Consider the following 72,089-nt stretch of genomic DNA (forward strand, 5'->3'; position numbering starts at 1 on the left):
AGCTAACATATCTGCATAATAGAGAGGTGGGTGCTTGGGATAAAGGATGTGCTCAGCCTCCTAGCCAGTTCCCATTCCTCTTCTTTCAATCCCTCTTTGGTCTCAATGTCCCTATGTAGAAGCTTAAACATGTCCACATATTCATGTTTCAAAATCCGATTCTTGGCCTTCTCTGAAACATGAGACCCCAGGGGCATCTCTAGTCCCATATAGGGCAACTATTTCTTATGTGCGCCCCTTATTGTCCTTCTTATCTCCAGCCTCTGACACCTTCTCATTGGTTTGGGAAACCTCCCAAAGTGACCCCCACCTGTATCCTGCCGTCCTTGGCAGCCGTTAATTTACCATCATTTGGAAGCCCCCGGGTCTGAACAGTACCTCACTAATCCTCCCATAACCCACCCCCACCTATTTACACTCCTTCACCATCAAGCCCACCTGCTCCCAGACAGCCCACCAGTCGCCCTTACCTTTGGGTAACTGGCCAGGACCATTCTTTCTGGTGGAGCTTCCTGTGTTTGCCTCCTTCCACCGTCCGGTGCTCGCTGCAGGAACCGCACTTGATATCTGCAAAACACCAACTAAAGAGGTTGTTGCATCACCACTGCCCCTGCCCTGTGCATCCAGCATCTATCCATCCTCATCATCACACGCTTCGCCATCCTCTCATTTAGAACTACCTTCATCATAATCCAACTCCAACACGTCCGCCTAATAATACACCCTAACCACAGATTGCTCTGCAGAAGATACACACATCATTCCAGCACGTGCCCCCTGAAATGGTTGGTGGGCTCCTCCATATAATGTGCCAAATCCCACACCGTAGGGAAGGCCGACAACAACCCCCTATTGCTTCGTACCAACATCCAGGAGCCGTCATATGCCATGTTGGGGTCCCTAACTGTCTGCCAGCCTCACCTGTTTGCATTGCCACTCTGCCCACTGCCTGGTTTCTCTAACCCGGCAGCCCCCTTACGCTACCGGCCCCTCTGGCCACCATAGCCTCACCACACCCTTACATGTCTGGTCCTCCTCAGGCACCTAAATCCAGCACCCTGTGCCCTGAGCCTCCTCAACTCAATCCTTCACCCCAGGGGTACTCTTGATATTCTGCGCCTATACCCCATGCTCCAAAAGGCCCTCCCTTTCCATAGATAATCTCCTCTGTTTCTTGAACCAGCCTGCGCTGCTCCCTGATCCTTTCCTTCAAATCAACTTCCTGCCCCTTGCTCACCTGACCACTCCCCAGCCCACTCTAAGTGGCTCCTTCCTGAGGTCCCATTACCTCTGAAGCCTGACCAAGGGCAGGAGTACTTGTCCTTAGGCCTGAATGAGGCTAATCCTTGTGCCCCATGCCAGTATCAACCCCCACCTGGCTCTCAGCAGGGCCCGCTAAAGAGACCTCACGTTTTCCTTTTCCCTTGTGCCTCCCACTGGATGACAATACTTCCATGGCCTGCCCAGAAAGGTCCAGGCCCTTCCTGGCTGCCAACGAAACCCAGGTTAGAGGCCTCCCAACCAATGCGCAAGAGCTGTTGCGCTCCAATTGGGCCCTGCTTACATTTGAGCGCCGACAGGCTGCATTCAAGCACGGCCTGTCAGGCATTTACAGGCAGGCTGCTCTGCCTCCCACAGAGCAGATATCTCAGACCGCAGGGAACACCCAGCATCCCCGCCCCTTTTCCCCACAGCCTTACCTTTGGGTGATGTGCACGCCGCAATCTTGGCCGCAACGCTGCCCAATGCGTCCCTGGTTGATGGGACATACCCCCTCAGGATTCTTCTACTAAGCCCCCCTGCAGCAAGTTTACCGTTCCTGCCGCACCAAGTGTGCGCATTGCGGGTGGCACAGCTGCTGCGCTTTGCACTATGACGGGCCAAGGAGGTCTATGAAGAAAACTGCAACAATAATAACATCAACAATAACGCCTGTCGTGCACGGGGATGAGCCAGAGAGAGACTGACCTTCTCTCAAGGCTCACATATTTTCTCTAGTCTAGATCCCTCACCCGCCCCAACCCACCTATCCTGCCACATTGTTCCATTCATGAAAGATTCCATGGGAAGACTAAGCTGTGCCCCTGCTTCCCATGGGACTCTCCATTCCTAGTATCCAGAGCCTTCAGCCACATTCTAATGGAACTCCATTTAATCCCCTTTGCCGGTCCGACTACCTTCATAACCAGCTGCATCATTTACAAAGTCATTTCTAACAGCACCCCTGCCTATCTGCCTGAGTACCTCACAATCTCTGATGCCTCTCAGTATACCTACAGCAAGGACATGATCACACTGGAGACAAATAAATCTAAAGAATAAAAGACAAGACCACAGACTTTTTCTGTCTTGGTCTACTTGATGGATCCCTTTATCCATCAAGACCACTGTACATTTGAAAAGAGTTAAAGATACCCATCTTTGAAGAACAATACCAGATGATGCACTAACACTACACTTCTGCTTCCCTAAACTACTGCTCCAATCATTTACTGATTGTATCCTTACCTTGAATCCTGTCAGCACTTTGCAGCGTTTTACTAGATTAGTGTTATATACCACTGTTGTACCTGCCATTTTTGGCGAGTTTACCCCAGACTTTTTGTTTTTTGGCCTCTTGTGTTTTTTACCTATTTTTCATTGGTTTTAGGACTCTGGGCCCTTTACCACTGCTACTGAGTGCTAAATTGCATATGCTCTCCATGTAAATTGTGTTACTGATTGGTGCATTCATGATTGGCATATTTGATTTACTTGTAGGTCCCTAGTAATGTGCACAGGTGTGCCCAGGGCCTGTAAATCAAATGCTTCTAGTGAGCCTGCAGCACTGGCTTTGCCACCCACACAAGCAGCAATTACAATGTTTCTCAGACTCCACTTCAGTGTCTGCGTGCACAGTTTTATACTGCTATGTTGACTTGGCAAGTGCACCCATGTGCCAGCCCCCCTTCCTTTTATTATATGCATATGTATATGTATGTCACTCGTAAGGCAGGCCCGAGGCAGCCCATGAGTAGGGTGCAGTGTATGTAAAAGGTAGGACATGTAGTGGTGTGTTTTACATGCCCTGATAATGAAATACTGTGCATTTCGTTATTCACTATTGCATGGTTAACATGGGGTCTGGCTGGAAACAACTTTCCAGTGCAGATTTCAACTGGAAGATGATAGAAAGCTGGAGTTTGTGATGTCTGAACTCACAGTTTAAAAATACCCCTTTTAGTGACAAAGTTTTTAAATTGCATATATAAAAATGCCACTTTAAGAAAGTGAACATTTTCTTGCTTACCCTTTTTGTGCCTGCATGTGGAATCCATGTCTGTGTAGCTGACATCTGGGGCCTCCTGCATATACTCTAGACAGTCACACAAAGGGAAGCTTAGGTGGGCCCTGCACATCCTGATGACTCATCACCAGGCTTATGGGTCTTCCTGGGCTAAGAGTAATGGAAGGTGTTGTCACTGGCACCTGAATAGGGCTGGACTTGTCCTGCGCAAAGAAGTTTCCACCGCCTGGAGAGTGTCTGGGACAGAGCAAGAAAGAACTGGATCTTGTGAGCAAGACTTTTTCTTTGAAGTTCGCCAACTACAAAGACCAGCACTGGTATGAGTATTGAGGCACTGACCCCAGAATTTTTTTAACACTTTTGGACTAAGGAACCTACTAAAAAGGAGAGCTGGAGAAACTGTCAGGAGGGACTGTGTGCTTTGAGGTGTGTGCCTACTGCTTGTTGCTTCTGCCTTGGGCAGTGAAAGAACTGGACTGACCTTTAGGCAACTTATTTCCTGAGTTTCTCCAAGGGCTTGAAGTAGAGCTTGCCTCCTGTTGGAAGTCTCAGTAACATCAAAGACCACAGGTTCATCTGTCAACCTGACTGGGGACTGTGTTTTATGCTGCAACAGAATAAAAACTAACAAAGATGCTGTCAACGATGCCCCTGCTGGCTCCGTGACCTGAAGGCACTGGCCGGAGCATTGCCCCACTTAACAACCCCACCCCGGTCTCAAAAACACCACCTGCCGATGCCGTCATTGAGCCGCTGTTTGCACTGTGACCTGTGGGCACGCACCTTGCATAGCCTTTCTTCACATCACCCCCTGGCCATAGTGGACTACCTTGGGGTCCACCTTTGTGGCCTTACAAAAAGGGGGTGGGGTCGCACACTACTCACACACCGGCGAAAGTTGCCCCTAAGGACTCTGGTCATTGTAGTAGAGTGTTCGGGATGCATCATCTTTCGATCTTGCTATCTTCGCTGTCTTCGCCATCCCTGGACACGTGTTTCGGGCTTTCAACCCTCATCAGCAGGGATAGGCAGTGTTCTGGGGTCGCCAATGGCTGCCAATATCTGCCAGGTATAGTACCACTCCGGCGCGTAGGTGCGGGATCCCAGGCTCGTCAGCCCGCTGCTCAAGGGAGCTTTAAGTTTACAAAAAGAGGGTGGGGTCGCACACTACTCACACACCGGCGGAAGTTGCCTCTAAGGACTCTGGTCATTGTAGTAGAGTGTTCGCAATGCATCATCTTTCGATCTTGCTATCTTTGCTGTCTTCGCCATCCCTGGACACGTGTTTCGGGTTTTCAACCCTCGTCAGCAGGGATAGGCAGTGTTCTGGGGTCGCCGATGGCTGCCAATATCTGCCAGGTATAGTACCACTCCGGCGCGTAGGTGCGGGATCCCAGGCTCGTCAGCCCGCTGCTCAAGGGAGCTTTAAGTTTACAAAAAGGGGGTGGGGTCGCACACTACTCACACACCGGCGGAAGTTGCCCCTAAGGACTCTGGTCATTGTAGTAGAGTGTTCGCGATGCATCATCTTTCGATCTTGCTATCTTCGCTGTCTTCGCCATCCCTGGACACGTGTTTCGGGTTTTCAACCCTCGTCAGCAGGGATAGGCAGTGTTCTGGGGTCGCCGATGGCTGCCAATATCTGCCAGGTATAGTACCACTCCGGCGCGTAAGTGCGGGATCCCAGGCTCGTCAGCCCGCTGCTCAAGGGAGCTTTAAGTTTACAAAAAGGGGGTGGGGTCACACACTACTCACACACCGGCGGAAGTTGCCCCTAAGGACTCTGGTCATTGTAGTAGAGTGTTCGCGATGCATCATCTTTCGATCTTGCTATCTTCGCTGTTTTCGCCATCCCTGGACACGTGTTTCGGGTTTTCAACCCTTGTCAGCAGGGATAGGCAGTGTTCTGGGGTCGCCGATGGCTGCCAATATCTGCCAGGTATAGTACCACTCCGGCGCGTAGGTGCGGGATCCCAGGCTTGTCAGCCCGCTGCTCAAGGGAGCTTTAAGTTTACAAAAAGGGGGTGGGGTCGCACACTACTCACACACCGGCGGAAGTTGCCCCTAAGGACTCTGGTCATTGTAGTAGAGTGTTCGCGATGCATCATCTTTCGATCTTGCTATCTTCGCTGTCTTCGCCATCCCTGGACACGTGTTTCGGGTTTTCAACCCTCGTCAGCAGGGATAGGCAGTGTTCTGGGGTCGCCGATGGCTGCCAATATCTGCCAGGTATAGTACCACTCTGGCGCGTAGGTGCGGGATCCCAGGCTCGTCAGCCCGCTGCTCAAGGGAGCTTTAAGTTTACAAAAAGGGGGTGGGGTCGCACACTACTCACACACCGGCGGAAGTTGCCCCTAAGGACTCTGGTCATTGTAGTAGAGTGTTCGCGATGCATCATCTTTCGATCTTGCTATCTTCGCTGTCTTCGCCATCCCTGGACACGTGTTTCGGGTTTTCAACCCTCGTCAGCAGGGATAGGCAGTGTTCTGGGGTCGCCGATGGCTGCCAATATCTGCCAGGTATAGTACCACTCCGGCGCGTAGGTGCGGGATCCCAGGCTCGTCAGCCCGCTGCTCAAAGGATGGCGAAGACAGCGAAGATAGCAAGATCGAAAGATGATGCATCGCGAACACTCTACTACTTCTGGTCCAGTTTTTATCGCATTTTCTATAGAGTTCTGACCTACAAATAGCTCTGCTGACTGTAAGATATAGCTATCATCCTCCTCTCCACTACAAATCTTTATATCCAGGTGCTCCGACCCCTAAGCAGCTGGAGATTTTGCCCTTGCGATACTTCCCATAGATGAACTTTTATCTGAAAAGTTATCTAACAGATTGTCCATAGACAGTCTTTTTTCAGTCAGTTCACTGTCTTTAGCCAAGGCACTTGATACACGTATCAAGAAATTGTCCAAAGTCCCCATTAAGGACCCCGGTACTTGTTCTACCATTTCCTCCTGGGGGTTGATTTATAAATCTTTATACAATGAAATGGGACCTCAGATACGTTGGACAAACCGTTACTAAGTACATCGATGTGGAAATAGTCACTGACCTCAGATTTCATGCAGCTGTTGTTAGAGATCTTAGGGGGGTGGCCCGTCCCGTCCTTGAACGGGCTTAAATAGGCCCGCCCTTGGCCCGGCTCATCCCGCGGTGCACGTTGATGATGGCGTTTTTGAGCACCTGTGGGGGGCGTGTCTGGAAGGTGTCTCCTTGCCCAGGTGGGTTGTGGGTAATGTAGTTCTGCCTTCCTTCTTGTCCACAAAGCCCCCAACACCGAGCGCTTCCCGCGGAGCGGGAAACGCGAGAAGTAAAGAAAAGATGCAGTAGCAAGGTAGGGGAGCGTGATTCTCCTCTGTGTCGTGGCCCCCGCAGCTCTGTTAGTCCGCTGGTCTCTCTGTTAGCCTCTGTTAGGTAATCAACAGGCTATTCACATTATGAGGCTATTTGGAGCTAACTTTAGTGAGGTATCAGATGAAAGGGATGCATAAAAGTTAATACAAGTCCAAAATATTCGTATCAGGCCTCGAGGGTGAGGTGGTGAATCATTCAGCAGTTCTACCTCATGCTTTTGTAAATTCCAAGAGATGGGCGTCATAAATCTGCCTCGGGACTCTTTTGAGTCAGTTTCCCTCTGGGGACGTTCTGCCGGCCAATCATTTATCTGGGACTTTAGTGTTAAACCAACCACTGTATGGAACTGCACAAATACAAGTAATATAACCCACCCCTGAGTACCAATCTGAGAACTTTGGTTGTTGGTTGAGGGGTTGAAACCCTACTCAAGCAACAGCCACAATCCTTGTCAGGGTCAACCACCCTCTGGAAACAGGGCTTAACTTGGAGGCAATGTGGAAAATACTTGAGCAGCGTTCAAACAATAATAAAGTGAAAACAAGACACAAGAAAAATTCCACACCAATTTAGAGCAATGGAGGAGATTTGAATAAATGATATGACACAAAACCAAGTAAAATCCAATCAGTGGAACTGGCTTATGAATTTTTCAATGTTTTAGTAAAATCTAGTGCCTACAAGACTAAAGTGCCAACCGCTGACATTCACGAAGCTGGTGCAAAGTTGAGAGTTATGGCCAACCACAATGGAGCATAGTTCGGATACACGAGGTAGATTGGGCCTGGTCTTCACTTATCCCCAGATTTAAAACAAATTTTTAAAAAAATGTCTTGGTGAAGTTAAATCTGGACACAGTTGCGGATGACAATTTCTACTTTCGGACTTAGTTTCTTTTTTGGAAGTTGAAAATCTCAGGCGGGGCGAGGCTGCAGGCTACAAGGCTAGATCCCCTTCTGAAGAGGAGCAGCTGAACAGGATTTGCTGCTGTGGAATGAGCTGCCACAAAGTAAGGCAGACCAGCAATGCACCTTGGATACATCAGCAAACAGGTAGGTCTCTGTCTCCGCCCAGCTATCAGAGCAATTTTTGTCTGAAAAGTTTTGAAGTCCCATGTTTTGGATCTGGGCTATCTGGGGACATTTAGCTCCATGTCCAAAGGTCCAGGACTGGATGGGAACCTCATGCAGGATCAGGATTCATTCAGACTGGGTCCAGGTCTTGGTTCAAGATAGTTAGAGCCTTCTTTGTCCCTGGGACTCTGAGCAGGAGGCCAGCCAACTATCCCTTGGAGTCACTTTGATAGTCCTGGATTAAAGCAAAAAATCAGAGATTAAGCAGAAGGGCAGGCCTCTGAGAGCACAGGGTAGGTTTCAGGCAGCAGGTATCAGGGAAGTCCTCTTAGTGCAGCAGGGTCGTGAAGTTCTTTGTGTGTGTGCTGAGGCAATGTCTTTGAAGTGCAAGTAGGGCTGTGCACAGCTCTGCCCCCATCTTGCTAGGATGGCCCATCCCACCAACATTCAGTCCCTCTATTGTGTGACTGTGTTGGAGGAATACAAAAAGGCCAACTACAGATAGTCAACTGACCCAGGAAACAGGCTACATGCATCAAATAGTTAGGTCAAAAAAAGTGCAACTTACTAAAAGTGGCTTATTTAGAAATGATTAAGTTAAAATATGTTTCCCTATGGACTAGATCACTATAACTGCACCTCATGCACACCACTTTTTTACGGATTTGGAACAAATCAAAATAAAATTGGGTATGTATCTAATCAAATGTATTCAATACAAAATAGTTAAAAACATTTGTTCTATACCTAGTCACTCGATATAATAGTACTTTTTAAAATACATTGCAAATTGATACATATTAAAACATATATTCTTTAAAATATTTTTTGCTTAGCCTGAAAAGACACAGTATTTAAACATTAAAGGATTAAAAAACAATATATGAAAGGAAACCAAAACCAGGGCCCTAGGTATCAGCCCTCAATGTTGTTAATCTGTTCAGCGCTACCGACACAGCTATAGCTGGATATACGGTTATTAAGCTCTGTGTCCTGCTTCAGATTTAACATAGACCAAGGCGTCGACGCGTTTCGTGGGGTAAGATTATTTTCTTCCACCTTCATCAGGACAAAGTGTCATAAATGTCCTTCCTCATTCAGTTCATATATCTTAATTTTAAGGGATCGTCTCTTATTTCAGGGTTATGTTTTCTAATTGCGTATAATAAGTTCTCTTTTGAATACTGGTAACCGCTTCACATTATGCAGTCTGTCCACCCCCCACCACCTTTTCTTGACACTCCTGAAGAACCACCCGTGGCGTGGAGAAAATAGTTTGACGCCTTTGAAAACTATTTGGGAGCAATAGGAGCGCACAGATTTAGACCTGAAAGAAAAAGATTTTTATTGCTCCACTCTCTAGGATTTGAAGGTCGGGACACCCTCAAGCATTTACCAGAGGTTGTTGATGAAGCAGAAGAGGAAACTGATGAATACCAAAGCACAGTGGGAAAACTGAAAATAAGATATGATAAGCAACCAAGTGTTGTAGTGTTGAGGCACAAGTTTTTCAAAAGGGCGCAAAAGTTAGAGGAGGATGTAGACACGTACATCACGACTCTAAGGAAAATGGTTACGGAATGCGAATTTGAGAATTTCAGTGAGCAGTTGGCTCGTGACCAATTCATAAGTAAATGTCTTGACAAAACCATCAGACAAAAATTACTCTCTTTAGAAAATCCGTCACTTGATGAATCCATTCGTATAGCTAAGAGCATAGAAACTTATCAGACTTCTATTAAAGAACTGGAAAGTAAAAACACTGAAACGGTTACCCCAGTACGCCTCACGAATTACAAGAAAAAGAAGGATTTTACAACACAATAATTTTTTCAAAAGAACTGACATCTGTTTCCGGTGTGTGTATCCTTCTCACACAAAAAATGGGAGACCATGTCCTGCTAGGAACGCTGTATGTCGCAACCGTGGCAAGATTGGTCACTTTGACAAAGTGTGTCAGACTTATAATAAAAACAATGTTCGTGTAGGATGTGTTAAAGACTCAAGCAATAGCGACAATGAGGATACCCTGAGTGAATTAAAAGACATGGTGCTTGTTGTGAATGATGGAGGTGTGAAGAGTGTAGATCCTAATGACTGTGTGGATCCGTATGTGGGTATTGAGGTTGGTGACAGAATGTGAGACTTTCTATCGGACTCAGGTGCACGGATCACAATGATTACAGAGTCACTTTTCAGAGAAAAATGTGGGGGGAAAGACCCCTACAACCACCAGATCGCGAGCCTGTATCCTATGAAGGGCGCAAAATAGAGCTTCTTAGGTATTTTGAGGATGTAATGGTTTTCAAGAACAGGCATATACATGGAAAAATATACGTGGCTGTCCACGGCCTGAACATTTTAGGATGGTTCCATCAAGGCTTATTTAGCATGATGTTATGCCCAGGTGCAAGTGAACAGGTATTGGCAATCCGTGATCTCACACATGTTGAAGAACTGCTCAACAAATACCCTAAAGTATTTTCAGGAGAGTTAGGACGAATTAAAGGGTTCAGACACAAAATAAAGGTAAGAAAGGATGCTGTGCCCGTCAAACATAAGATCAGAAGCATACCCTTCAGTATTAGAAAGGATCTGGAAAAATAACTTTTGTCAATGCATAAAAGAGGGGTAATTGAACCCATTGAGTCCTCTGACTGGTCTCGTCCTTAGTAGTTGCACGGAAAAAAAATAATGAACTGAGAATTTGCATTGACTTGCGCAGCCTAAATAAGGTGATTTGGGTGGATTCACACCCCTTACCCAATATAACAGAAATGCTGGGGGTGGTAGCAGGGGCCAAAGTTTTCACTAAACTGGACCTGGCCTCTGCGTCCCACTAGATTGAACTTGATAAAGAGTCACACCACTACACTGCATTCAACTCTCCCTCTGGGATGTTCCAATTCTGTTGCTTGCCGTTTGGCCTAGCTTCGGCAGCTTCTGTCTTCCAAAGGGTTGTGGTCAACTTACTTAAAGGCATAAAAAACGTAGCAATATTTCAGGATGATGTCCTTTTATTTGCTAAGGATCAAAATGAACATGATGTGGTTCTGGACAAGATTCTCTCAATTTTTCAGGAGTATGGTGTGGTTCTTAAATGTGACAAATGTGTGTTTTCAAAAGACAAGGTGGAATATCTGGGTCACACCATCTCAAGTGCGGGGGTCACACCCAAGCCTAGTCTTGTCCAGGCCATTTTGGATGCTTCCGCTCCAAAAGACAAAGCAGTAGTTAAATCTCTGCTTGGTTTGAAGGAGTTTTATGCACGCTTTATTTAAGACTACGCCACCAAAGTACGTCCTATTGCGAGATTGTTGAAGGATAAAAGTGAATTTGTATGGGACAATGACTGTAAACAAGCTTTTACTTGGCTCAAAGAACAACTGAGCACAGTCAAAGCTTTGAAACCGTTTGTGTCTGACGTACCTTGCACATTGACTGTGGATGCTAGTAGCTATGGATTAGGGGCCGTTTTGACACAGGAAATTGGACATCAGGAACATACCATTGGTTTTGCATCCAGGGTACTGAGGGAGGCAGAAACACATTATTCAGTCATTGAAAAATAACTTCTTGTATGTTGGTGGGGAATTGAAAAATTCAAGAATTATCTTTGGGGACGGAAATTCACATTACAAACTGACCATAAACCTTTGGTAGCTATTTTAGGAAATACCAACAATCGAAATGCTACACCTCGAATAGCCCGTCTTGCATCGAAGATTTTACAACTCAACTTTGAGGTAACACACATCGCTGGGGGCAAAAATGTGAGGGCGGATGCTCTGTCACGCTTGCCTCCAACCACCAGTCATGCCATTCAATGTGATGATGACATTGATTATGATGAGAAAGAGGATTGTATTATAGCCAATGTTGAGTTAAAGAATGTATGTTTAGTTGGAGCCCAGCTATAGCAAATGATGAAGTGTTAAAAGATGTGAAGAAGCACATAATCCAGGGGTGGCCAAGGGAAAGGAATGTGATTGTGGCCTTACAACCTTTCATACAATTATGTGAAGAGCTTTCTATAGAGGATGGACTAGTGTTCAGGCTAGATAAGTTAATACCTCCCGAAAGCGTTAGACCCACCTTACTTGAAAAAGCTCATGAGGGCCACTTGGGAGCCACTTGGGAGCCACTCTTACCAAATGTAGGGTTAGAGAATACTTTTGGTGGCCACAGATGGATAAGGACATTGATGCTATGGTGCAGGAGTGTACCATTTGCGCTAGCAGCGACAAGAGTCTCCGCACATCTAATCCCCCTCTCACTCCCATTCCTCTCCTTGAAACTCTGTGGGAGAAATTAGGTATTGATGTTTTAGGTCCTTTTCATTCTCTACCTCATCAGAGTAAGTTTGCCATTTTAATGATGGATTATTACTCTAAGTGGCCTGAGGTTAAGTTTGTATCCAAAGTGGACTCAAAGGAGATTCTTGACTTCATGAAAGAAGTCTTCATGAGAGAGGGCTTTCCCTTATCCATTGTTTCCGACAACGGGGTGCAGTTTGTGTCTGCTGACGTGGAAGAGTTTCTTTAAGAATCTGCTATTACCCATCTGAGAAGCTCTCTTTACCATCCCCAAACCAATGGTTTGGTCGAGAGGCTCAATAGAGTAATTGGTGATTGTGTCAAATGGGCCATAGAACACAACAAAGCTGTTCCCCCGACTGTAAGAACAATGTTGTGGTTCTACAGGACCACACCTCATTCATCTACGGGAGTATGCCCCTTTGAACTTCTGAGAGGCAAAAAGCCATGTACAGAGTTTAGACCTGCATGGATGTCTAAATGGTTTAGATCCAACACTACTTCACAAGAACTAGATGAAAGGGTCAGATGCAAGGTTGAAAAGGTCCAGTCCAAGCAAAAAGAATACTTTGATGACAGGAAGCGGGTCACTATCAGGGAGATTGCTGTAGGTGACTGTGTGAAAAAAAAGAAACAGGGTTTTGTGAGAAAAGGAGAATCTAAATTCAGTAAACCTGCAGTTGTCGACAAGGTGTGTGGCAGTGCGGTTCGTGTTAATGGATGCAACTGGTGGAATTTGTAAAAGTTAAAGATGTAGTGGATTGTATGTACAATTCTACTGAGGTATGTGATGTGTCACACAACTCTGTTTCTAGAGATCGCAGTGTTCATGATTCATGCTATTCACCCTCGGTGTTGAGGAGGAGCACAAGAGTGGTCAGGATTCCTGTCAGGTACCGGCGTTAGTCCCTTTTCTGCTATCTCCTCTTGTTTTCCTTCTTTCTTGCTTTCCTTCCTCCTCTTCTCTCCTTCTTCTGCCTTCCTTCTTCCCTTCTCCTTTCTTCTCCCTTGTCAGCATTGTTTTCCCTTTTCTTTGAGGAAAGGAGATATATGTAGTAGTCTCGCCCACCGCGCGCACCGTGCGCATGGGCTCTATTAGCCTTGGTCTTGTGCTGCCCGTTGGCTCTGGGACGTCACTGTGACAGTTAGGTTGGACAGTTGGGTGCCGGCCAGTTTACGCTGATCCGGCTTGCATGCCGGCCTTACATGTGGGAACTCAAAGCTTTTATTTTAAATCTACTTTTGCCTTCGAGTTATTACAAAATAATTATGTAAAATATCTTCAAATTCTTAAGCAAAATGTTAATCAGTTATTTCAGTGTGAAAAAACTCAGCTTCAATTTTTGATATGACAATGTATTTTGCTCTAAAATAATAATATGATTGTTTTTTTGATGTAGTATGAACAGTCACTGGTTTTCCGTTGTTCCTGGTAAATGTTTTACATTTTTACAGTAAAAGGCGTGTCAGCATGCAAAGCAGCTACCCACGTGTATGGGTTGGATAGGGTTACAGAGGGGGGTTTGAAGGTGGGGAAGGGAACAGTTCATGGTAATCTTTCAGTTGGGGTAAATTAATTTCAAAAGATTTCATTTTGTAAATGGGATTAATTTGAAAAGAAAGCATTTTTGTTTCTTGCTGAAAGTTTGCTGACCCTCTTAGCAGCACATTTCAGCTGGGAGAGAGCTCCACAGGGTTGGGGCTGCTCCAGAGAAGTTGAATTTGAGCCTGCCCCATGGTTGCAGTAGAGGGCACTGGGGCAGCAATGATGAAGAGTGAGTTGATGTACTTAACTGGGCTTCCAAGTCAGCAACAGATTAGGATTTCGGTTTAGGCAAATTAAAGAAATAAGCAAATTCAAAACTGCTAGGTTCAGAATGTGGAAAGCCGTAGGCAACATATGCCTATGTATTAGATGTTCATCATAAGAATATTGTCATTAGGTATATATCACTGACATGCTACAATTTTATTTGTGGAAGCAGTTGACGAAAGCTAGCTCTGAATTCCCAGTCTCCCTCTCACACTCATGAATATATGCTCTGCACTGCTGGGTGGAGGCCATCCGCGAAAGGTTAGGCACAGGGCCATGGCAGAGGCTAAAGGCAATGTGTGGCAAAGGGTAGGCCTAGTAAGGTATAGTAATAAACTATTACTTTACAACCTTTTAAATCCTAGAAACTGACTGAAAAAAGGAATGGTTAAAGTGATGCTAGAGTTATGTGAAAATTTCAGGTAAAATGTTACATTTCAAGCCAAAAAATCACTGAAATACACCAGTTATTGTTAACCGTAGTAACTATAACTCACACCATCACCATGCACTACTTATTAGCTCACATATTATATCCCTCACGATACATGTTCTATGACATCACTAATAACCTCAAAGCGAAATCTGAAATGACATAATTGATGGCCTGCCCTCTGTATGAGGGGCAATAGTAACTGTTGCCTAGACCTGCACCCAATCCCCGTGGGTGGCCAACCCACCCGCCACCATGGCTTTCAGTCGTGTGCGGCAAGGACGTGGCTGCAGAATCTGTCCTATGGCCAAACCCTGCACCCAACACACAACAAATGGCAAATACACCTTTGCTGGCTAACCTTCATGGTCATGCAGCGCATGTGCCTACCCCTTTTTTTTCACGTATCAGCCCTGCTACAAAATTACACAGGGACTGTGGGTCCTGCAGTACTAACCCTAAATTACAAATTACATGGAGGCCTCACTGAACACCACAGCAGTACAGCACTGCTGCTGCATTGCAGAAAAAATCTTTTTAATTTGACCCTCTATTTGAAACCCTCTCAAGACCCAAGGGGTCAGGATATCCCTACCCTGACCCCTTATTGTTTCATTTTATTTGTTTTGATGACAGGGGGACCGAGACTACACGTCATAAAAAGGATGCTGCAATTTTCACATGTTTTGAGCTTGCAGGACCACAGTACTCCACAGTAGTACTGCTTTGCTAGATATCTATACATTTAGAAACTTAGGGGCAGATTTATGAGGCCGTTGCGCCTCTTTGCGCCGCAATTGCGTCACTTTATTTGACGCAACTGCGGCGCAAACAATGCACCCTATTTACAACGTGACACATCTAGGAGATGCGTCACGTTGTAAAGCACTGCGCCATAAGGAGGTGTTCCTGCGCAGGGGGGGGGGCGTTCCTGCGCAGGAACGCCTCCTGAAAGTGGCTGAGTGAAATCTATGAGATTTCACTCAGTCACTTTCAGGGCAATGCTGCGTCAAAACCCTGCACCTGCTTGAAGCAGGCGTAGGTCTTGACGCAGCATTGTGCAAATGGTGTACCCCCGAGCCTTGCTGGAGCTGCGTCGCGCTTGCGACGCAACTCCAGCAATGCGCCACATTTCCGGCACAGATGCGTCACGCATCTGTGCCGTTTTTGCACCATGGTGCGCCGCATTATAAATGCGGCGCACCATGGGTGGCGGAGCTGTGGCGCACTGTGGCGCACGTTAACTGGCGCATCCCTGGGGATGCGCCAGTTAACATAAATCTGCCCCTTAATTTCTTAAAACCTACTATACAGATTTACACTAAATCATAAAAAGCACGTTTTCTGGTTTAAGAGCTAGGTTTCTCCCAAATTTGGAATAAAACTGGCATTTTGGCTGTAGCTGTGCCTAACCTTCCTTTAGGATATTGCATTGAGAAAACGCGATTTGGGACCCCTAATATTTCTCAGTCCCCCCTTTACAGATCACCCCAAAACTTTCCAGAAAGGAGCTGAGGCACTTTTCTGTAACTTTTTTTGAAAGAAAAAAACAGAAATGTATGCACCCAAAAATACTACCAAATGCTAATATTTAGGTTCTATTATTATTTATTGCTTTCCCTCAACAATTATTTACATCTGCCTTTACAATGTTTCTCAGACTCCACTTCAGTGTCTGCGTGCACAGTTTTATACTGCTATGTTGACTTGGCAAGTGCACCCACGTGCCAGCCCCCCTTCCTTTTATTATATGCATATGTATATGTATGTCACTCGTAAGGCAGGCCCGAGGCAGCCCATGAGTAGGGTGCAGTGTATGTAAAAGGTAGGACATGTAGTGGTGTGTTTTACATGCCCTGATAATGAAATACTGTGCATTTCGTTATTCACTATTGCATGGTTAACATGGGGTCTGGCTGGAAACAACTTTCCAGTGCAGATTTCAACTGGAAGATGATAGAAAGCTGGAGTTTGTGATGTCTGAACTCACAGTTTAAAAATACCCCTTTTAGTGACAAAGTTTTTAAATTGCATATATAAAAATGCCACTTTAAGAAAGTGAACATTTTCTTGCTTACCCTTTTTGTGCCTGCATGTGGAATCCATGTCTGTGTAGCTGACATCTGGGGCCTCCTGCATATACTCTAGACAGTCACACAAAGGGAAGCTTAGGTGGGCCCTGCACATCCTGATGACTCATCACCAGGCTTATGGGTCTTCCTGGGCTAAGAGTAATGGAAGGTGTTGTCACTGGCACCTGAATAGGGCTGGACTTGTCCTGCGCAAAGAAGTTTCCACCGCCTGGAGAGTGTCTGGGACAGAGCAAGAAAGAACTGGATCTTGTGAGCAAGACTTTTTCTTTGAAGTTCGCCAACTACAAAGACCAGCACTGGTATGAGTATTGAGGCACTGACCCCAGAATTTTTTTAACACTTTTGGACTAAGGAACCTACTAAAAAGGAGAGCTGGAGAAACTGTCAGGAGGGACTGTGTGCTTTGAGGTGTGTGCCTACTGCTTGTTGCTTCTGCCTTGGGCAGTGAAAGAACTGGACTGACCTTTAGGCAACTTATTTCCTGAGTTTCTCCAAGGGCTTGAAGTAGAGCTTGCCTCCTGTTGGAAGTCTCAGTAACATCAAAGACTACAGGTTCATCTGTCAACCTGACTGGGGACTGTGTTTTATGCTGCAACAGAATAAAAACTAACAAAGATGCTGTCAACGATGCCCCTGCTGGCTCCGTGACCTGAAGGCACTGGCCGGAGCATTGCCCCACTTAACAACCCCACCCCGGTCTCAAAAACACCACCTGCCGATGCCGTCATTGAGCCGCTGTTTGCACTGTGACCTGTGGGCACGCACCTTGCATAGCCTTTCTTCACATCACCCCCTGGCCATAGTGGACTACCTTGGGGTCCACCTTTGTGGCCTTACAAAAAGGGGGTGGGGTCGCACACTACTCACACACCGGCGAAAGTTGCCCCTAAGGACTCTGGTCATTGTAGTAGAGTGTTCGGGATGCATCATCTTTCGATCTTGCTATCTTCGCTGTCTTCGCCATCCCTGGACACGTGTTTCGGGCTTTCAACCCTCATCAGCAGGGATAGGCAGTGTTCTGGGGTCGCCAATGGCTGCCAATATCTGCCAGGTATAGTACCACTCCGGCGCGTAGGTGCGGGATCCCAGGCTCGTCAGCCCGCTGCTCAAGGGAGCTTTAAGTTTACAAAAAGAGGGTGGGGTCGCACACTACTCACACACCGGCGGAAGTTGCCTCTAAGGACTCTGGTCATTGTAGTAGAGTGTTCGCAATGCATCATCTTTCGATCTTGCTATCTTCGCTGTCTTCGCCATCCCTGGACACGTGTTTCGGGTTTTCAACCCTCGTCAGCAGGGATAGGCAGTGTTCTGGGGTCGCCGATGGCTGCCAATATCTGCCAGGTATAGTACCACTCCGGCGCGTAGGTGCGGGATCCCAGGCTCGTCAGCCCGCTGCTCAAGGGAGCTTTAAGTTTACAAAAAGGGGGTGGGGTCGCACACTACTCACACACCGGCGGAAGTTGCCCCTAAGGACTCTGGTCATTGTAGTAGAGTGTTCGCGATGCATCATCTTTCGATCTTGCTATCTTCGCTGTCTTCGCCATCCCTGGACACGTGTTTCGGGTTTTCAACCCTCGTCAGCAGGGATAGGCAGTGTTCTGGGGTCGCCGATGGCTGCCAATATCTGCCAGGTATAGTACCACTCCGGCGCGTAGGTGCGGGATCCCAGGCTCGTCAGCCCGCTGCTCAAGGGAGCTTTAAGTTTACAAAAAGGGGGTGGGGTCACACACTACTCACACACCGGCGGAAGTTGCCCCTAAGGACTCTGGTCATTGTAGTAGAGTGTTCGCGATGCATCATCTTTCGATCTTGCTATCTTCGCTGTTTTCGCCATCCCTGGACACGTGTTTCGGGTTTTCAACACCCCTGAGTACCAATCTGAGAACTTTGGTTGTTGGTTGAGGGGTTGAAACCCTACTCAAGCAACAGCCACAATCCTTGTCAGGGTCAACCACCCTCTGGAAACAGGGCTTAACTTGGAGGCAATGTGGAAAATACTTGAGCAGCGTTCAAACAATAATAAAGTGAAAACAAGACACAAGAAAAATTCCACACCAATTTAGAGCAATGGAGGAGATTTGAATAAATGATATGACACAAAACCAAGTAAAATCCAATCAGTGGAACTGGCTTATGAATTTTTCAATGTTTTAGTAAAATCTAGTGCCTACAAGACTAAAGTGCCAACCGCTGACATTCACGAAGCTGGTGCAAAGTTGAGAGTTATGGCCAACCACAATGGAGCATAGTTCGGATACACGAGGTAGATTGGGCCTGGTCTTCACTTATCCCCAGATTTAAAACAAATTTTTAAAAAAATGTCTTGGTGAAGTTAAATCTGGACACAGTTGCGGATGACAATTTCTACTTTCGGACTTAGTTTCTTTTTTGGAAGTTGAAAATCTCAGGCGGGGCGAGGCTGCAGGCTACAAGGCTAGATCCCCTTCTGAAGAGGAGCAGCTGAACAGGATTTGCTGCTGTGGAATGAGCTGCCACAAAGTAAGGCAGACCAGCAATGCACCTTGGATACATCAGCAAACAGGTAGGTCTCTGTCTCCGCCCAGCTATCAGAGCAATTTTTGTCTGAAAAGTTTTGAAGTCCCATGTTTTGGATCTGGGCTATCTGGGGACATTTAGCTCCATGTCCAAAGGTCCAGGACTGGATGGGAACCTCATGCAGGATCAGGATTCATTCAGACTGGGTCCAGGTCTTGGTTCAAGATAGTTAGAGCCTTCTTTGTCCCTGGGACTCTGAGCAGGAGGCCAGCCAACTATCCCTTGGAGTCACTTTGATAGTCCTGGATTAAAGCAAAAAATCAGAGATTAAGCAGAAGGGCAGGCCTCTGAGAGCACAGGGTAGGTTTCAGGCAGCAGGTATCAGGGAAGTCCTCTTAGTGCAGCAGGGTCGTGAAGTTCTTTGTGTGTGTGCTGAGGCAATGTCTTTGAAGTGCAAGTAGGGCTGTGCACAGCTCTGCCCCCATCTTGCTAGGATGGCCCATCCCACCAACATTCAGTCCCTCTATTGTGTGACTGTGTTGGAGGAATACAAAAAGGCCAACTACAGATAGTCAACTGACCCAGGAAACAGGCTACATGCATCAAATAGTTAGGTCAAAAAAAGTGCAACTTACTAAAAGTGGCTTATTTAGAAATGATTAAGTTAAAATATGTTTCCCTATGGACTAGATCACTATAACTGCACCTCATGCACACCACTTTTTTACGGATTTGGAACAAATCAAAATAAAATTGGGTATGTATCTAATCAAATGTATTCAATACAAAATAGTTAAAAACATTTGTTCTATACCTAGTCACTCGATATAATAGTACTTTTTAAAATACATTGCAAATTGATACATATTAAAACATATATTCTTTAAAATATTTTTTGCTTAGCCTGAAAAGACACAGTATTTAAACATTAAAGGATTAAAAAACAATATATGAAAGGAAACCAAAACCAGGGCCCTAGGTATCAGCCCTCAATGTTGTTAATCTGTTCAGCGCTACCGACACAGCTATAGCTGGATATACGGTTATTAAGCTCTGTGTCCTGCTTCAGATTTAACATAGACCAAGGCGTCGACGCGTTTCGTGGGGTAAGATTATTTTCTTCCACCTTCATCAGGACAAAGTGTCATAAATGTCCTTCCTCATTCAGTTCATATATCTTAATTTTAAGGGATCGTCTCTTATTTCAGGGTTATGTTTTCTAATTGCGTATAATAAGTTCTCTTTTGAATACTGGTAACCGCTTCACATTATGCAGTCTGTCCACCCCCCACCACCTTTTCTTGACACTCCTGAAGAACCACCCGTGGCGTGGAGAAAATAGTTTGACGCCTTTGAAAACTATTTGGGAGCAATAGGAGCGCACAGATTTAGACCTGAAAGAAAAAGATTTTTATTGCTCCACTCTCTAGGATTTGAAGGTCGGGACACCCTCAAGCATTTACCAGAGGTTGTTGATGAAGCAGAAGAGGAAACTGATGAATACCAAAGCACAGTTAGAAAACTGAAAATAAGATATGATAAGCAACCAAGTGTTGTAGTGTTGAGGCACAAGTTTTTCAAAAGGGCGCAAAAGTTAGAGGAGGATGTAGACACGTACATCACGACTCTAAGGAAAATGGTTACGGAATGCGAATTTGAGAATTTCAGTGAGCAGTTGGCTCGTGACCAATTCATAAGTAAATGTCTTGACAAAACCATCAGACAAAAATTACTCTCTTTAGAAAATCCGTCACTTGATGAATCCATTCGTATAGCTAAGAGCATAGAAACTTATCAGACTTCTATTAAAGAACTGGAAAGTAAAAACACTGAAACGGTTACCCCAGTACGCCTCACGAATTACAAGAAAAAGAAGGATTTTACAACACAATAATTTTTTCAAAAGAACTGACATCTGTTTCCGGTGTGTGTATCCTTCTCACACATAAAATGGGAGACCATGTCCTGCTAGGAACGCTGTATGTCGCAACCGTGGCAAGATTGGTCACTTTGACAAAGTGTGTCAGACTTATAATAAAAACAATGTTCGTGTAGGATGTGTTAAAGACTCAAGCAATAGCGACAATGAGGATACCCTGAGTGAATTAAAAGACATGGTGCTTGTTGTGAATGATGGAGGTGTGAAGAGTGTAGATCCTAATGACTGTGTGGATCCGTATGTGGGTATTGAGGTTGGTGACAGAATGTGAGACTTTCTATCGGACTCAGGTGCACGGATCACAATGATTACAGAGTCACTTTTCAGAGAAAAATGTGGGGGGAAAGACCCCTACAACCACCAGATCGCGAGCCTGTATCCTATGAAGGGCGCAAAATAGAGCTTCTTAGGTATTTTGAGGATGTAATGGTTTTCAAGAACAGGCATATACATGGAAAAATATACGTGGCTGTCCACGGCCTGAACATTTTAGGATGGTTCCATCAAGGCTTATTTAGCATGATGTTATGCCCAGGTGCAAGTGAACAGGTATTGGCAATCCGTGATCTCACACATGTTGAAGAACTGCTCAACAAACACCCTAAAGTATTTTCAGGAGAGTTAGGACGAATTAAAGGGTTCAGACACAAAATAAAGGTAAGAAAGGATGCTGTGCCCGTCAAACATAAGATCAGAAGCATACCCTTCAGTATTAGAAAGGATCTGGAAAAATAACTTTTGTCAATGCATAAAAGAGGGGTAATTGAACCCATTGAGTCCTCTGACTGGTCTCGTCCTTAGTAGTTGCACGGAAAAAAAATAATGAACTGAGAATTTGCATTGACTTGCGCAGCCTAAATAAGGTGATTTGGGTGGATTCACACCCCTTACCCAATATAACAGAAATGCTGGGGGTGGTAGCAGGGGCCAAAGTTTTCACTAAACTGGACCTGGCCTCTGCGTCCCACTAGATTGAACTTGATAAAGAGTCACACCACTACACTGCATTCAACTCTCCCTCTGGGATGTTCCAATTCTGTTGCTTGCCGTTTGGCCTAGCTTCGGCAGCTTCTGTCTTCCAAAGGGTTGTGGTCAACTTACTTAAAGGCATAAAAAACGTAGCAATATTTCAGGATGATGTCCTTTTATTTGCTAAGGATCAAAATGAACATGATGTGGTTCTGGACAAGATTCTCTCAATTTTTCAGGAGTATGGTGTGGTTCTTAAATGTGACAAATGTGTGTTTTCAAAAGACAAGGTGGAATATCTGGGTCACACCATCTCAAGTGCGGGGGTCACACCCAAGCCTAGTCTTGTCCAGGCCATTTTGGATGCTTCCGCTCCAAAAGACAAAGCAGTAGTTAAATCTCTGCTTGGTTTGAAGGAGTTTTATGCACGCTTTATTTAAGACTACGCCACCAAAGTACGTCCTATTGCGAGATTGTTGAAGGATAAAAGTGAATTTGTATGGGACAATGACTGTAAACAAGCTTTTACTTGGCTCAAAGAACAACTGAGCACAGTCAAAGCTTTGAAACCGTTTGTGTCTGACGTACCTTGCACATTGACTGTGGATGCTAGTAGCTATGGATTAGGGGCAGTTTTGACACAGGAAATTGGACATCAGGAACATACCATTGGTTTTGCATCCAGGGTACTGAGGGAGGCAGAAACACATTATTCAGTCATTGAAAAATAACTTCTTGTATGTTGGTGGGGAATTGAAAAATTCAAGAATTATCTTTGGGGACGGAAATTCACATTACAAACTGACCATAAACCTTTGGTAGCTATTTTAGGAAATACCAACAATCGAAATGCTACACCTCGAATAGCCCGTCTTGCATCGAAGATTTTACAACTCAACTTTGAGGTAACACACATCGCTGGGGGCAAAAATGTGAGGGCGGATGCTCTGTCACGCTTGCCTCCAACCACCAGTCATGCCATTCAATGTGATGATGACATTGATTATGATGAGAAAGAGGATTGTATTATAGCCAATGTTGAGTTAAAGAATGTATGTTTAGTTGGAGCCCAGCTATAGCAAATGATGAAGTGTTAAAAGATGTGAAGAAGCACATAATCCAGGGGTGGCCAAGGGAAAGGAATGTGATTGTGGCCTTACAACCTTTCATACAATTATGTGAAGAGCTTTCTATAGAGGATGGACTAGTGTTCAGGCTAGATAAGTTAATACCTCCCGAAAGCGTTAGACCCACCTTACTTGAAAAAGCTCATGAGGGCCACTTGGGAGCCACTTGGGAGCCACTCTTACCAAATGTAGGGTTAGAGAATACTTTTGGTGGCCACAGATGGATAAGGACATTGATGCTATGGTGCAGGAGTGTACCATTTGCGCTAGCAGCGACAAGAGTCTCCGCACATCTAATCCCCCTCTCACTCCCATTCCTCTCCTTGAAACTCTGTGGGAGAAATTAGGTATTGATGTTTTAGGTCCTTTTCATTCTCTACCTCATCAGAGTAAGTTTGCCATTTTAATGATGGATTATTACTCTAAGTGGCCTGAGGTTAAGTTTGTATCCAAAGTGGACTCAAAGGAGATTCTTGACTTCATGAAAGAAGTCTTCATGAGAGAGGGCTTTCCCTTATCCATTGTTTCCGACAACGGGGTGCAGTTTGTGTCTGCTGACGTGGAAGAGTTTCTTTAAGAATCTGCTATTACCCATCTGAGAAGCTCTCTTTACCATCCCCAAACCAATGGTTTGGTCGAGAGGCTCAATAGAGTAATTGGTGATTGTGTCAAATGGGCCATAGAACACAACAAAGCTGTTCCCCCGACTGTAAGAACAATGTTGTGGTTCTACAGGACCACACCTCATTCATCTACGGGAGTATGCCCCTTTGAACTTCTGAGAGGCAAAAAGCCATGTACAGAGTTTAGACCTGCATGGATGTCTAAATGGTTTAGATCCAACACTACTTCACAAGAACTAGATGAAAGGGTCAGATGCAAGGTTGAAAAGGTCCAGTCCAAGCAAAAAGAATACTTTGATGACAGGAAGCGGGTCACTATCAGGGAGATTGCTGTAGGTGACTGTGTGAAAAAAAAGAAACAGGGTTTTGTGAGAAAAGGAGAATCTAAATTCAGTAAACCTGCAGTTGTCGACAAGGTGTGTGGCAGTGCGGTTCGTGTTAATGGATGCAACTGGTGGAATTTGTAAAAGTTAAAGATGTAGTGGATTGTATGTACAATTCTACTGAGGTATGTGATGTGTCACACAACTCTGTTTCTAGAGATCGCAGTGTTCATGATTCATGCTATTCACCCTCGGTGTTGAGGAGGAGCACAAGAGTGGTCAGGATTCCTGTCAGGTACCGGCGTTAGTCCCTTTTCTGCTATCTCCTCTTGTTTTCCTTCTTTCTTGCTTTCCTTCCTCCTCTTCTCTCCTTCTTCTGCCTTCCTTCTTCCCTTCTCCTTTCTTCTCCCTTGTCAGCATTGTTTTCCCTTTTCTTTGAGGAAAGGAGATATATGTAGTAGTCTCGCCCACCGCGCGCACCGTGCGCATGGGCTCTATTAGCCTTGGTCTTGTGCTGCCCGTTGGCTCTGGGACGTCACTGTGACAGTTAGGTTGGACAGTTGGGTGCCGGACAGTTTACGCTGATCCGGCTTGCATGCCGGCCTTACATGTGGGAACTCAAAGCTTTTATTTTAAATCTACTTTTGCCTTCGAGTTATTACAAAATAATTATGTAAAATATCTTCAAATTCTTAAGCAAAATGTTAATCAGTTATTTCAGTGTGAAAAAACTCAGCTTCAATTTTTGATATGACAATGTATTTTGCTCTAAAATAATAATATGATTGTTTTTTTGATGTAGTATGAACAGTCACTGGTTTTCCGTTGTTCCTGGTAAATGTTTTACATTTTTACAGTAAAAGGCGTGTCAGCATGCAAAGCAGCTACCCACGTGTATGGGTTGGATAGGGTTACAGAGGGGGGTTTGAAGGTGGGGAAGGGAACAGTTCATGGTAATCTTTCAGTTGGGGTAAATTAATTTCAAAAGATTTCATTTTGTAAATGGGATTAATTTGAAAAGAAAGCATTTTTGTTTCTTGCTGAAAGTTTGCTGACCCTCTTAGCAGCACATTTCAGCTGGGAGAGAGCTCCACAGGGTTGGGGCTGCTCCAGAGAAGTTGAATTTGAGCCTGCCCCATGGTTGCAGTAGAGGGCACTGGGGCAGCAATGATGAAGAGTGAGTTGATGTACTTAACTGGGCTTCCAAGTCAGCAACAGATTAGGATTTCGGTTTAGGCAAATTAAAGAAATAAGCAAATTCAAAACTGCTAGGTTCAGAATGTGGAAAGCCGTAGGCAACATATGCCTATGTATTAGATGTTCATCATAAGAATATTGTCATTAGGTATATATCACTGACATGCTACAATTTTATTTGTGGAAGCAGTTGACGAAAGCTAGCTCTGAATTCCCAGTCTCCCTCTCACACTCATGAATATATGCTCTGCACTGCTGGGTGGAGGCCATCCGCGAAAGGTTAGGCACAGGGCCATGGCACAGGCTAAAGGCAATGTGTGGCAAAGGGTAGGCCTAGTAAGGTATAGTAATAAACTATTACTTTACAACCTTTTAAATCCTAGAAACTGACTGAAAAAAGGAATGGTTAAAGTGATGCTAGAGTTATGTGAAAATTTCAGGTAAAATGTTACATTTCAAGCCAAAAAATCACTGAAATACACCAGTTATTGTTAACCGTAGTAACTATAACTCACACCATCACCATGCACTACTTATTAGCTCACATATTATATCCCTCACGATACATGTTCTATGACATCACTAATAACCTCAAAGCGAAATCTGAAATGACATAATTGATGGCCTGCCCTCTGTATGAGGGGCAATAGTAACTGTTGCCTAGACCTGCACCCAATCCCCGTGGGTGGCCAACCCACCCGCCACCATGGCTTTCAGTCGTGTGCGGCAAGGACGTGGCTGCAGAATCTGTCCTATGGCCAAACCCTGCACCCAACACACAACAAATGGCAAATACACCTTTGCTGGCTAACCTTCATGGTCATGCAGCGCATGTGCCTACCCCTTTTTTTTCACGTATCAGCCCTGCTACAAAATTACACAGGGACTGTGGGTCCTGCAGTACTAACCCTAAATTACAAATTACATGGAGGCCTCACTGAACACCACAGCAGTACAGCACTGCTGCTGCATTGCAGAAAAAATCTTTTTAATTTGACCCCCTATTTGAAACCCTCTCAAGACCCAAGGGGTCAGGATATCCCTACCCTGACCCCTTATTGTTTCATTTTATTTGTTTTGATGACAGGGGGACCGAGACTACACGTCATAAAAAGGATGCTGCAATTTTCACATGTTTTGAGCTTGCAGGACCACAGTACTCCACAGTAGTACTGCTTTGCTAGATATCTATACATTTAGAAACTTAGGGGCAGATTTATGAGGCCGTTGCGCCTCTTTGCGCCGCAATTGCGTCACTTTATTTGACGCAACTGCGGCGCAAACAATGCACCCTATTTACAACGTGACACATCTAGGAGATGCATCACGTTGTAAAGCACTGCGCCATAAGGAGGTGTTCCTGCGCAGGGGGGGGGGCGTTCCTGCGCAGGAACGCCTCCTGAAAGTGGCTGAGTGAAATCTATGAGATTTCACTCAGTCACTTTCAGGGCAATGCTGCGTCAAAACCCTGCACCTGCTTGAAGCAGGCGTAGGTCTTGACGCAGCATTGTGCAAATGGTGTACCCCCGAGCCTTGCTGGAGCTGCGTCGCGCTTGCGACGCAACTCCAGCAATGCGCCACATTTCCGGCACAGATGCGTCACGCATCTGTGCCGTTTTTGCACCATGGTGCGCCGCATTATAAATGCGGCGCACCATGGGTGGCGGAGCTGTGGCGCACTGTGGCGCACGTTAACTGGCGCATCCCTGGGGATGCGCCAGTTAACATAAATCTGCCCCTTAATTTCTTAAAACCTACTATACAGATTTACACTAAATCATAAAAAGCACGTTTTCTGGTTTAAGAGCTAGGTTTCTCCCAAATTTGGAATAAAACTGGCATTTTGGCTGTAGCTGTGCCTAACCTTCCTTTAGGATATTGCATTGAGAAAACGCGATTTGGGACCCCTAATATTTCTCAGCCCCCCCTTTACAGATCACCCCAAAACTTTCCAGAAAGGAGCTGAGGCACTTTTCTGTAACTTTTTTTGAAAGAAAAAAACAGAAATGTATGCACCCAAAAATACTACCAAATGCTAATATTTAGGTTCTATTATTATTTATTGTTTTACCTCAACAATTATTTACATCTGCCTCTTTTAACTCTTCTCTAACTAATGCTATTATTATAATGCTACTAGTCATCCAGTGTACTTTTTTCTTTAAAACCTTAATTTGGCATTGCCTGAATTGCTTATCTTCTTTTTTGACTCCCTGCAGGAGATATAGATCTTTACGCAAAGCTGAGCTCTTCTAATTCCACGGATCAGTGTTGTGATCTTCTGCAAATCTACTGCTCGGTGGAATTACATCAAAACCCTCCAAAGACAGCAAAAATCTTACGAAGTGCTGTGAAGATGCCCAGTTCTTGCTAGTGCACCCAATGTTACTCAAACTTCCTGCATTGCTCACACAAGCTAACAAGTAGTGTGGTTTGTTTCCACTTGCTCTCTGCTTACCGAGGGGAGAGTTTAAGCTCCCGAAAATACATTAACCTGACATTTCACCCTAATTTTCAAGAACTCCGAAGCAAGGTCCTTTACTCTTAACGGTCCATTTGAAGGGTAAAGTTTGCTGGCATTTCATTCAGTTTTAGAATCTAATTTTCAGCTTCTGCCCAGGTTGACCTGAGCACTAGACTGTCAACGTTTGCTAAAGTTTCACCCTGTTATACAATGACCTTGTCAATCTCCGTACAGAAAGAGTACAAAGAGTGCTTTTCATTTGGGAACCTGCTGTAGCCCTTCATTTCCAGACAAGGCACCCTGTGGTTGCGGGGGAGCTGATGTAAGTTGCTTCCTTCAGCAACCATCTTGGCATTCGCAATTCCAGCAAGAAATAACTATACCAGAAGGATGCAAACAACAAATAATTAACCTCTTCCCTGCTGTCGTCGGCCGTTGGCCGTGGCGAGCACTACCTCGCTGGTGCTGCAAACGTCCAACGGCCGACGCGGCCCCACCCACTCTGCAGAACCGCTGCACTGCCGCGAAATAACAGCCGAGGCTAAGGTGTTAAGATTCTATACTCAAAGATAGCAAACAGGGTTGGCTCTTACAGGCATATTTACACTTGCTTTTGGGTGTACCTCCACTCTATCTGGTAAGAAGGGTTGAGCTCTGTCCAAAATAGGTGACCACTAAACAGGTCCAATAATCTGAGCTATTAAATGCTCGCTGTACCTATTAGCATACTTCAGGTTGATGGGCAATTGCGTATTATTCAAAGTTCATTGATGAAGATCCAGGGAAGGTATAAGGTGTTTTGCACACTGTGGGAAGATTAAAGATGGGAGTTTGAGTACTGAATGAGAATATGCTGGATGATTGAGTTCATCAGCTGGGAAGAAGGCTGGCTATTCATTCTTTTTCACTGATAGAAAAGCCCACTATAACTGAGGAGCTTGAGTCATAGGTCCAGCATCATGGGCAATGGTGAGGCATGAGTTGGGGTAGGATATGTGCCCCTGTTACACTACAAGGAGTCATGCCACGGACTAAGCTTGCCTTGACCCATATTGAGGCAGCTGCTCTACCTCTACCTTAGGGTCTGCTGGAGCTTAGCAGACTTTACCCACACCCCACTCATACGTGGCCTCTCCTATGAAGGTTTTGTATTTCGTGTTCATAGACTAGAGAACAATTCTTGTTGTACACCGGTTGGATGTACATAGATGAAAGTTAGTTCATTCTTTAGCTAATGAGACCTTGGGCCATGTGTCCAAAGACTGTTTCCAGTCGCAAATAGGCTGAATCGCAGAATCAGCCCGTTTGCGACCGGAAAAATGCTTTTTGAATGTACAAAGCACAAATTGAGATTGGGTAACTTGTTAACAAATCACAGTTTGGGTTTTGCAATTCAGTTTTTGGAAGGGGCGTGTTTAGGCTGTCCCTTCCAAATACTGAATTCCAGTAGCATGTACAAATGTTTTGTGACCGAAATGCATTCACAAAAGATTCTCACTTTACCACCAACTGAAAGTTGGTGGTAATGTATTTGCCAATATTGAAGGGGGTCCCCATGGGACCCCTTAACCTTTGTGTGTGTTGAAAGACTAGTGACAACGATGGCCTTCCAACTGAGTTTTATAAAGCATTCTCAAAAGAATTAACAGCACCATTCTTGGTTGAGCTTTTTAACTTTGTGAAAGCAGGAGGTGAGGTTCTAAATAACTTTTAAAGAATCTACTGTAGTCAGCTTTGTCAAGAAGGGTAAGAATTCCCAAGATAGCAACTCATTTAGGCCGATTTGCCTGTTGAATGTTGACTATACAATTTTGATGAAAATTTTGGTGAAACAATTCATCCCAGTTGCGCAGAAGGTGATCCACAAGGACTAGACAGGATAAGTGGTGGGGAGATCGATGTCATCAAATATTGTGTTTCTAGTTCATGCATTTTTTTTAATAACAACCAAATACCCGCACTAATAATGATGGTCGATGCTGAAAAAGCATTCGATCTTGTAAACTGGGATGCTCTTTTTTATGGCCTTAGAAAGGTGGGGTTCCCTACACAAATAACAAACATGTTATGGAATTTATATCAAGGTGCCCAGGCTCAGGTTTTTTATAAACTCTCGCCTAGCAGGGAAGGTTGATATAAATCGGGGAACCCGGCAGGCTTGTCCCCTATTCCCCAGTGTTGTTTACCTTTTTTATTGAACCACTGGCCGCTGGGATTAGGGACAATCTGGAGATAAAACCACCAATAGCGGGTATGCCCAAATTAAAACTGTTGGCAGACAATATTATTTTGTATGTTAGACCTGAAGGGCAGAACATAGAAATAATGTTGACAGATTTCTCACAGTTCAATTCAATTGGGGATATAAGATCAATCATAATAAAACAGAAATTTTGTTAATTAATACCGGTTGCAAAATCCTCCCGCATAATCTTCAACGACAGGCTTGTTCCCCTGAGCCAATTTCATACTTGGGGATGTATGTTACTAATCATTTCAGGAACTTTTCAAATTGAATTTTGAGGCAAAGCTTAAAAAGATTTAACACTAATGAGATAGATGAACACTTCTGCCTCTTACTTTAATTGGCTGTGTTGCTATTATAAAAATGTCTATTTTACCATTATATGTTTTTCTTTTTACAAATGTCCCAATAAAAATTAATTAGAAGCAATTTTTTTGCCAATTCATTTGGAGTAAAAAGGTTTCAAGGGTAAAATTATCATTGCTTCAACTTGATATTAGTCAATGAGGGCTGGCACTCCCCCAAGTTCGTAATTACTATGAATCTTCTTTTCTGACTGTAGTAGCTCGCTTGATTGACTGTAAGGGATCTTTGGATAGCTTCTTTCTGGAAAAAATGGTGCAGGAAGTTGGATCCCAGAATCCAGCTTTTATTAAGACACTAACTAGATATAAGACTCTTCAGGAGTATGGTGTCAGACTTCGGTTTTTCATTCTATGAAGTCTTCCCTGCTGGATATGAGTACTTGAAGCCTTCAGAATGCAAAAGCTTGGGCCAGATAAGGTTTTGGGAAAGTATTGGTTTTAAGGAGTTGGGACATTTTATAGTAGGAGGGGGTTATATAAATTGGCATGAGATCCAAGTTAGGTGTGAAGAGCAGTGTAACCTCTTCTTTTTGGGTATCTCCAGATTATGCTGTTTCTTAAAAACTATTGCTCCCCTATCCATTATAGCCTCAATATCTGTACTGGTTGCTCTTTTTAGAACAAAGCTAAGGAGGGTGGGAAATTGGTACAGACTTTTACGGAGTCAAGGGGAGTCCTCAATAATAACAAGCATTCTAGATAAGATTACTCAAGAAACGCAAGGCACTTTCTCAGAGCTTGAGTGGCAGGTGAATTTGCAGCATGGCAAGAAGACATTAGGAGTGGCAAATTTTAAAAGAATGTCATTTTTATCACACTGGATGGCATATTATACTCCTAGAGCGTTGCATAATATGCATCCAGGAATAGAGGGTAGATGTTTTTGTTGCTATCAATTGGGACAGGGTGGCAGGCTTCATATCTTTTTTACCTGCCTGGTGTTAGCCTAGTTTTGGGAGAAAGTGTTTCCTGTCCTTAGTTATGGCCTACAGAGAAAACTAGAACCAGAGGCGGAAATTGCACTTTTTGGTTCAGTAAGGCAGAGGAAATATTTCCCAATTTCTAAAGGAGAGGAAGCATTCATAGCAATATCCTCACTTCCGAATTGGAGCACAACTAAAGTGCTAGTGTATCAAATTCAAAGCATTCACAATATTGATTAAACAATTATTGCAATTAATGCAGTTTATTTTTCCTAAATTCACTGATTATTGAAAACATCATAATCATTGTCAAATTTAGAAATATAGGTGCTCTAGAAAACAGACGTAGTGCTTGGGAGAAGTGCATTGGTGAGGGTAGATAAGGAGAGGTAATGTGGCATATATACATAATATTTACATAACGAAACCTATCTGGCCTATAACTGGCTAATTAATATTTACAAATACATGGCATCATGTCAACCCTGATCAATGATTCTCAGTGGTCACAGCTTGTTGAAGAGAAACAGTCAACGTTTCTACCCCTTCAAAAGTTATAGATAAGTAAGTCCTTAGCTTGGGGTCATCGTCGGGATGGGTTTAGTGTAGAGCACCTACAGGTAATTAAATGCTCCATATTAGTAATCAATCAATGGAGGTAGAAGCGAATACGGCTAAAATAACATGAATTACAAGGTATGGAGTCAGCATGAGCAATAGCTGAATGAGATCCAAAAGTGGGCACATTGAATCTCCTCAGTAGGAAAAGAAAAGAAGAGAACGAACATCTAGCTACAAATCTAAATTCCAGTGAGGGACATATAGTTAAAATGCCCTGTGTGCATAATTGAAGGCTCCAAAGGTCGCCCGACCATGAAAGGGAAGCCATGCAAAGAAGTGCTTTGAAACAGCTAAGAGAAACCGAGGCTGTAGGAAACTGAAAACCCAGCGGGGTGGTCAAGCGTGCATGCATCGCGCCGGCAGAACAAATAAGCCAAAGCACGTCCAGAGAGATGCTAAACACCAGTAAAAACCCCAGTGCCGAAAGAAAGCAATATCTCCTAATGAGCGGCCACGGTTACCAACATGCGAGTGCCACTACCTCAAATAAACATTAGCGGGCCGGAAAACATCCAATATCTAGAGAAGGATCAAGAAGCAGGGAAAAAAAAAAATATATATATATATATATATATAATATATATATATATATATATATATATATTTATATATATCTATGCCATCAAAGTGCTGTGTTAACGGGCTAAGTCTGGCTCGAAAGTCCAGAGTCTATGACAAAGAGAGGCACGGTACGTGGCCCGGTTAAATCTGCAGGTGCGACTTGCATGCTAAGTGCAGTCGCTCACTACCAGCACATTGAATGTTGCCTTGGTGAACCAGGAAACAGTCAGGTTCATCACAGACTATAACTCACAGTCCAAAGTGGTAAGAGGTGCTATCAATAAATTTTGGAACGCCTTGCAAACTGACAAGGACATTAAATCAAGTATCCTTGAGTCTCCACAAATAACCTATAGAAGACCGATGTCATTAAAAGACAAAATATGCCAGACTTTGGTGGCCAACAGAAAGAAGAGTAACCCGGTTCAGGGATTCTTTGTCTGCGGCCGATATAAGGCTTGCAAATACAGCCATAACATGAAAGAAGTTAAGCTGTCTGAACACTGTGCCCCCTACAAGATTTTGAAACATGTCTCTTGTCATACAGAGTTTGCTGTCTATGCACTTAGGTGCCCATGTAATAAATTTTACGTGGGTAGTACAATCAAACCAGCCAAAGAGAGAGTTCTGCAACATCTGAGAGCTATAAAGAACCTGGATAAACAATATCCAGTTGCCAAGCATTTTGCAACCCACCACCAGAGCAATAATAGATAATCATTTACAGTACTGGATCAGATTCAGGTAAGAGAAAGGGGAGGTAACAGACTACAAGAACTAAGACGCCTTGAATCTAGGTTTATCATCAAGTACCAAACCATGCAACCCCTTGGCCACAACTGTGATGAGGCACTGGGGGTACATCTAGGATGACAAAGAAATGTAACTGAATGTTTTTGTTGCCTTTTAAGTATAGCAGCTGAATAAGAAAAAAACTTGTTTTTAAATGTATGAATGTGCACAAATCACGGCTTAATATGAAACTATATTCACGTGTATTTCCGTTTATTTTCATTATTTCACTGCAGGTACCTGTTGATCCAATTTGGGAGAGTGTGAGACACAGCACATGAGAGGCAGAGAGGCTGGAATTAAGTTTCACCGAGCAATAACACTGATACAGTATGATTGATTGATTCAAGGGTTATGCCTAACAGAAGGCAAACCAACCGGCACTTGGATGAATCACCGTTTGCTGTGGTGTGAAAATTAAACACTTTAAGAGACGGAATAGTATGCTATAAAAATAGGTGCACGCCCACTGGGGCTTGATAACCAACACGAACTTGACAGATTTGAATCAGTGCACAACATTAACGACATGCTTGACAGCCCACTGGGGCAAGAAAACCTCTAAGTTGAAAGTGGCACAGTTTGGTAGTGCACCTAGGTTTTGCCTGCCCTGAGGTCGGGGGTTCGAATCCCGTCGTTTGTCAGACACAACTTTAACTTCTAATTATTGTCTGAGAATCCTAATACTGTATTTTGAAGTGTATAATAAACTTAATTTAACTTTATTTATTTAATTATTCAGGTGTGGCTTCTGCAATCCAAGTATGTGCTCATAGCTCCAGATATTCTACGACTGGGTAGTCTGTTTTCTATGTTTATGTAATTCACAAGTCACATGAGCTGCATTTTAACTGTACTGTCACTTTGCACTAACACTTGTGAACAAGGGAACTTGTTTCCCGAAACGCGTCGAGTGCGTTTTGAATAAAAAACACTTTTTGAACTGAGCTGTGGCCTGGATATCATTCTGTTGGAGAGAAAGGAGAACGACTGTCGGTTGAATATATATATATATATATATATATATATATATATATATATATATATATATATATATATATATATATATATATATATATATATATATATATATATATATATATATATATATATATATATATATATATATATATATATATATATATATATATACCATCAAGGTGCTGTGTTAACGGGCTAAGTCTGGCTCGAAAGTCCAGAGTCTATGACAAAGAGAGGCACGGTACGTGGCCCGGTTAAATCTGCAGGTGCGACTTGCATGCTAAGTGCAGTCGCTCACTACCAGCACATTGAATGTTGCCTTGCTGGAATGGGGAGTCTGTTTTCTAAATAGAAGATGACTAATACGGTGTATTCAATATCCCGATGAGTGCTGAGAAGAATTTTACAATACTCCTAATTAATAATAATGGAAAAGAGAGTGGCTTAAAACCAATATATAAATGACCAAAGAATGCCAGAGGGTCATTTAAAGGAAACAACTGGGTCAGTACAAAGTATATTCAGCATGGTGATATTAAGTTCTAAAAGCTGGACGTTGGATCAATGTGAACAATGCATAAATAAACCCCAAATGCAACATGTATAATCTCTAGCAGACATGTATGTGCTTCACAGAGCATTTGATGTTCAATAAAGAATTTTTCAATACTCTTTTTTTTTAAAGTTCTTTTTATTAACCATAAAAAATAAACATGACACTTGCTTAGGAATCATTGCAGCATTCAAAACATTGAGATCAACATACATAAATGCAGTGAGGACACAGCACTGTATGGCCTCCCATTATCTTTCCCTTCCGCAAAGTAAATGGGCCCCACCCGAAAATTACCTAGTACCGGGCTCGACAATATGTATTGTATGATGTGTGTGGCTCAGTTCTATAGGCCATCCAGGCCCCCCAGACCATCTCCCATTTGCGTGGGCATCCCCTAATCTCAGCTTGCTGGCACCAGTCCAAGTCATTCTCCCAGGCATGTACCTTCGGGGGTGTCCTGGCTCCCAAAGCTTGTGCGATATTGTGCTTTGCCACCACTCCTGCAAGGGACAGCCAAGTCATGGCCCATGTGGGCCAGGCTACCTCAACCAGCACTCCCAGGATATGCCACCTTGCATCTAGCGGTACCTGTTCTCCCACCACGGTTGCCATCACCTGGGCGTCCTGCCTCCAGAACGTTTGAATCTTAGGGCAATCCCACAATATTTAAAATAAATTCCCCATTTCCCCGCAGCTTCTCACACACGGTTCTGAAGTGCAATCACCCATATGGTATTGCGCAGACCTGAGGCATAGGATCTGTGGGGAATACGGAGCTGGATCAGCCAGAATCTGGCTCTAATAGCTATCTCTCTGGAGCATTGCATGGCTTCCCTCCAATCCTTATTTTCCAGGAGGCCAACGTCCGATTCCCACGCCTCCACAGGGTCCCCAGATAGTCAGGGGTATTACTTATGAGTTTTATATATGTAAGGGATGTTGCCTTATCAATCATAAGGTTGAGGAGGAGTCTGTCCTCGAGTGGAGTGTATTCTGGCAGCGGAGTACCTTCTTTGATGGGGAAATGTAGTGCGTGTCGCAACTGTAAATATCCAAGGTGTTCAGTGGATCGCATCTGGAATTCCTCCTGTAACCTGTCAAATGTTAGCATTTCCCCCTTTTTCTAGATGTCTCCCAGGAGATCAATTCCAATAGCACTCTAGCCATGAAAGCCCCTTAGTCTGCCAACCTCGCCCAGAGAGTTACTCTCCCATAGGTGGGTCTGTTCAGTCAGTCAAGCCTCCCATCCAATAATTTTTGTAGCCTTCTGTCAGGCCATAACCACATCCGAGTGTGTGGTGGGAGAGGCAATACTTTCTGTCTGTCCCCATATAAGACAGAGAGGAAGCTGCCCTCGCCCATAGCGTGACGATCAATCCAGAAAGCCGGTTCGTCAAGTGGTGCAAAGACCCATCCATTGATGTTGGCCAATTGAGACGCCGAAAAATATTTCCTTTTCAATACTCTTAAATATTTTGTGAATAACGGAAAACAGAGTGGCTTGAAACCAAATTACATCTGACCAAAGAAAGCCAGTGGTTCAGTTAAAGGAGACAACTGGGTGAGTACAGAGTATAATCAGCATGGTGAAATTAAGTCCTAAAAGCTAGACGTTGGATCAATGTGAACAATCATGCATACACCCCAAATGCAACATGTATAATCTCTAGCAGACATGTGTGTGCTTCACAGAGCACTTGATGTTCAATAAAGAATTTCTCAATACTTTTATTTTAAGTTCTTTATATTAACCATTAAAATTAAACGTGACACTTGCTTCAGAATCATTGCTGCATACGAAACATTGAGATCGACATACATAAATGCATTGAGGACACAGCACTGTATGGCCTCCCATTATCCTTCCCTTCCGCAAAGTAAATGGGCCCCACCCAAAAATCACCAAGTACCTGGCTCGACAATATGTATAGTATGGTGTGTGTGGCTCAGTTCTATAGGCCATCCTGGTCCCCCAGACCCTCTCACATTTGCGTGGGCATTCCCTACTCTCAGCCTGCTGGCACCAGTCCAAGTCATTCACCCAGGCATGTACCTTCGGGGTGTCCTGGCCCCCCACAAAATTGGGCGATATTGTGCTTTGCCACCACTCCTGCCAGGGCCAGCCAAGTCGTGGCCCATGTGGGCCAGGCTACCTCACCCGGCACTCCTAGGATATGCCACTTCACATCTAGCGGTACCCGTTCGCTTACCACGGTTGCCATCACCTGGGCGACCTGCCTCCAGAACGTTTGAATCTTAGGGCAATCCAACAATATATGGAAAAATGTCCCCGTTTCCCCGCAGCCTCTCACACACGGTTCTGAAGTGCAATCGCCCATATGGTATTGCGCAGACTGTGAGGCATATGATCTGTGGAGAATACAGAGCTGGCTCATCCGGAATCTGGCTCTAATAGCTATCTCTCTGGGCATTGCATGGCGTCCCTCCAATCCTCATTTTCCAGGAGGCCAACGTCCGATTCCCACGCCTCCACAGGGGCCCCAGATAGTCAGGGGTATTATTTATGAGTTTTTTATATGTAAGGGATATTGCCTTATCAATCATAAGGTCGAGGATGAGTCTGTCCTCGAGTGGACTGTATTCTGGCAGCGGAGTCCCTTCTTTTATGTGGAAATGTAGTCCGTGTCGCAACTGTAAATATAGAAGGAGTTCCGTGGATCGCATCTGGAATTCCTCCTGTAACCTGTCATATGTTAACATTTCCCCCTTTTTCCAGATGCCTCCCAGGAGATCAATGCCAATAGCACTCCAGCCATGAAAGCCCCTCAGTCTGCCAACCTTGCCCAGCAAGTTACTCTCCCATAGGGGGGTCTGTTCAGTCAGTCGAGCCTCCCAACCAATCATTTTTGTAGCCTTCTGTCAGGCCATAACCACGGTCCGAGTGTTTGGTGGGATAGGCATTACTTTCTGTCTGTCCCCATATAAGACAGAGAGGAAGCTGCCCTCGCCCATAGCGTGACGATCAATCCGGAAAGCTGGTTTGTCAAGTGGTTCAAAGACCCATCCATTGATGTTGACAAATTGAGACGCCGAAAAATATTTCCTTTTCAATACTCTTAAATATTTTGTGAATAACGGAAAACAGAGTGGCTTGAAACCAAATTAAATCTGACCAAAGAAAGCTAGTAGTTCAGTTAAAGGAGACAACTGGGGGAGTACAGAGTATAATCAGCATGGTGATAATAAGTCCTAAAAGCTGGACGTTGGATGAATGCGAACAATGCATAAATACACCTCACATGTAACATGTATAATCCCCAGCAAATGTGTATGTGCTTCCCAGAGCACTTTATGTTTAATTATCGGACCAATGTAGTTTATGCATAAACACGTTCAACATATATTCAGATCGGACTTGCATGTTCGTACAAATAAAGACATAGTTAGCAGTGGTAGTGTAGTTACATGATAGACTGAGTCTTAAAACCCATATTAGAAGTGCATGTGTGCCTTTGTTCATAGGAACAAGGGGCACAGCAATGCTGTAAATAGACAGGGAAACCCAGGACCAATGGCCCCACTTGTATTCGGTGTAGTGTTCAAGACACTACATCAGGGAACTTACCTGTACACTATTCACTGCACAAGACAGCCAGTTGGACATTAGAAGCATCCAATTCAATAAGCTCACTGTTGACAATATCCAATGTGTTTATCCATTTCACTCTTGGATATTCAAGATGGAGTTAGCATCCCCATCTCTGGGGCCCACAGATATCTTTTCAAGAACTACCCATTCAATGGAATCTTGGTGGTGACCCAGTCTTTGAAAATGATCAACCAAGGGTGCCCCGACTGTCCCACACCTTATCCTGCTACAGTGTTGCAGTATCCTGGTCTTACCCTTTTGTCTTGTTTGGCATACATACCTATTGTCACAGGTGCATATAATGGCATATATCACATCTGTACTGTTGCAGTTTGTATGTGCTAGGAGGTCTATGGTATGGTGTTTGAAACAGAGCTTCTTGGTTTCAATAGTGAACTTGCATCCTTTGCAGTTTTGCATTTAAAATGGCCCACAATTTCAAGTAATTTCCACAGTGCCTGGATCGTGGGTCGGGCTGGTGTCTCTAGAATCGATTGTACTACATAGTCTTTGATATTTTTCACTTTTTTTGAAAGAATGCATCAGTGGGTCTTTTATCGCCAGATCGTCTGAGACCAATGTCCAGTGTACATTTATGATCTTTCTAATCGGATTGCTGTGGGTGCAAAATGTGGTCACACATATCATGTAAATGTAAATGTAGAGGAACTTGTATAGCGCACGACTACCCTGAGGAATCTCGGCACTTGTACGAATACCGCTGAGGAACCCTTCCTGGCCTTTCCCTGTGAAGTGCCCACTCCTGGGCACCCCCAAGGTGAAGCCAGGCATCCTAGCGTTGTTGGGGCCGTTGTGGAGATTAAGCAAGCTATTGCCCAGAGTTGCAGAGTGGGACCCATGATTAGAATAGGCACCGAGGCGAGAATTAACAGTTCCGAGGAAATTGAGCCCAAGACCCGCCGAGGCGGGAATTGAACCCTGGTCCCGGGCCAGACTTTTGCATCAGGGTCTGCCGCTCTAACCATTAAGCCACACTTCTCCACATCCTGTTGATGTCATCGGTAGGCCGCTGTTTGGGTGTGAGCAGGGTGTCTCTGTCAATAAACCAGGTTCTCTTCCTTGCTCATTTGACCAATCTTTTAGGGTAGCCGCGTTCCACTATGCCATTGATGAGATCATCTGATTTTGTGAAAAAATCCTCCTTATGTGAACAGTTATTATGGATGCGTAATAAATGCCCAAATGGCAGGTTGTCTCATAGGTTCCTAGTATGGTGACTGGAATACCTCAAAAGGGTGTTGCGTTCCACTGGCACTGAAAGTGATGAGTAAGGCATTAAAGAAGAGGCCCCAACCTCCACTTGTGCCCACAGATTTCATAATCCAATTACTCGATGTGGCAATGATGAAGAATTTCTTCTTTTTCCAAGGGGAATTTTATCTTCAAACTAAAGGGGTCGCAATGGGCGCTTCCTTCATCCCGGACCTGGAAATCCTATAGATGGATGAGTTTGAGGAGCAATTTATCTTTAACCAGACCAATCGGTACTTTGACAGCGTATCACATTGGAAAAGCTACATAGATGGCGTGCTTCTCATTTGGACGGGCACTGCCAATGATCAGAAAATCTTTTTCGAGGTGCTCAATGGCAGGTCAGATAACATCATTGGGACTGAAACACCATTGAGTTTCCTGACATGTCAATCAAAAGTAGCGATTAACACCTTTACACCACGTTGTATAGAAAGCCAGTGGAATGAAACACGCTTTTGAGGTGTTCCAGTCACGATACTGGGAACCTGAGAGACAACGTGCCATTTGGGCAATTCTTATGCATCCGTAGGAACTGTTCACGTAAGGAGGATTTTTTCACAGAATCGGAGGATCTCATCAATCTCTTAGTGGAACATAGATACCCCAAAAGATTGGTCAAATGAGCAAGGAAGAGAGCCTGATTTAATGACAGAGACGCCCTGCTCACACCCAAACAACTGCCTACTGATGACATCAACAGGATGATATGTGTGACCACATTTTGCACCCGTAGCAATCAGATTAAAAAGATCATAAATGGACACTGGACATTGGTCTCAGACGATCTGGAGAAAAAAAGATGCACCGATGCATTCTTTCAAAAAAGCAAAAAATATCAAAGTCTATATGGTACAATCGCTTTTAGAGACACCAGCCCAACCTACGATCCAGGCACTGTGGAAATTACCTGAAATTGTGGGCCATTTTAAATGCGGAAACTGCAAAGCATGAAAAGTCACTATTGAAACCAAGAAGCTCTGTTTCAAGCACCATACCATAGACCTCCTAGCACATACAAACTGCAACAGTACAGATGTGATATCTGCCATTATATGCCCCTGCGACACTATGTATGTAGGCCACACAAGACAAAAGGTTAAGCCCAGGATAGTGCAACACTGTAGCAGGATAAGGTGTGGGGCTGTCAAGGCACCCTTTGTTGATCATTTTCAAAGACTGGGTCACCACAAAGATTCCATAAATGGGTGGTTCTTGAAAAGATATCTGTGGGCCCCAAGAGTGGTGATGTTAACTCCATCTTGAATATTCGAAAGTGTAAATGGATGTACACATTGGATACTGTCAACAGTGGGCTTAATAAATTGGATGCTACTAATGACCAGCTGGCTGTCTTGTGTATTGAATAGTGTATGGGTCCGTTCCCTGATGTAGTGTCTTGAACACTACACCTAATACAAGTGGGGCCATTGGTCCTGGGTTTCCCTGTCTATTTACTGCGTTGCTGTGCCCCTTGGTCCTATGAACAAAGGCACACATGTACTTCTGATATGGGTTTTATGACTCAGTCTATCATGTAACTACACTACTACTGCTGACTATGTCATTATTTTTATGAACATGCAAGTCCACTCTGAATATATGTTGAACGTGTTTATGCATCAACTACTTTGGTCCGATTATTGAACATCAAGTGCTCTGTAAAGCACTTACAGCTCTGATGGGGATTATACATGTTTCATTTGAGGTGTATTTAAGCATTGTTCTCATTGATCCAACGTCCAGCTTTTAGGACTTGATATCACCATGCTGCTTATACACTGTACTCACCCAGTTGTCTCCTTTAACTGAATCACTGGCTGTCTTTGATCATATTTAATTTGGTTTCAAGCCACTCTGTTTTCAGTTATTCACAAAATATTTGAGTATTGAAAAATACTTTATTGAACATCAAATGCTCTGTGAAGCACATACATGTATGCTAGAGATTATACATGTTGCATTTGGGGTGTATTTATGCATTGTTCACATTGATCCAACGTCCAGCTTTTAGGATTTAATATCACCATGTAATTATACTCTGTACTCACCCAGTTGTCTCCTTTATATGACCTACTGGCATTCTTTGGTCATTTTTTATATTAGTTTTAAGTCACTCTGCTTTCCGTCATGAATAAATAAGATTATTGTAAAATTCTTCTTGCACTCATCGGGATATTGAATAATCCCTATTAGTTGTCTTCTATTTAGAAAACAGACTCCCCATTCCTGCCAGGCAACGTTCAACGTGCCTGTAGTGAGCGGCTGCACTTTTCATGCAAGTCGCACCTACGGATTTAACCGGGTCGCGTACTGAGCTTCTCTTTGCCATAGACCCAGGACGTTCGAGCCAGATGAAGGTAGGACACACGGCTTGTCTGTTTTTTTGTTTTCTCTAACTTAGCCCGGTAACACGGTACTTTGATGGCATAGATATATATATATTTCTCGATCCTTCTCTAGATATCGGATGTTTTCCAGCCCGCTAAAGTTTATTTGAGGTAATGGCGCACAAATGTTGGTTACTGTGGCTGCTCATTAGGATATATTTCTTACTTTCGCCACCGGGGTTTTTACTGGTGTTAAGTGCTTCTCTGGATGCGCTTTAGCGTATTTGTACTGCCGGCGCAATGCATGAATGCTTGACAACACACGCTGGGTTTTCAGTTTCCTACAGCCTCTGTTTCTCTTAGCTGTTTCAAAGCACTTCTTTGCATGGCTTCCCTTTTATGGTCGGACGACCTTTGGAGCCTGCAATTATGCACACGGGGTATTTTAACTGTACGTCCCTCACTGGAATTTAGATTTGTAGTTAGATGTTCGTTCTCTTCTTTTCTTTTCCTACTGAGGAGTTTCAATGTGCCCACTTTTGGATCTCGTTCAGCTAGATTGCTCACCCTGACTCCATACCTGGTAATTCATGTTTTTTAGTCAGATTTGCTTCTACCTCCATTGATTGATTACTAACACGGAGCATTTAATTACCTGTAGGTGCTCCCTGTCCTGACGAAGACCTCAAGCTAAGGACTTACTTACCTAGAACTCTTGAAGGGGTCGAAACTTTGACTGTTTCTCTTCAACAAGCTTTGACCACTGAGATTCATTGATAAGGGTTGACATGATGCTATGTATTTGTAAATAATAATTAGCCAGTTATAGACCGTATAGGTTTTGGTATGTAAATATTATATATACATGACACATTACCTATCCTTACCTACCCTCACCAATGCACTTCTCCCAAGCACTAGGTCCGTTGTCCCGAGCACCTACATTTCTAAATTTGATAATGATTATGCTGTTTTCATTAATCAGTGGATTCAAGAAAAATAAACTGCATTAATTGCAATAATTGTTTATTCAATATAGTGAATGCTTTGATTTGCAATTTTTTCTAAAGTGTTGCTACTGTGACCATTTTGTTTATTGTACTGCTTTACTATCCAGGTCCAGTAGATTACCCCATTGAAACTTAACTCTAGTTTATCAAAATTAGCATAATAAAATCATTCAAACAAAAACATTCGAGGAAGTCTATGCAAAAAGGGTGGGTGCTACTAAACGATTTTCAGCTGTATGGAAGCATATTGATAAAGTAGAAAGCCAAGTAGCTGATTTAATGCAGATTTTACAAGTGTGACAATGTGGGTTTAAGAATTAAAAAAAAAAAACACAGCAAGTTAAAAGCACTGCACTTTATTGATAACACTTTTGTTTCCCCGAATGTGGTGTGTTGACCAGGTATGGCCAGGAGTGAGATTTGAGGGGAAACAGGTAATTGGGTTATAGAATTAAGATCTAAATCACTCTAATTCGGAAATACTAGGGAAAGCACTTTATGAGAGTTAAATGCACAGTATTTTATTATGAAGAAGTATTTAAGTATCTACAATTAAAAAGTTGGGCGCAAAGCAAGGCATCATCATTGGGCTCTGGCAATATTCTGGAAGACCAACTGATGAGTAAACCACATGGAGGTAAATAAGTATCTCTTTGGTATTGGCTCCTTCAAGACATCATGGATGGAGAATTCACTTTGGCGGAGGAGATGTGGGGAAAGTACTTGACTTGTGACCAGTTGCAGAATATTTGGCAAGTATCTATGCACAGTCTTTACATCACAGTTAAACCCACTTTTGTGAGAAGAAACCACCTTTCTCACTTCATAGGGCCTACATATCACCAGAGAAACTATCTAAGATGGGGAAAGGAAGTCGAACTAGCTGCGAGAAATGTGGGTTGGAAAAGGCAACCGATTTCCACATGTTCTTCCTATGTCCAGAAATCTGTGAGTTCTGAGGTAAAGTAGAAACAACCATGACAGGTATTCTGGGTCGGCGAATGAAGGTAAGCCTTTCTCTGGTTACCTTTGGAGTGGATGATGAGTTAACAGGAACCCCTAGGGATTTGTTATTTTATGCAGTACTACTGGCTAGAAGGGAAATTTGCCTTAAATGGGTTAGCAATATAATTTCACAGCACCTCAGATTGACTGGAATCCCTTATATATATATATATATATATCTAGAATGGATCTTTCAGGTAAAAAGTCCACAAAGAAAGCTTTCTGCAAACCATTAACTGTTTGGTTGGAAAGTGTATGAATTAATGGTTGAGGTTATATTTTTGATATTAGTATTAGTTCACGTCCAATGATTACACCGGCTAACACTCCTGGACTGCTTCAGGGCCTTGACCGATTTCAGAAAATGAAGCAGTATCGGTGTCATACCGGGTGTGAGACACAGCCGCAGAAAGGTTGGTGTCTATTGGAGTATGCCCGTTGGCGGTTGGTAACCCTCTCAAATGATAAGGGCAGAAAAAATGGACATCCTTTTCTTTTTCTGAGGTGAATGAGGACAAAAAAATATATATATATTTTGAATATCGATCTTCCACATGAACTATTTCTTTGGGTTAAGAAGGGATAGCGAATATAACACAGAAGGAATAGAAGATATCAATTCTACAAATTAAGAATAATTGTGTATAATGATGAAATCTATATTGTAGTCATATATACGATGTAATGGTCAGTGCTAAGACTCTATTTAAGGGTGATAAAGTAGTTGAATAAATACTGCTGATGCACCTTATCAGGATTTAGTTCTTTTTTGGTGTTAGGTAGGGATAAATGCACTTTATGGGTAGTCATTTACACAATAGTTTATCGATATTATGTTTGTCTGAATTAAGATGGAGAATCCCAATTAGTAAAAACAGGATTTCATATCATGAGTAATTTATGGACAAGAGTGAAATGAGATTTGAAGTACTTTAATACGATATTGAATATTTTGGGGGGGAATTGTTTCTCTGTATGATGATTTAGATCTTTTTTATTGGAAGCTAAGAAGAAAAGCACTTTATTGGATCTGAATGCACAGTATGTTATCAATACCACTTAGTCTAGATGGAATTATGTACTTACTGTCTTTTGAAAATGTGAGTTCAATAAGGATGAAGTTGCAAAATGTTGGATCTGTTTTCTAAGTCAAAAAGAGGCATTTGGTTTTACAAGCTATAAATAGTCATGTTTAACTGATTTTCAGATTATGTAAGAGATGTATGGGTTCTTGTTATGATGCTACTCAATAAAAAAAACAATTTTTATGAGGGACTGATTTATTGAAATCAATGCTGAACTTATGGTCTGAGGGATATGTGAAGGTTTAATGGTTGGTTTGCTGCCGTTAAATAGTCTTCATTGATGGTTCATGAGTCAGTAAAAGTAGTTTAGCAAAATTTGCATAGCAAACTTTATATTTGTCAATTTCTTATTTTGTGGTTGCTTTTTGAAGAACCTAAAATACTAATCTCAATTACCAAATCACAAATCGGATGTAACATGCATTTGCAGTTTGTGAATGGTCACAAAAACAACACATTGCATGTGGAAATTATCACCAACTTAAGTCAGGTGCTAACGAGTCATAAGGTCACCCAGAATGCATTGCGATCTTTCACACTGGAGGCACTGCTAGTTATGGTGAGGACCATGGGCATTTTAAGAGCCCAGCAGAAAAGGTAGAAGATAAGAGAAAATTTTAGACTGTGGCTTATTTTGCTTGAACAAACAGATAAACAGGTGTTAAGTAAGTACTGGTTTAGTAAGGAGATAACTTTAGGTTTATTTTCTGAGTTAGAGACTTAGGAAGTACCATTCAAAATAGTCATGCTATCCCTCCACATATGTGAGGTGTATGTTACCGCCTTGCATCTGGGAGTTATCAGCACACAGTAGCTGCTGCTCTGGGATATCGCGGAGCCCTCATTCTAGAATATTTAAGAACTTTCAAGATGCAATGTTTGGCAAATGAAATGTCCATATTTCTTTTCCTCGTGCCCCATCCAAATCACTAGCCACAAAGATGTCTTTTAAGTCTATTGTGTCTTTCCCAAATGTAAATGGACGTGTGGCTGTTACACATATCCTCATTTGTCCACCATCAGCATACGGATACTGCAATAGAAAATGTCAACACTCCCTAAATATTTAGGTGGTTTAAAATGCCTTATGTCTCACAACAAATATTGTAGATTGGTTTCCAGGAAGCACCCAAGATTTCAACTTTGTTAAACATTGTACATTATAAAACTGACAAGCTACAGGAGAGTTTGGAGATCGATGGTTGATTGGTACGGATGTTTTCATAATACACCATTCCATTGTTACTGAAAAAATATGCTACTTTATAATATTAAATAATTTTATGTTTGTTTAGCTAACTGGGGATATTCCTTGCAACCCTAGATTCTTTCTCATTATTTTCAACAAAGATTTGCCAGAGAGAGTTGGTACAGTAATGCACACAAACAAGATCAGTTACAGAAAGGAAATTTGGATTTCTGAAACAAAAGTTTTGTTGTCATAAGTCTGGTGGTGCATTGGAGGATGATCCTGCAACATGTTGTGAAATTATTGCACCATGTCCAATGCTATACAATATTACAGTTTGGAGAGACTAGCTTTCGTAAATAGCCTTCAATGAGTCTGACAGTGAAAATCAAGATATGACTAGACCTCCGCACCCAGATAAGATGCTACCAGAGCTGCGGAAGGCTAAAAATACAGAATTGGTATGTCTAACAATTATTGTTTAGGTAAAACAACATGACTTGTTCTTGTAGTAATGTGTATTTTTTTTACTATTATATTTGTCAACAAAAATTATTTTTTTGCCATCAACAATAAAACGTACTATGCCTTTCTCTGTGGCTACATAACGAGATTCAGAACTTCCTTATCATTTTTTAGAACATTATTGCTTTAAAAATGTTTTACAAATGTTATTATTTACCCCTATTAACTCTAAACAGATTGATCAACTGCATGTGATGTTAAAATAGATCCACCATGTAAAGTTGGACTGCTTGCTGTTCTAGTAAGACAAGGCTAAGCTGTAACTGAGGCACTACTAATACTAAATACTTCTTCACTTTCTTTTTAGCCAATATTGGATCTATTAGAAACATGAGATGTTTGTATTTTTTCAAACGTATGTGTAATTTGTGCCAGACTTCTGGCTTCATCATTGCTCTTATGTACCTTTTCCACTGGCATATTAGAGGTGCATCTACATATCGTCGTTGTTGCAGATGCTAACCTTCTTACTGACCGACATAAAGCCTCTAGCTGCATATCATTGTGTCTTTGTCTACGCCTGTTTGTCTGCTCCTTTAAAAATCCATGGCATAGATCCTGCTCTGTCAGAGTAACATCTGAAATACCAGATGGGTTCATGTTACTGCATTCAGACATGGTTTTTCTCATTTAATTAATCGTTCAGCCAAGATCCCATGTTGCCTTATGTTGGTTTTTTCTGAACTTAAAACATGGATATTTCAAGGGCATGGCATTGAGATGAACTTGGAGTCTCTGCTGTTATTTTTTTACTAATGCAGAACCTGCTTGTCTAAAATACATTATTACATCACCCATGTGGGAGGACTTTCTTTTCCATATTGGCGACGAGGATTGGACACCTCCACATTCAGTCATGGGAAAGGTACCTTTTGAATTACTCCAAGGTAGACATTTAAATTCCCTGATGTGTCCGTCCTGGATGAGTAATAAAAAGGTGAGTGCCAGAGTGGAAAATGATGAGCTTTCTGTATCAATGTGAGTTGTTTTAGCTCATCGCCAATGTGGATAGAAGGGTCCTCACATGTGTGTGATGATGCAAAAGTAATGTATTCTCTTTATGTTTATTGAGCAGCAGGAAATGTTCCATCCACTTCTAAGACCACCTTCTAACTCTCCCTTTCACAGGATGCACGTTCTAGACACCTCAACAAGCTGTCCTTGACAACAAATGGAACCCTACACTATTCTAACATCTTAGAGCTATACTTACAAAGCCATACTTGCAACTATACCACACAGTGCTAAAGTGCTTGCTCTTGCTCCCCTAAACACGTTAACACTGGTTCATCCCCATTTGACTTTTCAAATCCTTGGTAAAGTGGTAGCCCCCATACCTATGGCCTGTAAATGAAATGCTAGTAGTGGGCCTGCAGCACTTATTGTGCCACCCACTTAAGTAGCCATTTAACGATGTCTCAAGCCTTCCACTGCAGAGTCTGTGAGCCCAGTTTACGCTTCCATGTCAAACTGCCAAAATAAACCTTTTGCCAGGCCCAACCCTTCCCTTTTTATACATATAGGTCACCCCTAAGGTAGACCCTGGACAACCAAGGGCAGGGATAATTTTATTTAAAAGGCAGGCCGTATACTTTTTAAGTTTTACATGTCCTGGTAATGAAAAACTCCCAACCTCATTTTTCACTTAACATTATGATTACCTTATTGGATTTTATAGGCAGGATTTCCAAATGGGAAGATATTCCTGGATCAAGCTTGGTGGGTGACTGTTGGGCTTTGTGTATTCCTCCTAGCCAGCCACACATACTGGGAGCTTAGGTGGGATTTGATGGGCTATCCTGTTAGGATAAGAGGGAGGGGACTGGACCTGCATCATTTAAACCCTGAGTGACTGCAAAGGCTAGCTGGCTGACCTGCTGATGTGAAGTCTCAGGGACATAGAAGGCTTCCAACCAATCTGCTTCGGCACCTGGATTCTGCCATCTGTGAGTCTACCCTGCCAAGTGGTGCCATCCCTGTCCTGGACCCTTGGAAGTGGAACTAAGGTTTTTTTGCCAGTGGAACCAACTGCTGAGCTAGGCTTCCCTGAGCAGAACCGACGCATCTCCACAACTGTTGCCTGTATTGGACCCATCGCAAAAGACTTGCATCGTCGCTGGATCCTACATCTTGGGACCAATGCATTGCCTTCGGAACTGCCACTGTGCAGTGCTTTTCTGAGCGCATGCCCCTCGTATTCATCAACGGCAGCCTCAATGCTGATGTCAAACTGACGTATCGCAGCATCACTGCTCATCAGAAATAACTTATCATCTCAGCTGCGCCTCACTTCCTTGACACCAGCCTTGGCTTCGCAAGTCCTGTCGACAGGATCCTCAATGCAGATGCATTAGGACCTTGCACTGCAGCCTCATCACATCTTAAAACTGATGCACTGCCTTTGCTGCGTGATGCATCTTCAATGCCAATCCACGCAAATGCTCCGCAACCAGGATTTAAGGTCATTTGGTTTAGCGGGCCTAACTAGGTCTCTGTAGCCGACCCGTGCTCCATTGCAGTGAGCCTAAATTTTTACTGTGTTCCGAACCGGCGCAATCAACTATCCCCAGTTAGCATTTCTTTTTTCCAAGTGTTATTTTGTAGTTTAATCTTTTAAAATTCATAACTCAAGTTCTACTCATTGGATTTGTGTTGTTTGGTCTAATGTTTTGTTAGCTTCTTACCTGGTGTGGAATTTTTTGTCTTGTGTTTTCCCTGTTTGAGGAGTTGCACAAATACTTAACACATTGCCTCTAAAGTTAAGCATGACTTCTCTGTGCCAAGCTACCAGAGGGTGAGCACAGGTTAATTTGTGGTCTGCTTGTGCCTTACACTGACTAGGATTGTGGTTACTGCTTGATAAGAGCTCATACCCCAGGAAACCAGAAATCCAATTTCTAACACACCGAATGAATGATTTTGGTACAGTTCCTGGAACAGCGATGAGATAATTCGAAGACAGTGCAACATTTGAAATTAGTGATTGCTAATTTGCTATTTACAATGAAAACAAATCAGAAATAGGAAACATAATTAAAAAATGTGTGAATATTGAGAAATCGCTATTTAGTATCTGACAGGCACATGCATCAAGGTAGGATTTTGCGAGTCCTTAATTGCGATAATTAAGGAATCGCAATTAAGGACTCGCAAAAGCCTATGCATGTAGGAATCGCTGTAAAAATAACGATTCCTACACATTCCTTATTTGCAACTCGCAAATTGCGAGTCTCAAATAGGGAATGGCTTCCTATTCATTCCAATGGGCCCTTAGGAATGAATGTTAAATTGCATGCGCAATTTGCGAGTACCAATAGGTCCTCACAAATTGCCCATGCAATTTCAGGGTGCAAGGGTATCGAAAGGACACCCTGTTGTACCCCTGAAATCGATTTGTGCACATATGTTGCATACACACATGCTCTAAGGACATGTGTGTGCACAACATGAAACTTTGAAAAATGCTCAAAAGTGCATTTTTCAAAGTTTTTGCAAATTACCATGAAGTTCAACTTCGTGGTAATTTGCACCCCCTATTAGCGAAATCGCAGATTTTTTTACTTTAATGCATTGCATTTAAGAAATCTCAATTTGCGATTCCTTGAATGCAATTGTAATTTAGGTAATCGCAATTGAGAGATTACTTAAAATGCGATTTTTGCATTTGGCATGATGCATCCCAAATGCAAACATATCGGTCGGAAAGGGGCAGATTCTGAGAATCTGCTCGTTTGCGACCGATTTTTCTTTTGATGCATGTGGCTGTGAATGCTGAGCACCTCACACTTCGCGAATTCTAAAGTAGTGATACAGTAAAAATCGTTAATTCCGATTTTCAAAAACGTGCTTTCGTCCAATAGTCCCCTTAGTAAATTACATTCACATACATCCCAGGCAGGCACCTCTTTTGAGTCACACATAAAACACAACTTCCTGTGCATACAATTGCTATACATTTCTAACATGAATATGAGGTAGTGGAATCCCGTAATTGAATAATGTTTGTGTTGCAACTATGCCTTAGGTTTACAGACCGTTGATCAGTTAACCAGAATGTTCCACGCACTGTTTGATCTACACAGAAATATCTTTGCTTAATTTTTAATGAAAAATATTGCAGGACTCTACAATAAACTGTTGCACTTTAAAAAGCAAACGAATTATCAACTTGCTATTAAGTTTTGGCATAGTACTATACAGAAATTTAGCAAAGCGTCTAAATTCCGTAAATGGAAATATAGTGTGATCTGCAAAGAACTGGTAAATTGTGATTTGTGTATTCAGAACAAAACGCACTGGATGAACTACTCGACTTCAATCTGCTACTTTGTAAACAATAATGGTGTCTTTTAGTTTCATCTGACGTTAATAATTAGTTGGCCACAGCTGACCTATTTTGAGTAATGTTGACAGTTCTTAGTTAACTATTGTGTCACGATTTTGATCATATACATTACAATTCATAGCATAGAGGTATGCACATGTGTGTTTGGAACTGGTATAACAAATAACATAACAATGGCACCTAATCTTGTGTACGTTGGCGCAAGAAGCATTCAATTAGCACAGTGGAAATTATTTCGGCAGTTACACATCATCAAACAAATATCTTTGTTAAAAATAGGGGTTGTACGGTAGTTGGCTTGAAGCACAAATGACTCAAAAATACACTCGCTGCCTCGCCGCTGAAAGCAGAACCCCTTCTGTGGCTTAAAGTGAAGGTTGATCGACCACAGCACATGAACCGCCCCCTCCGCGCTGTTGCATTTGTTCCAGGGAACAACGTCATGCTTTCGACCGGCAAAGCAAGTATTAAAATAGGCATTTCAGCCACCATACTCCTACGGTGCACCCGAGCTCTTGCACAATGATGCACAGAGCGGAAAGATCTCTGCAATTGTGGCACGAGATGGTTAGGGCGGTTGGCCAAAGAGTTGACTTGAACCGAGCATGCAACACCATAACCAGAAACAAAGAACATGGGGTTTGAGTTGCTCACACTGAAGTCGCAATGTCATTGAATTCATTCAAACGTTTGTCCCTAGCGTAACATTTCATCATGGCCATACTAACAGCCAACCAGAAGGAAGGAGTTAAGGTACAGGGGCATGGGTTAGTCATTGACGTTGATTTAACAAATTGCCAGGGTTAGCAAAGGTGACACGATGGACCCCCTAGACCCACAAAGAAATGAGAGGGATGACACGTTTCCATTCTCTTTAGCCTCCAGCGGTCTCCTTCAAACCTACAGTAAGTAAACACTCCTAGAATCCTGGTTAGGTATTGTCCCTGTTGATGACTCTGATACCAAGCACAGCAACTTAAGGGCAGGTGGCAGGCGCAGCAAAGGGCGTGCAAGGAGTAGCAGCTGCCTTGCAGTTTGATGACCAGGAAGGGAGCATTATGCAGTAAGGTTAATTAATATGAGGTATCCTGTTTTATTATTTAATTGGCGACAAATATAACTTAAACTTCCATCCTCAGAGGATTTATCACAAACAAAAACAGTTGGCAGCCTTTTCTTTATTTATTTATATAGCACCTGAATCGACCCCTGAAGGGGTATCTCTGCGCTTCGGACGGGCAACAAGAAAAGCTGATGGACGGGATCAGAATCAAACAGTATAGGATGGTCTTGAATTGGAGATGGTCAGGGCATTGTCTCAAGTGAAAAGGGAGCTGATTCCAGTAAAGAGGGCCAAGGTGGAAGAAAGCCTTCCCACCCAGCCTGGCTTTCCCGACTCAGGAGACCACAAGCAGGGATTTTGTTCCTGAAACGAGGGACCTGGAGGGCGTATACGGCGTGAATTTCTCAGCAAAATTAGCCGGCCGAGATTGTATAAGGCTTTGTGAACAGTACAGCAAACTTTAAACTTAACCCTCTCTCGTACTGGGAGCCAATGGAGCTGACGGAGAAGGGGGTGGGAAGCGGTCCTGGGGTGGATGTTCAAGACCAGTTGCGCCGCTGTGTTCTGGACCACCTGCAATCTGCAGAGTGAGGACTCATTGGCTGATACCAGGAGGCCATTGCAGTAGTGCAGATGGCTCGGTATAAGTTCCTGCGTCAGCGTTTTCCAAGTTGAATCAGGGAGCAGAGGAAAAACTCGGCGTAATAGGCCCAGCATATGAAAACAGGAGCCAGCTGTCTGAGCAGCGTGCTCCTTTAAAGTGAGAGCCTGGTCCAGGCAGATGCCTAGGTTCTTAACAAGGGACAAGGGGGCGGGGCACCAAGGTCCACCGGCCACCATTCGGCAGTCCACAGTAAGGGGGGCGCTCCGATGAGCAAGATCTCAGTCTTCCCGACATTTAATTGGAGGAAATACATCTCATACAGTTGGAAATAGCCCTCATGCCGGAGGAGAAGGCCGATTGAACTGCTGGGGTGAATTTGCTAAAAGGAAATAGCAGCTGCATATCGTCGGCATGTTATGTTATGTTATGTTATTGTTTTTTATTGTGCGCACAGCTACTCCAGCCAAGGAGCGTCCTGGCGCATAGACAAGGAGAAACATAACACAACAGGGAAAAGAAGACTAAAAGGGACAGCTAAAACAGAAAAGTTTTTATTGCTTTCCGGAAGGTCGTGAGGTCCTCCAGCAAACGGATATCAACCGGAAGAGAATTCCAGGTTAGTGCAGCTTTTACGCTGAAGGAGCGTCCTCCCATACGGCTGAGCCTAAATCTAGGGACTACAACAAAGGCCTGTCCTTGAGAACGGAGGGCGCGTGCGGGGACATAGAAGGAGAGACAGCTGGACAGAATTTCGGGGCCTATACCTCTCAAGATCTTAAAGGTCAGACAAAGGACCTTAAAAAGAATACGCTTCCTCACTGGAAGCCAGTGTAGGGAACGAAGAACACTCGTCACCGGGCAAAATCTGGGCAGGCCAACAATCGCTCTGGCCGCCGCATTTTGAACCCGTTGCAGGCGAGTAAGCTCAGCCTGGTTAGCCCCGACCAGAAGAGAGCTTGCGTAATCCAGGTGAGAGATGATAGTAGCCTGGATTACCAGCTGTCTGGTTGGGGCATCGAAAAATTCAAGCACAGGTCTTAAGCCTCTCAGTAGGCCAAAGCAACAGGCTGCTGTTCTTTTGGTATGCCCTACAAAGGAAAGGCCAACGTCCAGCCAGACCCCCAGATTTTTCAACTCTGAAACCGGGATTGGAGTAGGTCCCAGCTCTGGTGGCCACCATTGGTCACCCCACAACTCCACTCCCCTTCCGACAATCATTACTTCCGTTTTAGTGGCATTGAGCTGGAGACAGTTTCCCGTCAACCAGCTGGCCCCCGCCTTCAGTCCATCCTGGAACCTGGGGGCATCTTGTTCCGCGTCCCCGCTGAGAGTAACCGCCAGCTGTGTGTCGTCGGCATATGAGACCAAAGTTAGGCCCCACTGCCTAGCGACATCAGCCAGCGGTCTCACGTAAAGATTAAACAACGTGGGGCTCAGCGAGGACCCCTGCGGAACCCCCATGGCCAGAGGCTGGAAGTTGGACTTGAAGGGGGGGATGGCAACACAGAAGGAACGATTGCCGAGGAAGGAGCGGAACCATTGCAGCGCCTGACCACCGACGCCAATCTCCTCGAGCCGATGCAGGAGGATGCTGTGAGATACTGTGTCGAAGGCGGCGCTGAGATCCAATAATATCAGCGACGCCGTTTGACCAGCATCCAACCTCGCACGGAGATGTTCCACCATCACAAGAAGAGCGGTCTCCGTGCTGTGCCCAGCACGGAAGCCATTTTGTGTGGGGTCGAGGGCGTTGGTCCGGGCTAGATGTTCTGACAGGGCCAGATTGACATGAGCCTCTGTTATCTTTGTCGGCCAGGGTAGCAGCGAGATGGGACGGTAACTTTCAGGCTTAGACGGGTCCAGGGAGGGTTTTTTGATGATCGGGGATACCACCGCCTGCTTCCACTTAGTTGGAACTACACCCGACTCCAGGGAGAGGTTGACAAGGGAACACACAACAGGGCGTCCCATAAAGGCCTGATCTCTGAAGAGAGCAGGTCTTACTGGATCAGATGGAGAGCCAGATTTAACTTGCAACGCAAGCTTGTCAAACCCATCCGAGGTAAGAGGGGGAAAAGAGAGCAGGGTAAACTGGTGAGGTGTCCCATTGGAACTTCCCAGGTCGATCCGTATGCTAGGGAATGTCCGATAGATAGCTTGGACTTTTCCCAAAAAGTAAGAAGCAAGGGATTCGCAATGGGAGATGGAGCTCACGGCCACAGGGGTCGTCCGCTTCGCCATGAGATCTTTCACGGCCTTGAAGATGGCCTTCGACGGGTTAGTGCTGTTTCGAAATTCTGGGGCATAAAATGCCGCTCGAGCTCGACAGATGGCTCGATGGTAGAGCTTGACGGACGCGGCGTATGCAGATTTTAAATCAGCCCCATACGTCTTCCGCCATGCCCTCTCCGCCCGTCTACAGGCTCCCTTCAGGGCACGTAAGGCGCCATCATACCAGGGACTCGACTCTCTGGTATTGATTTTACTCGATACGATGGGTATCAGAAATGGGAATGAAGCCACAGGTCCTTAGGAGATTGGCCAAGGGAGCAACATAGATATTAAACAAAGTGGGGATCAAACAAGAGCCCTGAGGTACTCCCTTGGTCAGTTTTCATAGGTGCAGAATGGTCAGGGTCGAGATTGATGGTCTGGTAACGGGAGGATAGAAAGCTCATTATCCACTAGAGGGCAGAGTCTTTGAGTCCAATCTCCTCCTGTCTCCTGAGCAATATCTGAAGGCAGCAGAAAGGTCCAACAGCCCCAGAAACGTAGACTGGCCCCTGTCTAAGGTCATCCTGATGTTATCCGTGACCGCTAGCAGGGCTGATTCTGTGCTGTGTTTGTCCTAAAGCCTGACTGGGAAGCATCTAGGCTGCCAGTGAGTTTGACATGGTCGAACAGATGTTTGTTGATGTGCTTTTCTAGTAGTTTGCTCAGGAGAGGGAGTAACTAAATGGGACGGAGATTTGAGGAATCAGCCTGGGGAACTTTGGTGTTCTTGCGGACAGGCATAACCTGTGCTGCCTTCCAATCCAAAGGAAGATGACCGTCTCTCATGGAGAGATGAGAAGGAACTTTATGGATGGAGACAGTTGTCAGGACAGGGAGGCTGTGATTTTGACCAGGATAATATCTAGGGTGGAGCCAGATTTTACTGTATGAAGTAATGCTTCTACGTCTACCAACTCTCTAACAGCTGGAGGTTTGCATGTTCTGGTAGGTCGGATGTCATAGCGACCGGAGACTGGCTTCCTGATGAGACAATCTTGTCGTATATAAGCTCTATTTTCTGCGAAAAATGTTGTGGGATGTCACAGCAAAGAGATTGTGAGGGGGCCTCTAGATTATCACAGGCCTTGGGATTGGTGAAGGACTGAAGGATTCGGTCAAAGGTTTTGGGAGCATTTCCAGCCTGGGCTAACTGGGATGCGATGCAGGCTTTCCGTACGGTCCTTATATTTTTGTGGTAGCCCGCGAGGGGGGCCTTAAATCTGTCTTTTTCCCTCTCGTCATGGGTACTATGCCATTGTCTTTCTTGTTTTTTTCATTGTTGTTTTTTTGAGCTCAGAGCTCAGGGGAAAACCAAGCTGTCTGGGGATGCTTAGTAGCTTTGGGAAGTGATTTCAAAGGTGCAAGCTGGTCTATAGCGCAAGTGACAGCAGAATTATATTTAGCTAGAGCATCCTCTACATTGTCAGGTTCACCGTCCCAAGGTACCAAGAAGGAGACTTGGAAATGCTCCGGAGAGATTTTCTTCCATTGTCTGCGAGTATGGTGAGTGGCAGGGCTGGGGCCATTCACCTGCCTGGGACCCTGGATGAGGAATTCAATGGATGCATGATCTGACCATGTTAACAGCTGAGGGGATTTGCACAAAATGTTAGAAGAATTAGAAAAAATTATATCCAGACTGTGACCTGCTGTGTGCGTTGGACCTTCATTGAGCTTAGCTAGGCCCAGAAGGGTAAGGTCTGCCAAGAGCGTCATTGCATCGATATTGGTGGTACATTCACTGTGGACATTAAAATCTCACAACAATAAAAAATTGTTGGTCGAGATAACATAGGGGGCCTATTAGTTCAGTAAGTTGGAGTGAGAATTCGGCCAAAGGGTCCGTGGGCCGATAGACTAAGGCCCACTTCCAACTGAGTTGCGAAAGAAGGTCTACCTGAAAGACCAAACTTTCAATATTAGCGTTGCATTGCTGCTCCAGTGAGGTAACTTTAAAGCTGTCCTTATGTATTATAGCTACTTCGCCCCCCACCTTAGGCTGTCTGTCCATTCTTATAATCCTTTAACTTCCTGGGTTGGTCAGCCCTTCAGATGGTGCCACTTGCTAAAAAGGAGAATATCTGAAGTCACACGAAAGGAAGAAATACACATGTCCTATTTTAGAAGTCATGTAAGATAAACATGATAAACGATTATCTTTTCCATTTGTGTGGCTTCAAGGGTTTGCCTCGTGGAACAGTCCTGTATCATCCTGAAAGATACCTCACTCCTCTGAAAAATCAATCACATTTACTGAGAGAAGAGGAATTTTGTATAATTCATGGTCTCGAGGATATAAAGATGCTCACACCATGAGCCTTGGTGTGTCCAGCAGGCATCACTGCAGAGTGAGTAATGTAATGTAATGTAATGTATTTGACTTATATAGCGCACAAATCACCCGAAGGTCTCAGGGCGCTTGCTTAGGGAACCCGTCCTGGTATTCCCCTGTGAGATACCCCGGCAGGGTATCCACAAGGTGAAAGGCAGGCATCCCGCCGTGAGGGGCCGTAGTGGAGATTAAGCAAGCTATTGCCCAGAGTCGCACCCCGTGAGTTGAGTAGACACCGGCGCGAGAATTATCGAGTCCGTGGAATTTTTTAGCCCGAGACCCTGCCGCGTCAGGAATCGAACCCTGGTCCACGGCCGCTCTCAGCTTCCGGGTCTGCCGCCTCTAACCACTGAGCCACACTTCTCCACTTGTCTAAAGCTGAAGTTCTGCCCTGGGACAATGGAGTCTGGAAACGCACTGGTTTGCTCCTTGACAGTTTTTCAGTACCTCCAATGGCTGCTCCAAACCCCATCCATAACTGTGGGCAGCCAATGTGACTCCTCTGGATCCCCTAGTTGTTCCTACCAGGACAAAGCATGACATCAGAACAGGGTAGCTTATCCTCTTCCTTCTGTCCTCCATTCTGTAGCTCTTCACCCAGATGTTGGGTTTATATGTTTCTGTTGCCTGACTTCCCTCCTATATGATGTTGTTCCTGGTAAGGTGAAGGCATGACACAATTAAATTTTTAACAGGGAACTGAGGTAGGAATGGGTGACTTCTCTTCTATAAAATCACATAGGCACAAAGAAAGGGCCAGCATTTCACAAGAGGCTATCCAATACAACCCCAGTTGAAGACATGGGGACAACTGAAAGTAATTTCAACAAAGGGAAAACTTGTTTTCATAGAAAAAGTAAATCTATTTTGCCTTATAAATGTGGCTGAATGTATCTTCCCTTTTACATAAACCACATCTTATTCCACATTAGTAAAGGTGCAAGAGAAAATATGCTAATAAGTTGTATATAATTATATTAAGCACACAACCGCTTTGAAGTTCTCTCTTCAGGCTCCACAAGGGTCAGTAGTCTAGTGGTATTGGAATTTCAAAAATACCCCTTAGCCACATACTCACAAACTGGTCAGTCTTCAGTTCTTCAGGTAGTCACCTGTGAAAACAGGACCATCGGTTTCCACAAACACTAATAAACATTAACAACATGAAGGGCATCCAATGTAATAATCTCTCTAGCAACCTCTACCGTTTTGTCTACACATGAAAGTCCTTTGTAGGATGTCTGGTTGTAAAAGATCTATTGTGGACATAACAAGAACACACAGGGGTATAGAGCCCGCCCTTTGCTTATCATTGGGTAGCTTTATTGTCACTCTCATTCGCTTGTTTCTTATTTGATGGCTTTCCTTGTCTCAGCTTGGTATTCTTGTCTGTCCTACCCCTGGAGCATAGCCTCTTTACCATTACTTTGACAGGGTGGATTATAGCCTTTGACTGCTCACTTTGGGAGAGCTACTTTTTTTCTTTTTGCTGAAGCACTCCATGAGCATTTGTTTTCCAGTTCTCTCCTCCTGTGCTACAACAAATACAGTGCCCCCTTGATCCATGTTGCTCTTTCCTCCCCATCTCCCCTTCATCCAATTCATCCATCATCCTGTCTTTTTTTAGTATTTGTTATTCCGTTCTCAACCAAATGTCCTGATTTTGTGGCTCTCTCATCTTGCACCACATGGTATCAGATTCCTTTGCCTACATGACCTGATCACTCAACGTGAGCAAATGGTAAACATTTGAATCAGGAGATCAGGGCTCATGTTCTTACCTGGTGTGATTTCTTTGAGCATTGGTTGAAAATTCCATTGTCATCTAAGCAAGCATTGGTAAAGCCAGTAGGTAACCCCTATGTAGAGTTATTGGCTTTGCCAATGTCTTTTAGCCATGGTGGTAGCAGCATGGTTGTTGTTCAGCATTGGTGAAAGTTAGTGGTGTGGTGTAGAGTGCAATAGAGGAGAGTGGCATAGAGAAGAGAAGGGTAGAGTGGCATTGAGTGGCGTAGAGTTGAATGGAGTGGAATAGATAGGAGGGATGAAGGGTGGCATGGTATAGAGGGGAGTGGAATAAAGTGGAGTGGTGTAGAGTAGGGTAGATTAGCATAGAGTAGAGTAGAGTGAAGTTGATTCACATACAGTGGAGTGGCATATAGTGGAGGGGCATACAGTAGAGTGGCATACAATGGAATGGCGTAGAGTATAGTAGAGTGGCATAGAGTGGAGTTGCCTAGAGTAGGGTATAGTGGTGCAGAGTAGAGTAGGGTGGCAAAGAGTGGAGTGGCATAGACTAGAGTGGTGTAGAGTGGAGCGGCACGCAATGGAGTGGAATAGAGTGGAGTGGTGTTGAGTGGCGTTGAGTGCCACTGTGTGGACTGGCCTAGAGTATAGTGGAGTGGCATGGAGTGGCCTGGAATGGAGTAAAGAAGAGTGCTGTAGAGTGCAGTAGAGTGGAGTAGAGTGCCATAGAGTGGGGAGATGTAGAGTAGAGTGGCGAGGAGTGCCATAATGTGGCATTGTGTGTAGTGAAGTGGCATTGCTTAGAGTGGATTGGCATAGAGTTGTGTGTCGTCTAATGGCACAGACTGGGGTGCCATGGAGTGGCATAGAGTGGAGTGCCATGGATTAGAGTGGCGTGGCGCAGAGTAGAATGGGGTGGAGTGGAGTTGAGTGGCATGGAGTAGTTTGGCATGAAATGACATTGAGTGTCTTAGATTACAGTGGCATAGAGTGGGTTGGAGTGGAGTAGAGTGGTGTGGAGTGGAGTGGCATAGAGTAGAGTGGCATACAGTAGAGTGAAGTTGGATAGAGTGGTGTAGAGTTGAGTGTCTAGGGTAGAATAGAATGGTGTAGAGTGCAATAGAGGGCCGTACATTGAAATGGATTGACATAGAGTACAGTGGAGTGGCATAGAGTGCTGTAGAGTAAAGTGGCATAGAGTAGAGTGGCATACAGTAGAGTGCCAAAGAGTGAGTTGGAGTGGAGTAGAGTGGAATTGGGTAGAGTGACATAGAGTAGAGTGGCATGGAGTGGAGTGACATATGCATTGAGTTTATAGTAGTGTAGAGTGCAGTGGCGTAGAGTGGTGTAGAGTGGAATAACGTAGAGAGGAGTAGTGTAGAATAGGGTAGAATGGAGCAGTACAGTTGGTGGTGTAAGGAGCTAAAGCATCATGAGAGACTGCAGACAGAGTGAAAGCAACATAGATAAGAAGTTGTATGCCTGTGTTAATAGTAGGAAAGCACATTGCATGTCCAGAAATAATACTGGAAGTGTATACAAAACAGTGATAAATAGAATACTTGAATTAATCTCAACCACTGGTATTCACACAGGCTGCAGCCAATCCATCGCTTTTTTGCACACCATTCTACCTCAATTTGGATCCAACTATATACAAATCAGTCTCAACCCTGCTCCAATTGGACAGTCTAGTCCGAAGTGCCAGGCTAGGTCATCTCTGAATGAACATAAGCAACCCAGGAGTGGTTTTGCCCTAGGTATGGGCTTATCTGTTGGGTACAGCTTGGTTCCAATAACACAGTGTGCATGGGACCCACATCTGGGCATACCCATCCCACTTAGGGCAATACAATAAGTATACAAAACAGTGATGGATGGAATGCTTTAAATAATCTCAGCCACTGGTAATCACTCAAGGCTGCAGTCCAATCCATCGTTATTTTGCACATCATGTCACCTCAATGTGGACCCAGCTATATGCAAATCAATCTTGAACCTGATCCAATAGGAAGAGTCCAGCCTTAACTGCCAAGCCAGGTCCTCCATGTTCCGTACTGTTTACAAAAATAATACTGAAGCACTTATAAAACAAAAAAAGTCTGGTTTGCAATATGACAAGGAAGAACAAAGATGAGGAAGAACACATATAGGTCCACGCTCCAGGGAGTAGATAACACAAGAAAGGAAGGGATGCTTATGGGAGCTAAGCAATGGAAATATTTCAAATTTGGAGTGACAACTAAAAAAACGTATGTGCGCTGTGGCCGGATTGTAAGTCCTCTAAGCTGTAAACTATACATCTCACTGCACAGCACATGGGTTGTATAGGAGAAACCTCAAAACAGACATGTTTTATTGCTGTTTCACAGGTTTTAAAAAAAATGTACATTTCACTTTAAAAAAAGCTAATCTTGAGGTTGTCTCCAATGTGTTACCAGTCCAGCCAATGACAAATAATTGAATGGCCAGGAGAATGTAATGCAGAGGGAGTGCTTTTTCCCAACGTCCTATTGCCTGACTACATTTGTAGCAGGGATTGCTTTGCTCTGAACCTTCAGATGGAGATGCTCAGATCTTGGCATAGGCCCCAATCACCTCTAGCGTGTCAGCTGTAACTCTAATTGTTATTATTGTTCCAGAATGTGTGCTCCACGCGCAGAAGCAGCATGTTCTTCTTTGAAGGTGGTAGGAGACCGCCCTGACATTGTGTCAATCTTGAGTGATGGATTTTAACCATATAACAAAACTGTCACATTGTAAAAGGCCTTCTTTCTCACACAAAAAGTAATTATTTATTGTTCCCATGAATGTTGCATTTAATGAAAAAGTGATATGTTGCTGTTCAAATTATACATTACTTATTTTCTGTACTTTTGCATTTTATATATACACAACAAACCCAGGTTGAGGGCATTGGAGTGCTATACATGAGCACCAGATTACTTTACACCAGGTCAGATTTAAACTCGCAGAGATTAAGTGATTTTCCCAGGATCGCAGGATGTTGATGCCATGCCAATACAAGAATGTGGTTGTCATGACCGTGGTTCCCATGCAGTGCCTTGTCTCATATGTACATTGGCCAACTGTTCACAGGGTTATATGGCTATTCTGTGTCCAGTTTAGTTGGTGACCTGTATGATATTCTCCGAGGCCCGTAGGTCACTCACTATCCTAAGCATTGTATTATTACATCACCCACGGCCGGCTCCTATGGTTCTTAATATTTAATATCCCCTGGGGCCATGGTGTGCAGGTGTTTCCAAACTGTATGTCCTGTGTAGTCCAAAAACTGTTATGCCTCATGCCCGAAAAAACGTTGGTGCCTCGGGTTCCCCCCAAAGCCCCACAGAGCATAAACATGCCCAGCTTGCTGGAGTTGGGGCGTGGCTCGAAAACAGCAATAAATACCACATCTGAAACACACGACGATGCATGACTTCTCACCAGATCGAGAGAAATGGTCTCTTGTTACTCCTGCTCTCCTAGAGACCGTTCACCCAGCATTCAGGCCATCGATAATCGCTCCCAACTTTCCTGCGACTTCCTGGAGACCCATCGCTCAGCATCGAGGACATCGCTTAGAGTTCTCAATTCACCTGTGACTTTGGCGAGGCCGGGTGATCTACATCCTTCAGCACCCGTCCAGTTCCGCTCCCGGTGCATCAGGACCCCTTGTGAAAAAAGAAAAGAAAGACTTGGTTAAGTACAAGACTCAATGTTAGTGCACTATCGATTCTAAATAGTAAAGAGGCAACGGATCACAAGATATGTAATAAGTGTCTGGTGCATGATGCAATCTTAGATGATGCCCTAATCCTAGTTGCAAAAGTCGCAAGACTGATGCATATGAGACACATTGTTGTGTGCATTGTTGCATTGGGGACATGCTTGTACTTGTGACAATGCAAAGACTTCCCCTGTGTTGAGCAGGATAATTCTGTGATGAGTACCGGTGCTATTTTATTTTTCAGTGACCTTGGTATGCACATTTATCATTGAGAACTCTTAAGGAGTCCCTAACACTTATCAAGGACTTGATTATTGGCAAATGTTATGCTTTATTAGAATAGACGGCATGTAAGTAAAAAAACATATGTATGCAGTTGGCAAAGAAAAAATCAGAGCTGCAGGCAGGCGCAGCTCATAGTGAAATGTGTGAAAAAGTGCAGGCATGCAAAGGGTTGAGAAACTTGATGCAAAAGCTTAGTGAAAGGATCGAGCTGCCTTCGTCTGATTAGCAATTTCTAGTCTGTTTTTATGTCACCACTATTGAATACACCACTTTATTCATACACACATGATCAAGGTATTATAACGGAATTATTAAAAAAATAAACATGTAGAAACACTTTCTGAAATTTAACAATCACATTTTTCAAGAGTAGTTTTATACAGTTTTTGTTCACTGGTTAGTGATTTTAAAAATGGAACTGTAAACATCTGTAGTCTTGTGCAAATTTATTAACTACTTTTTCACTCAGCTGTTGTTTGTTTCCATCAATTTTTGCTGGATGTATGCTCATCATGCAAAAGCCCGATAATCGGTCATCTTCCATTGTCCACCTCAAACAGGTTTTCACCCTTCTCAGTGTGCTGAAAGACCTTTCCACTGTGCAAGTGGTCACTGGTATTGTGAAAGCAATGGGAATTGCTTGCTAGACTGATGGAAATGAATCTGTGTGGTTTAGCAAACCCAGAAATCAATTGTCAAACTACTCATCCTTTGTTGTGTTGTATAGCGTTTTTAGGACCCTAGTGTAATTTTCCCGATGTATGCCCTTATACAGGTATAATTCACATTGCCCTTATATAGGCATAGAAATCATACCCATATTTAGACATAGCCCATGCAATCCAAATACAGGCATGGCTACTTCCACTAGTTCCAAAAAGCCACAGCGATTTCTTGAAAAACTCGGCTTCAGCAGTCAGGGACATTCCCTTTCTTGAATATTGATTTGTCCTAGAAATCAGGGCGTTTTCAAAGAACTACTGTTCTTTGGTGACGTTAATATGTCCGACTAAGTCAAACCAGGCATATTCAAGGTATAAATATGCCCACACTTGCCCTAGCAAACAAATGGTGGTTTGGAGCAGTTCGACTATCTACTTGCCCGACCAGGTCGCTACAGCAAGTCGAAGGAAGCCGACTCTCCAGCTGACGCACTGACAGAGAGGCTGCTTTTCTCTCGCTGAGAATCCAGCTCCAATGTTTCCAAGCTCCCCTTGCGGGGTGTTGGGAAATCGAGTCCGGAGACAGAGATACCAGACCTCCTTCATTTTAAACCAAGGTACGGAGCTGATTAGACCCTACGAGAAAATCTTGGAAAGATTCTTGATAAAGAAACTAAACCTTTACTACACCTCACTTACTTCTTCCCTCGTACTAGACTTAGGTTAGGTTCATTGGGGCAGGCGTATTTTAGAAACACAGTTGTGTACTTTTAGTCTTTGTTATTTATGTATGTATTTTATGGCTTAGAAACCAAACCATGCTTTTACAGTATTATTTTGTAATACTCTTCTTGCTGTACGCATTATACTTTACAGCCAGTATTATGATTGTAGGAGTTCATTTCTTCTGCATGAGAAAGAAGACTGTTCAATAAATACTTTTATTGAAAAACGCCCGTCTCTCTATTTCTCTGCACCTCTGGTGAAACAAAGCATGCACGATTGACTTAGTGAAATATCTATCTATTGTTTCCGCGACTCTAGAGATACTTCTTATTCTTGGGAAACAAAGTTGTCATGTTTATGCGGTTGTCAGAAACGAATCCCTTCTTGTGTATTCGAGAAAGTTTCTAGTGACCTCTGAGCTAGCTGTCACTCACAAATAAGTCTAATATATTCCAGGCCTAGTCGACCTAAGTCCTACTTCAAATCTATAGGATATATTATTCCAATGCGCAGAGCCTATTGGGAATATAGGAACTACACTACAGTTGACCAGATCTCAAACCATGTGACTGCTTCAGCTTTCAGGTTTTCAATGCCATAAATCTCTCTGATGTTTACAATATGGCATTTGTATTGCTCAAGTGTCATTTTTGCTATGTGTTTTGGTTAAATTGAGAACAAACTCAATGTTTTCTTGTTTCATTGCCAAACTGGCTTTATAATGATGCACTGATAGAGCCCATGAATGGAACATAGGTAGGCTAGCAATAGTAAACTTCCACAGAAGCGGAACCAAAATTTTAACAAAATACTTGCTGGCCACACTGCCAGTGAAAACAAAGTTCGATGTTCAATTTTATGCCCTTGTTTGAACATTTGAAAACATTTCCTAAAATTGCTGTTCGGCCCTTTTGTCTGTGATCATGGAACACAGTCGGAAGGTTTTGTACGTGATCACACATCTTGAGGCTATCAAGCTGAACAGAGCATTACAGATTCCAGCCTTGATGAGTAATCTGAAATTATGGTCAAGCAAAAGAGTAAACTCACTCTGCGTGAGAAACATTGCAATTGATATGCATCCTGACTTGTTTTCCCTGATGCTGTAGTAACCAGTAAGCTTAATTGCTTAAAAATCTCTTCAAAGTGTGAGCTAAAATTTTGAATCCTCTTGTTTTTTTGCTGTGAGAATACAAGATCTTCGTTTTGGATTCTCATGGAGAAACTTGATGATGGCTTTCACTGTGCCAAAATAATTCCGTATATCAGTAACAGCATTTTAGTCATTAACAACCAAATTAAGTTTTCGTGAAGTACAGTGAGCAAAAGCAGCTTGAGGATATTATCGCTTTATTATGGTTTGAACGCCACCTTGCTTTCCTGCCAGTGTAGAGCATCCATCATATCCTTGCCCATGGCATTTTTCTAAGTGTAATTCAAATTTAGAACATGTATCCATAATCATATATGCAATTGAGATAGCATCCATTTATTTTAAGGTTACAAGTCCAAGGAATTCTTCTCTGATGATATCTATGGTGCTACTTGTGTCTATAGAACATACTCCAAGTGACATCTGTTCTTTATCTCAGCGCTTTCATCAGCAATGATTGAAAATACATTTGACATACTCACCAAGGATACTAGATTTTCTTTTAATTTTTCTTCACATAATGTAATCAGTTAATGTTCAATTCGAACTGATGTACAACGTGCAATAACTGGTGAATTTTCTAGATGGTTCTTTAGGATCACATCTCCTGCTTCAATGCGGTATTGGTACAAACTTTACACATTTCCAGTTGTACATTTTTCCCACGTAAATCAATGTCATGTGTGCCTCAAAATAAAATAGTGGACAAAATTTGAAATAACTTTTTTGATTTCCTTCAATGTGCCTTTTCACAGCCCTGTCTATTTGGCAACCAATACTTATTTACAGTTTCTTTCTGATCACAAAAAATTGAGTTGCATCCACTTGTGCGTTTTTATGACTAGATGATAAAACATGGTGGCATGCACTTTCGTGGAAGTCTAATCGGCCACTTCCTCCAATGGTGTCGTCTGAGATCCTATTTGCTTGAAGGGTGGACTGGGTGGGGGCCAGGAAAAAGGCTGTTAGGGGCGATTGTGTTATCAATTTTAGGGATAGCAGAGCTGCCGATCATATCTGTGGGTGGGTGCAGGTATGCGCGGAAACCCAAATTAAAACACTGCCTCTAACCTATTTCTACCCTGTTAATTACATGGCCCCAGCTCATGTGTCATCAGGAGGGGGAGATTTGTTTCAGGGAATATGGGGGCTATTAGCATCAGAAGTAGGTTTGACATGCTATCAAGCCTTGAAGACTGTGATTGACGTCAGACTACCCACAAACATCTATGGTCCCTAGATGCGCAGTCCGTTGTCATCCCTTGTAGGGGTAGGACAACAGTGGCTGCACAAGTAAACATCGTAATTGGACCACCAGACCCCCTTCCTGAAAGCATCCCGCCACACGTTGCGACAATAGCCTTAGTTCCATTGAACATTAACCTATCACCATCTGAAGGAGCCGGAGGATTAGATTTTCCATTAGACACTGGGGCGTATATGAGTTGAGGGCGGCCCCAAAAACTGGATAGAAGATCTCCCATAGCGGACCTTCCCTCGAAACTCGTGAATGGCATGTCATTATTGTCTTGAAATATTGCGGGTCTAGCCTCCAAGGTATCCCAGCCTGAATGGTCTGATTTTATTGAAGAACACGATATATGTCTCTTTCAGGAGACATGGACAGTAGATCAGGTATTTCGACCAGGTTATCTTATTTCCAGGTTCCAGCAGTGAAGAAAGATAAAGGTCGGCCAGTGGGGGGATTGGTGATCTGGGTTCGGCAGGCGTTACATTGCAAAGTATCCCAAATAGCCATACCTAATGATGACATCCTCGCAGTAAGAATCAGCCTAGCCGCGGGTCCACGCCTGGATATATATATAATATCTATGCAAGAGGTCTCCCGGGAGGGAGTAGATCGGAGGTAGTGTCAGCTGTGGAGCATTGGTTAGAATTGATGCCCAGTAATATTTGGCCGATAGTAGCAGGAGATTTCAATACCACGTTTGAGCCGTTAGGGCTCGAGGACTGGTGTCTCACCGAAGAGGAAGACTCAAAGTGGGGTATACCGTTCCTTGAGATCCCATCCATTAAAAAATGGACAGAGGCGGCCATTCAAATGAAGGGGCTGGGTATAGGATTTCAGCTGAGGGCCGCCAACGTATGTACACTTTCTGATAGGATGGGGGCAGATACATTTAATAATGGTTATAACTCTAGCCGTATTGATTACCTGCTAGTCATTTGAAATCTGTGGCAATTTTTGAAAGATATGGCTGTAGTTGCTCGAGTGGAAAGTGACCATAATCCCCTTATTTCTATTATGGATGGGTTGTTTGGCGAACCTACATCCAGAAGGGAGGCTGTGTTGGTCCAAGACCTTGTACTAAGTAATGACATGCGCCACCTTAAGTGGCATAATATCATTGAGTATCCGGATATTTTGGTTGCTATAAATAACGATGTTAGTAACACATTAGAAGTACTTGGAATTAGTGAAGACAGCCAGGACTGGAAGTTGCAGACAATAGAGGCACATATTATTCTCTTTGACCGACTGAATTCATATTTTTCAAAACCCGTTAATACCACGAATGTTAAAATCAAGAAAACTCAAAGTTGGTTTAATGAGAAATGTCGACAGGCCGGGGCCGAGTTAGGATCCGCCCTAGGAAAGGGGGATCCAGGCTTTGTAAGACAAGTGAGGGATTACTACAGGAAAGCTGTTAAGGAAGCTAAAAAGATATGGGACCAGGCGAGATGGCAGGGGCTAAAGGAAGCATGCGAGGCTAGAAACCCAAAACTATTCTGGAATAATTACAAATGGGATAGGGGTGGACGTCCAGACCCCCCACAGAATAATGTAGCCCAGCATCTCTGGGTGGAGCATTTTAAACCTCAGTACGCTTCCCTAGTAGACGAACGGAACACTGAACCGTTCGTTTATAAATGTTATACTAGCAGGTTATTTACCTTAGAAGAGGTGGATAGGGCATTGAATACAGTCACACCAGGAAGAGCTCCGGGGTCCGACTGTGTCCCTGCAGATGTCTTTCTACATAATAAAACATCTTGGCGCCAATATATTGGGTACATAGCGAATGCTATTGCCTGCGGTGCCCCAATCCCGCCTTTCTGGAAAGGTGCTGAGATAATACCAGTTTTTAAGAAGGGTGACAAATCAGTTGCAGGTAACTACAGGCCAATCAGCCTCATAGACTCCATGCAAAAGATCGTGGGGAGGTTGATTTTATATAAAGTACAGTCCTGGATAGAAGAAAATCAAATCTTAACACCATTGCAGGCAGGCTTCCGACCCCTTACATGTACAATAGACGAGGTCTTCAGTTTCATTACCATTTATTGGAAGATCGTAGTTTTGGGGAAAGGCGCACTGTATGCAGTATTTGTCGATCTGAAGGCAGCCTTCGACATGGTACAGCGATGTAAACTGTGGTGTGTCCTTAGGGAGATGGGGATGGCCCAGGAGCTGCTGTCACTGATCGTCTGCCTACATGAGGATAAACATGCTCGGGTCCGGTGGGGGCCTAGGGGTGAGGTTACTGAGTCTTCCCCCGTTGGCAGGGGAGTGCGTCAGGGTTGTGTGTTAGCACCTACTCTGTTTTCACTCTTTGTCAACGGGGTGGCTGATTACCTGTCTCTGGTCTCTACCGATGACCCGGTGTTGGCAGGTGATTACATTTCTATCCTCATGTTTGCGGACGATACCTTCATTATTTCCAAGATGCCCAGTGGTCTTCAAAGAGCCCTTGATCGGTTTGAAGATTTTGTTTTCTTTAAAACAGATTTTATTGTCTGAACTCACATATTATGCATAGCCCGGTCATCCAGAGTCAACTGTCATCATCGATGTATAAATAAGATCGTCAGTTACATTTAAAAAAGGAAGAACAAATGAAAAAAACCCCATAAGGAAAGTCAAACACAGGATATAGTAAATGTACAACCCCCCACCCCACCCCGCCCTCCCTGCGTGCCAGCTCGCCCACCTGAAGCATAGAATATAGACATTTTACTTCGCCATGTACATAACATACCAACTGCCACTGTTCATAGTCCAGCTCCTCATATTGTCGGGAGGGTGGCCTCCTCAGGCGGTGGGTCCAAGTCCAGACCTCGATAGTCTGCCCTCCGTTTCCAAATTTTGAAATGCTTCCTGGGACAACCCCTTGCTATAAATACAGGTTGTTCTATACCCATGCAGAAGTCCATTCCGTTCTTCCAGGCTGTGAGCGACGGGGCCCGGGGGGCTTTCCATGCTTTCACAATATCGCGTTTTGCCAGTGTAAATCCGAGCAGCATTAGGTGGCGTTTATACCTGTTTCCCCCAACCCCAGCCATGACATGCAGTAGTGCTAGTTTAGGGTCTCTCTGTATCTCCCAGGACAGGACTTCATCTAAGCAACGGTGGACCCCATCCCAGAACCTCGGCAGCGATGTACATTCCCAGACTGTATGTAGCAATGTGCCTACTTCCAGATCACAGCGAAGGCATTCGGGGGACGCTACCAACCCCGCCCTCCACAAGCGCTGTCGGTTGTAGTATGTGCGGTGTAAGTATCGGAACTGAATAAGTCGCAGGTGCATAGAGATTGCCGCCCCCTGGGACTTTCGAGGGCCTCAACCCAGTCCTCCTCGTCTAAGTCCCCAACGTTCTGCTCCCAGTGGGCCTTAAGGCCGCTCCAATCCGAGGAGCAATGAGGCACCAGTGTCTGGTAGATACGCGACAGCTTCTTATCGGGCATCTCTCCCATGAAAATTTTCGCTTCTAAGGGACTGAATTCAGGGATCTGTTCGAGGCCCGCCAAAGAGGGTTTCAAGGCATGGCGAAACTGGAGATATTTGTAGAACTGAGTGCGGGGCATCTCGAAGTCCTCCTGCAGGTTCGTAAAGGATTTTAGGGTATCACCGGATAAAACGTCGCCCAGGGTCGAAATGCCAATGGTATCCCATCCCTTGAAGCCCGTCAGGGCATCCAGCTGAGGGAGCCGACCATTGCGCCAGAGGGAGGTTTCCTGCGTAAGGACATTCCACCAGCCCATCGCCATAGCGCCTGCCTCCAAATCTAAAAAGACCGTCTGCGTGGCTGAGGGAAGTGACCTCCGGAGAGGTGCCGCATACAGCAGAGTATGCAAGGATACCGTGCCCATTAAGTGTCGTCCCCCCTGTCGCCATACCACCAGTCATTCAGCACAAGGAGATGCGCCGCTTGGTAGTACGAGAGCACGTCCGACATGGCCAGGCCCCCGGTATATGTAGTTAAAAAGCACATCCGCAGAGCCACCCGAGCCACGCCCCCCTCCCACAAACAGCCGCACAAAGCCGAATTAATCTGCCGAAACCAGCGGGGTGGGATCACATGTGGGTGATTCTGTAGCTGGTACACCAGGCGTGGGAATGCCGCCATTTTGAAAATAGCAGACCTGCCAAGTATAGATAACGGCATCCGTGCCCAGACCTTCATGTCCTCACCTACCCGATCCCACACCGGATTTAGGTTGCGATCCCGGGATACAGCCGCATCTTCAGATAAGAAGTCTCCCAGGTATTTCACCCTGTCCGTCGCCATCTGGAGGCCTGACGCCCAGTCCCCCACACTCTGTTGACCACCCAGCTTCCACAGCGTGGACTTGCCTGGGTTCATATAGAGGCCGGAGGTCTCACCGAATATTTGTATTATGCGTAAAAGTCGCGGCCCGGAGCGGTCCAAGTCGGTGAGAAAAAACAGCACATCATCGGCATACAGCGCTATTTTATCTGTAAGGCCCCGCGACCAACGGAAGTCCTTGAGTTGATGGTTAATGCGCACCCACGCCGCAAGAGGCTCCATAGCGAGTGCAAATAAATATGGGGAGAGGGGGCAGCCCTGCCGCGTCCCCCTTTGGACCGGGAACGGGCGGGACACCGCGCCCCCAACACGCACCAATGCCGTAAGGTCTGTATACATTAACTGGACATATGCCAGAAAGCGTGGGCCGAGATTCAGACGGCGCAGCAAAGCAAATAGATACGTCCAGCTTAGGGAGTCAAAGGCCCTATCCATGTCCGCTAGAAACAGCGCGGCCGGCTCCCCCAGACATTTCCAAGCAGATACTGCAACCTGAGCCCGTCTGATATTATGGCGGGTAGCCCGCTGCGGCATAAACCCAGCCTGGTCCGGGTGGATCAAGTCTGTAATATACGGCTTGAGCCTGGTGGCAAGGGCCTTCGCCAAGATTTTGGCTTCGGTATTCAGCAGCGAGTTCGGGCGGTAGGATGCATGGCTCCCCGGGGGTCTCCCTGGCTTCAGAAAGACCACAACCTCGGCATGACGCCAGTCCGATGGGAGCGCCCCGTTCTCGCACACCTCTTTTACCACCGGCCGAAGAAGCGGGCCCAGCTGAACCGAAAACCTCCGGAAAAATTCGCTGGAAATCCATTAGGGCCCGGAGCCTTTCCCGGGTTTAGCTCTCCCAGGGCAGCACCCAACTCGTCGTCAGACACGGGTCGGTCCAACAGGTCCCTCACCTCGTCCGAGACAGCTTTCGGTGGGAGATCATCTCTGAAGCACTGGACAGCGCTGGCCTCTAGACACTCCCGGGGTGCATACAGTGGCTCATAATACCCGGCAAAGCTCTCCGC

The sequence above is a fragment of the Lissotriton vulgaris genome, chromosome 11 (genome assembly GCF_964263255.1).
Source record: "Lissotriton vulgaris chromosome 11, aLisVul1.2, whole genome shotgun sequence".
NCBI lineage: Eukaryota > Metazoa > Chordata > Amphibia > Caudata > Salamandridae > Lissotriton > Lissotriton vulgaris.